This window comes from Argiope bruennichi, chromosome 2 (assembly GCF_947563725.1).
Source record: "Argiope bruennichi chromosome 2, qqArgBrue1.1, whole genome shotgun sequence".
In the NCBI taxonomy this organism is placed as follows: domain Eukaryota; kingdom Metazoa; phylum Arthropoda; class Arachnida; order Araneae; family Araneidae; genus Argiope; species Argiope bruennichi.
Window position 1 is genome coordinate 73,702,919 of NC_079152.1, and position 72,089 is coordinate 73,775,007.

Sequence of the window (72,089 nt, forward strand, 5' to 3'; positions counted from 1 at the left end):
TTCAAATACTTTTGTTTTCACTGCTATTGATCAAACGGGGTAATTCAATAACATATAACTAGATTGTTTAAGTGATATTTTATCAGATGTTGAAGCAGTTTTATTCTCTGTATTCATTTCGAATTCTCAGTGTTTCCAATTGCCACCGTATCTGCATTAAATCATTTTCTATTTCATAACTAAGCAGAATAAAAATCTGCTATGAGAAAAAGGTGTGATCTTAAAACTATTTCAGTTTAAATATTTTTTTTAAACAATCTGTTTGTGTTGAAGGTAATGATATGAAAAACAGTAAAATTTTATTGAGAAATATTAGCAATTTAAGATTGTATAAATGTTCCAGAAATTATAACATCTACTTCTTTGATAGACAATTACTTTATTTTCAAATTAATAAAATTTCTGCATTTTTTAAAGCAATAAAGTTTTATCTCAATTTACAATTTTTTTAAATAAAAAATAAAAATTTAGATATAAAAATAACAAAAGTTTCAAAAGCTTTTCATCAATGCAATTATCAGCTAATTACAATTCTATACATGAAACAAAATTTTAGTTGTGCTTGCAAAGAGAAGATTTGAAAATTGTATCATTTTTAGAAGTTTCATTATCAGGTGGTGTTGGTGGCACAGATTGTGAAAAAATATCTGTACTATCTTCACTATCATCTGATATGCATAGATTTTTATCGCTTTTTCCTGATGCAGATGATTCTTTTTCACATTCCGTATGAAGCTTCTCTAATACATGTTTTAACACATCTTCACGACCTAAAAATACAGAAATCTTTTAACCAGAAGTTATATCATATTGTCCAGCTCTTACTAATACAAAAACAATTTTTAGGAATTAAATGATTAAGATGCAACTTCGCAAATTAATTTATCTAGTCAATTAATTTCTGTCTGAAAAATTAAAAGGGAACAATTACTAAATAATTGCTAATAATGAAAGATAAGGAATAATGCTATTCCATTTCAAAATTCCTAAAAAATATTTTACAAAATTGCTTTATATTTCTAAAATATTTAAAAAATAAATAATAAATATTTTTGCCTAGTTCTTTTCAAGACGACAAAGAGAAGATAAATATAGCAAACAAATAGCTATTTTATAATATAGGAATGATCAACATAATATTTTTTTAAATTGACAATGGCTATTAAGTGTTAGATAAAAGTAATATATCAACATATTTTAAAATCGTCCTACTGCAAACAAGAATAAGAAAAATTTTAGTTTTTGGAATACTGGTTTGGAATAATAGTAATAAATTATTTTGAAAATCTTACTAATTAGGATATTGAGAAAAATTTTCTGACTGAAAAACTTCTCATATATCTTTATTTAATAAAATATTAATATTTCACACAACCTGTAAAACATCAATGCCTATAAATGCTCAACATCCTATTATACCATCTGTTCAATAAAGTCTTAACTAATACAAAAATTTGCTTTAAAATGAAATTTGAAAAAAATTTTGGATTTTATAAATTGAGAAATTTTAAGTTTGAGAAAATACAAAATCTTGAATTTTGGTACTACCTTGGCTACTGTGATCAAGAAAATGTACAAAAGGAATAAAGTTTTTAAACCTTAGCTCCCAATTTAAAAATAAAAGCTGATCCTTTTTTAAAAAAAAAAAATTACTTGCATTGAGTTGACATACCTATCCATTAAGTTGATTACCTTTTCTTGTAGATTATAAACATGCATATTATCAAGCGTTGAGAGTAGAAAATGTATTACGATTTAGTCAAAACAGGCAATAGTTGATATTTAATGAAAAGTTTCAATTCAATCCTTGAGCTTTTTCATTATTATTATTATTCAAACATGTATATCTACATAAATATTAATCTAATCCATAAATAATTGATTTAATTCTAGTTATATCAACAGAAATTTATTTTAAATATATTAAAATATAAAAATGTAATATATATATATATATATATATATATATATATATATATATATAAAGATTTAATTAGTCATTGAAAAAAATGCACGGATTTAACTGGATATAATATATATTCAGGTTATTTTACTTCATCTACTTAGGATTAAACTGGCAATATAAGCAGTATCATCAAATTTAATTTCTACAACACGTAATTAATAACAAACATTCCATACTATACAAAGTACAGAAAATGATTAATGCTACTTATAATATGTGGAAAGCTTTTAAAAAATTTGATAATTCAACTTCAAATAATTCATTTTATAAAAATATTGCATATATTAACTTTTAATTAAAAATGATAAATTCAGAATTCAAAAATATTTCATACCATATTGTTTCAACTGTTCAACAACTGAATAAATTTCTTTATCCAAAACTTCAACTTCTCTGACAAGTTGATTAGGATCCTGCAAATTAAAAATGTATTAAAAAAATTAGTTCAAACCATGAACTATAATCAAAATTAATATATAAGTAAGATGTATATCCACTGCAAATTAAATTCAATGACTATCCAGAAACCAACATGCAATTTTAAAATCTTTTTTTTTTTTACATAAAAATTATAACATTGATTTAATGAATAAATTTTAATTTCCTAATTCAAGGTTGTTATGAAGAAAAAATTTTAATCATGCATTCATTTTCTTCTAAATTATGAATATTTGCTTAATATATATAGTTTATTATAATGTCCTTATGTAAAATAAGTTTATGTTAAAATTATTACATAAAAAAGATAAAAGTTTAAAATTTATGAAATAAAATATTTAAACAAACAAAACCCTTATGCTGATAGTAATTGATATTATTTACTATTAATTGCTTCATTTAGCTTTCAGATCATCAAATGAATGATACAAATTATATAAATAAATAAAGAAGAAAAAAACAAACCTTATTGGTTATATCTTCTGAAAGAAAGCTATTTAAAGTGCTTTGTTCTTGTAAAGATTCACAAGTCAACTCTATAAGACACAGAAACTTTGCATGATATATTTGAAAAATTTTATAACATACAGACATCATTCAATAAAATGCAAATACAAAGAATTATTTATTAGGCAGATAAATATGAAAAATGATTAAAAACAATAGAATGTTTTTTAAATATTTCAGGGGAAGGGGGTTTTTTTCCCTTCCCTCCCCTCCCCCCCCCTTTTTTTTTTGCTTTTGAAAACTATCATTATTTTAAGAATTTATATATTATTGAAATATGAATTGAAAAATTAAAATTATGTACATAAAGTATACAACATTTTTAATAATACATAGAAATAAAAAAACAAAAGTCAATCTGCTTTTACATAGTACTTAAATCTTAGAAGTACAACAAGCAAAATGTATAAAATCTAATCCACTGCTATTCTTTTTGGGAATCAAATATTTCTAATATTTAATCTTTATTTTTCATTTTAATACTAAAAAAAGTAATGATTTCTTTTTGTCAGTAAAAATAAATAATGCATAACTGATGAAATTTTTATCAAAATTAACAAAAATATTTCATTAATGTTCTGCCCCCATTAAAATAAAAACTGAAATGTTAGCTAAGGTCAGCCAATAAGATTTAATATTGCTGCACTTAAATGCCTTAGCCAATGCTTTGGTTTCTTCAGCTGTAAGAAAAGTACTGGCTTTTAAATTTGGGATTCGTAAAACTCTGATAACATAAAATAAAATCATTTATAAAAAAAATCAAAATTCATTTTTAAAAACTTAATTTTTACAATGAAATACAATAAAAAAATAAAACAGAATTTTATATTTGAATTTTCTAAGGCTCTTTCACATATTATTTTTTTAATAAAACTGAAAAAATTTTGCTAGTACTTTAAAATAATATATTTACCATTTCCTTTTACTTTTGATGAAACTGCTTGAACATCTTCTATACTGTCTTTTGTTGATGAATGTTTTGCTATACATAATTCATCTTTGGATGAATGAGCTGAATCTGAATCATCATCAGAATCAAATTTTTGGATTCTTTTGAATTTCTTTGCTGCCCGTTTTGACTTTAAGGATAACCTTGATGATTTACTAACTGAAGAATCAATTGTAGAATTTTTACTCAGATTGAAAACTAATTCTTCGAATTCTTGTAAAGATCTTTTCTCTCTAGAATTGAGTACTTCAGGGGAGCTTTTTTCTTTTGTTTGTTTTTTTAAATTATTGATTCTCTCGGCAGAGTTCATCTTAGCAGCTATATTTTTTAATGGTGCAACTAATTGTGTGGCAAAAGCCATAGCAGGATCTGAGGAGAGTCCATCTGAATCATTTATTTCTAAATTATTAGGGGATGCTGATATCTTCTGGTAAGAAACCAGATCATCAAAATTAATATTTTCATCATCATCTGACATAAGTTCATCTGATTCTTCACGTTTTGAAAACTGATTTGTTTTATGATCTAGGTTTGGTTTTTTCAATTTTCCATCTAACTTGCCATCAGTCAATTCAAAAATTTTATCAGATGATGAAACACTTTTTTCGGAAACTTCATCTATAGGTCCAGTGATATCCTTTGTATCATTCTTTTTACTCCCAGCACTATTTTGGTTACTTCCCAAATATGGCTGAGTAGGTGGTAGACTTTCAGAACTATCATTTAATTTAGGAATATTTGTATCAGTTTTATCTTCCATGGCAACACAAATCTCTTTAGTCGCTATTTTGTAATTTTCATCATTGTTTGATACTTCAAATGAATTTAATGTATTATTTCTTATACAAAGAGAAATATCATTCTGTAGAAAATTATTTGCAGCTACCTCTTCTGAATTAGTTGGATCACCATCATTTATATTTAAGGATTGCTTAGATCCTTGGTAAGGGATAATCTCAGAATTATTCAAAAGTGATTCTTTTACATCAGGACAAGGCTGATCTCCAGATTCAGAATCAGGAAAATACATATTAAGATATGGGAAAATATTATTTTTCATTTTTGAATTGCCATCAGACAGACCCTGGTCAGGTTGGGAAGAATCTGACGCAGCATTTGAAGATGGAAGAATCTCTACGGGTGAATTAATTTGTGAATTATTGTTTGATGTCTGAATGTTTTTTTCAGCTACAGTTGTTTTAGTTTGTATAACATTTGGGGATTCAAACTTAGAATCAACAACTTTTAAAACAGATATGTTAAGAGTTTCTTCTGATACACAAACATGAAGTCGATAATCACCAGATGAAAATGGTAGAGAACAAATGGTCTCTGTTTCTCCAGATGTGCTACTGTTTGTAAAAGCTTCCTGAATTTCATCAAGAGTCAAGCAAGTTCTTTTTAAAACTTTTGTTTTCTCATTATTTTGTGGAGCTAATCCAAATTGCATAGGATTAAATTTTTCAATTTGATTATGCCAATTCCTTTTGGCTACTATTCCATGTGTATTAGGTGCATAGTAAAATGGAACATTTAATGCAGCAACAGGCCCCATGAAGGAATGTTGCTTTCTTTGATCATCATTACAAAACTCGAGGAGTCTTTGGGATGTTTGTTGTGAATGTTCAGTATAGTAGACATTTTCATCTTTATCGAAAATAGATTTTGTAGCAGTTATTTCACACTTTGATATTTTGCTGATCCTTGAACGTGACTTATTATCATTAATTATGCTAGCATTGGGTAAAATTTTAAGATCAGGCTTCAAAAATGATTTTTCACTTGATAAAACATTGTCAACATAACAAAGTACATTTTCCTTCCTATGGTCTTGAAAATTTGGATTGCTATTTATTTCATCCAGATTGCCTTCTTTATTATGTAAATTAGCATCAGGATAAATTTGTAGAGCAATTTCTTTTTCAAGCATATGATTATGAGACGTTTCATTCTCTGACTGTTTTACATATTCATCATTAGCATTAAAGTTATCCACTTCCATAAAATTAACCTCACCATTCATGCACTTATTTTTAACTTTATTATTTGCTTCGGTATTCAATATATTATTTTGAATACTTTTTAAATTTTCATTTTTATCACCTGAAATAGAAGAAAAATGAAAATCAGGTAGAATATGATTATCTGTAGATACAACAGATGTCAAATTGTGTCTTTTTAACAAAGAACAACCATTTGACAACGCTGCTGTAATGTTATCTTGTACTTTCGCACTGACTTCTCTAGATTCATTTAAAGCAGTACAATTTTCATTATCTACAAATTGTAAATTTATTTTAGTTTCATAATCCATTTCACTGTGATTATTTGCCAGAGAATTATTATCATATTTATTCAATTCTGAAGAGAATGCAGTCATTTCAGTTTGTCTTTCACCATCCGACATCTGTTCAAGAGAGTTAATGAGCTGCTTATTTCCCACAGCTTCATTTTCAGATAATGAATTCTTGCTATTCTTTGTAGCATCAGAATTTCTTGACAGATCTTCATTATTAATATCTTTGGTCATATTAGAGTTATGAAGTTTCTTAAATTTAGGAGTTTCTAATGATTCACAGGAAGATGTATTTGATTTAGTTTGTTCTGCACTTGTGATTTCTACTGGGCAACTATGAGACATATTTTTTTCCACAGAAAGTTTAGAAAATTTTTTCACACGAAAATCTTTTCCAACCCGTTTGACTTTTGACCATCCAGGAGATCTATAACCCAATTCTGCTTTATTAGTTTCAGGGCTAGCCACTGTTTGTACAGAAATAGCAGTATCAGCAATATCATCAGACTGAGCATATTTCTTAACCTTTTCAATAGTTTTCTCTCCTCCTTTCAATTCAGGTAAGTTGATTTCATTAAGAATATAAGATTTTTTACCATTATCACTATTATTTACTAAAACAGTACTTGGTATTGTATTTTTTGATATAGTAAGCTCAAAATTTTCTGCTTCATTTAGTTTTACAATAAGATTTTCTTCTTCGGAAGAAGTTGCTTGATAATCTTTTTTTCCCGATTTGGGAGTCTTAGTTTTTTTTAGGTGATTTTTTAAATCACTTTTGATGCATGCATCTTTTTCTGGGCTTAAGAATAAGGCAACATCATTTGTATGCTTATTTTCCTTAAATGTCTCTTCATTACGCTCAGTTTCATCAATTTTCTCTAGGACAACTGAATTGATGTTTTTATCAACTTCATCTGTGGCATTTAATGCAATATCAGTGTTATTTTTTGTTGCATCATCTATATTAAGCTCATTAGTTTTATTTCTTAAAGGGTTACTTTTATTTTTCTCTTTCAGATTTTGTGCCTTGAATCTTCTTTTGTGTATTACTTTTAAACGATTTGATTCACGGTTATTTATCTTTTGATTAGAAGACTTATCAGCATTTTGAATATGTGAACTATTTTTCTTCGGTAATATGGAAGCTGAATTTTTCAAACTAGTTTTAATAACTGCAGAATCATTTTTAGTAGGAGGTAGTTGATTATTTTTAACATTAGAGGAGTATTCATCAGAAATTTTTGGTACATTATAATCTTGAAATATACTCTCTAAATCAGGAAGAGCATCAGAATCAGAATCTTCAACTGACTGACGACACCGTTTGTTACTTGTTGGAATGACTTCATCATTTGAAGAATCATACTGCCCATTTTTAAGAGGTTCAATATCAATCTTGTTACTCCTGAAATAAAGACAGAGTAATAAAAATCATGCATTATATATAAACATATAAATTTGAAACAATTTAAAGTTATTTGAGTGATTTTAAAGTTTTTACAGTATAAAAACAAGCCAAATGAATAAATAAGATATTAATTACCCAATTTTTTCCAAAACAGGTAATGGATCATTCATTTCCTTAGATGTGACCTCTAAAAAAATTATATATGAATTTAATCTGAATTTGTACAACACAAAAATAAGTGAAAATGCTAGCTGGAAAGAGAGATTAACAGAAAAAAAAAAAAATTGTGTTTATATCTGGTGTATAAGATTTATACACCAGATATAAACACAAACATATTACACCAGAATTCAATAAAAAGATTATATTTTCTGCAAAATCATATTATTTCTTTGTATTCAAAATTTATTACAACAATGGATTATTAACTTATATGCACTATTTAATTATAAAAAATTACTATATGTAGCAGTGCCTTAAAAAATCTTAAACACAATTATTAATGTCCAAAGTGATCTTAAAACAAATTTTTAAAAATAAAAATAAAAATTCTGATACAGTACATGATGCCATGCATAAATTAAATTATGTTTGTCATATGTTTCTAATTTATTCAATTCTGAGATTTGATTTCAAAGAGAATAGATTATTAATCATTCAACTATTATTTTTCAACTCTTGCTCCATAATGCCATCTCCCATTCCAAAATAATTAATTTACTTAGGTGTATTTTTCGATTTCTAAATTAAAATGATTATAACAGTATAAGCAATGAAGAAATGTAAATTTTCAGAAATTTAAATTATTTCATTTTTATTATTCTGAAAATTTATCCATAAATAATTGAATATTACATGAGTTTAAAGTACTGGAAATTTAATAACCACTATTTCGACTCATAAAACATCTGGAAACTTTTCACTGCTTTCATATTAAATGTCAAAAGTTTTTTTAAAAAATATTGGAATATATTTTGTTTTCACTAACAAGAACTTTTCATGTGTTACAAGTAAATTGTTCAAAAACTTTAAAAGAAAAATATTTATAATAAGATAAGCTCATAAGTTTATAACATACACTTCAGAATATACTAAATAATAATATACTAAATTGGTTAATATACTAAAAATAAGAATTAACATGCTTATTGAGCAAATTCATAAAACTGACTTTTTCTAATATATCATTTGTATAAGAAGATATATTTCAGTCTTAAGAAAACATCAGTCATTTTGCTACATATCTCATCTTTGTAATTGATTAAAATGCTTTTGTTAAAACTGCATTTATATAAAAACATTTTTTCAAATAAAAGAACTGTAAAAATATATTTTATTCCTAATATTAAATGGAAAGTAATAAAAGACGCAAATCTCATATTTTGGATTATCTCTTTGTTGTAAATAAAGTTTTTTAAATTTTTATCTGAGAATCTAAGAAAAACCCTATCTGGCAATCTTGCTTCTTTGGAACAAATTTGAAAAGTAAAAAATAATAATAAATTAATCAGTAGGGATAAATATCAGGATATCATATATCAACATGAATTACAGTGAATACAAATTTGAAATATAGAATAAGTTACAATATTGTAGATGTCCATAATATTATTTCACAAATAAATGTGAAATCATTGTACAGAAGTTAGCCACTGAAATTTATTTACTTATTAACACATTTTATTGGTCAACTCTGTTGAGCTTCTTGTTGTAAAAGTGTACACTAACATTACAGACATATAGCTTCTACAAAAAAAAAAAAAAAAAAAAAAAAAAAAATGTTCCCCCCTACTTTGGTTTACAAAGTAAATTGGATGAATCAGAAACACAAATGATGGAAACAAGCAACAATTTAATCTTGAAAAAAGTTGCAAAAGGGTATATCTTAACATATCATTTAATATAAACTGAAGTGTTAAATTAAATCAAGAAAAAATGCAACTCTCTATTTTGTGCATTGCTCACTTCAAAATGTTAGTTCCTAATTCTTGATTTTATACTTTGTAAGTAAATGTCATCAACCTTCTATTCAAAACCAAATGAATGACAAAAAATATCATTCTAACACAGAATAAAAGTATGAAATAACAGAAACTAGAACTCACTCTTTCTTAATTTACTTTTTTACAAATTGATAGTTTTAGTTACTAATTACCAATAATATATATAAAACTCACATAATAATATTATGCATTTTATATATTACATAATAACAAAGAACATAGAAATATAAAACCAAATTTGTTGTTGCTACTCCATTAATGCTTTAAATTACATCAAACAAATGGAAATATTTTATAATAGAAAACTGTTATTGGCATGTTGAAAAATAAAGAGGAGAAATATTACCTTTTTCTTTTTCATTAGACTTTCTTTTTCTTCCACTTGAAGTTCTAGTAGCTTTCTATGTAAAATAACACAAAGAATTGATTTGATTTCCTGATTTTAATAAATCCTTTTAGTAATCAACATCATTAACACAAGCAATGTAAAATGATTTAAAATTTACACAATAATTTTCAATATCTTTTGTACCTTTTACATTACTTACAAAACTCCTAATAGTAAAAGAAAAAATCCTAATAGAAAAAGAAATACTGTATTAAACATTTTTAAGTCAAATTTGAATTTTAAACAATACAACTATTTCCAGGATTGATTGTGTAAGTCATTGAAATAATTTTATTAGTAATAAAAGAAAATGTGTGCTTACATGTATAAAAATGTTAACATTCTATAGAGCAAATCACTGAGATTATAACTATGAAATTTAGCACAAATTTATTTTGGTGGGGGTGGAAAGGGATGATATGCACTATGGAATTTTTTTTCAAACTTTTTAATTAAAAATTAACCAAAATTTTTGTCATAGCTTTCATAAATATTAGATCAGGAAGAAAAATTTACAGTATTTTGAAATTTGAAAATTTTATCTTTTTTTTTTTATCCTATTTTAGTAATATAATTTTTTTTCTCTAAAGTTAAAAAAAAAAATTGATACTTTTAAGCATAATTTATGATAATACTTATCATCTGCAGAATGAAATTCAATCACTTTCATTATTGATAAAAATATTAAATTATATCCTCATCTTTGTTTAAAATTTAAAAAATGAGGATTCTACTCATTCTTTTATTTCTTTTGGAAAAATCATAATGAATTTTATTTTATTTCCCTACATTTTAGTGATATCTACTAATAAAGCCTTTCAGATATTAAGAAATATATCTCATAAGCCAAATAATTATGTTTGCTATTTTGTAATTCTTTTTATGAATATGAATTGATCTAGTTAATGTGGTGCTATATCAACTGTTTATTTTGTATAAGGTTTAAGAAAATGATAATAATGCAATGAATAACATTTCAATGCATACTTTTCTTTAAACTTACATTTTCATTTATTTTATTTATTTTTAATATTGAATCAACAAGAAAAACAAAACAAAACTGTCCAAGTCACCTTTAAAATAGTATAAGAGAATGAATTGAAGTGTTAGAAAAAAAGAAAAAAAAAACATGTTTACTTCAACTGACACTTAAATGGACAAATTAGCATGATGAACATTCGTCATTAGTTTGGGCCTAGACCAAGTAAAATACATATTATAATGTGAGATTCTTATTTGAATTCCACTGCTGACCAAAACTTATCATAACCATTCAACTCTATTACTGCCCAAAGCATATCATAACCATTAAATTCCATTAAATAACCAAAGCATATCATAACCATTAAATTCCATTAAATAACCAAAGCATATCATAACCATTAAATTCCATTAAATAACCAAAGCATATGATAATCATAAATCTTAGTTTTGATATTTTCAAAAAAGGAATTAATTGCAAAAATAATAAATTTGATGAAAAATGAGTTAGGATTAAGAATATATAACATACTTTAAGTTTAGGTCAGTAAAATATATGATGAATTAGACACATTTTAATTCAATTAATTTAATATCCTGTTTTATAGCTACACAAGGACTATTTTAAAACAATCCTTCTCACTGATTCACAATCAGATGACAAGGATGAAATCCAAGTCAATATATCTGCTCACTTAACTTTCAAGTATACTAGCTGGAGGATATTTAAACAGACCACTTAGCCCATGCAAATAGCATCTTTGATGGAATCAAATATGCTATTTGCATGGGAACCTACAAGCTTCGGTCTAAAAAATAAGTGTTTAATACCAAATGATCTTTATGAACTAAAATTCTAACACAACACAGGATGGACTTCTGGCCTCTGTATCAGCAAGGGCTGTATATAGCTTAGTATATGTTATACAAGAGTGAAATGGTTACAAAAAAAGAGAGAGAGAGAGAGAGAGTAGGAAAAAGAAACTAATATAGCTTCATATCAAAATGCTATTCCTTGCATCATCCATAATGCATTTAATTGTATTAAGTAGTAACAGAATAACAATTTAACCACATATGGTTACATTAAGATTACCTCTATTACATTGGGTTGATTTTCAAAAGATGTCAATATAGGCATAGTTTTATCATCGATTACTTCTCTCTGAGAACATTCTTTATTGAAAACTGTAAAAATAAGAGGAAAAAAGTAAACAAGTTGTACACTAAATACTAGAAAATATCTGACTTCATAAAAAATATTAATATCATTTTAGATTCTAAAGATAATTTAAATTTATGTTAATTAGAAAATAAATTTTTTTAAGTTTAAAATATTATTTAAAGCTTTTAAATTTATTAAGAAATACAAAAATAAAATTTATAAGCATTTCCAAATATTTTCTACAAACTTCATATTTTTCAGCAATTTTTTTTTTTAATTTCAAGAATAAACTACTTAAATAAATTTTAATATGTTAATGTCAAATCAATATTTTTTGCTATTAGTGAGAAAAACTATAAATATTTATATTAATTGTTTCATATTGTTATTATGCTCTTAGATATTAAACATATTCATTAGATCTTTCTTTAAAGAAAAATTATAAAATTCACAGGCAATTTAAAGTTAAACAAAAATTTAGCAAAGTCTAAGTGTCTCTTAAGAGCAAGTCATTGCAGTGAAAAATATCTTCATGTTAAAAGAAATAAGTTAAAACTAATCATATGCAGCTGGAATTTTAGGATATAATAGACATGGAAAAAAGATCTAAGTTGCTGTAGTTATTTAATATTGCAATCTAAATAAAGTTTAAAAAATTAAGAAAATATATTTAAAAATTATTAAATATTATTCAATAATTTTTTTACACTTAAAGAATTATGGTAAATATTAATATTTTATAATTACATTTTACATCTGCAAATTGTTCACACACATCAGCAAGCCTTTTTGCTGCAAGAAGAATCGATTTCCTTTGATGAGCATCTTGAATGCCTCTACAAAAACAGGAAAATAAGATAATAAAAAAATCCATAAAAGCAAAATGACTAATCAGATTAACCAAAAGAAATAAATTATTAATGAGAACATAACCCATTTAAAATTTGTACTTATTTAACATGTTTGAAATGGACAATAAATTTGTAAATGTCCAATTTGTTTTTTCTTGCCAAATTAAATTTATTAATTAGAACAATTGCTGTAAATTGTAACCTTTATCATATTCTAAAATTTATTATGTAAAGCAATTTTTTTTTAATTATAGTTAGCCAAAAATAATAGGACTGTAGAAATTCCCTCCTTTCAGATTTTTAAATATTTATAAGCAAATGCAGTTAATAAAATAACCTTGATATTAAAAAATTTCACCTAAAATTTGAAAATAACTCAACTGATTTGAATTTTCTTTCAATTGCAAATAATTAACAATGTTTCCCACCTTTTTGATTAAAGCAAAATCTTATTATCAGAAATTTGGTAACAAAATTAATCAAAGAAAAGGTTAACAATTCAAGATAGTGCTTATTAGGGAAATGAAAGATTATTATTATTACTACTGAAAGAAAATAGCAACAATAGCTAAAATAAAAGAATTTAACAGGACTAGCATTTTAGAACTAGGCCTCGGTATGTATATTTTTTGTTAAGCTTTAAAATGTGTTCATATTTTTTTTTATGATTAAGTAATTTGTTTATTTGAAGTTGCATAGTGAGTTAAAGGGGCTGTTAAATGTGATTCTCATATTGAATTATGTAATAATATGAAATTTAATGATGAAGTGTTGAAATTGAATTATAATTAAATGACAAAGTACTTCAAATTTCACTTCACACCAACAAAAAGATGCCTGTCCTTATATAATATCCTTATCCACAAAGTCTCTGAGGCTAATAAAGATTTTTCTTTGACTACTTGTGTGCAGTAATTTAAAAAATGCATCAGAATCAATAAAACAGAAATAAAGGTAGTTAGATTAAGTTTAAAGTATATTTCAACAAACCAATGGTCTGACAGCTACATAGAATCATTTTTTATTCATCCACTATTAAAACTGAAATAACTATTAAAAGTATAACAAAAAAATGTCAAATAATTATGATATTTTTTTAATAGGTAAAACTCTTAAGTAAGGAAGTAGTTGCTTTTTATACCTGCGAGTAAAAGACTTCTTGCATAATGGACATGGTGCACGGTAGTTAGACTGCAACGTTTCAGTTATACAAAATCTGAAGGGAAATAATAAGATAATCATAGTTATATTTAATTCATGTACTTTTCTTTTAAAACATAATTAAAAAAAATTTCACTTTGTAGTATATATAAAGTAGGAATATGTTAACATTCTCAGAGATAAAATCTTATAAAAATAAGAAGTAATTTAAAAGCATAAAAATCACAAAGTTCATATTAAATTTAATTATGTACTGCATATGATAATTTGATTTCAAAACATGCATGTAAGGTTTAATTTCTTAAAAAAAATAAAAAAAGATGAAAAACTACATATTTTACCTGCAGAAAAAATGTCCACATCCAGTTGAGACAGGATTCTTCAGAAGTTCCAAACTAAAATATAATAAACAAAGTTTTAATTAATAAAAATTACAAACCAATAATTTAATCTTCATTTTTAACAACAGAATGGATAATAAAAATTAAAGGACAGACATTTGTTAGAAAACAATATGAATTTGATACTCTTTTGATTAATATTAAATATAAAAAGTAATATGAGTAGTTAATCAATGAAATTTCTTTACTTCCCAGAAAATAATAATTAAAATACTTTTAATAAACATTAAGTTTAAATTATTATTTAATACTAAATGTATATAGAGGTATTGTTTGGTGATGAATTAAAAAGCATTTCTTGCATAATTGTTGCTAGACATATATAAAGTATTTAAAAAAACTTTTAATTCAGATATAAAACAAAATATTTATAGAATTCATTCAGATACTATCAGCATCATTCAGAAAATATTTGAATAATTAATAGAATCAAAAAAGAATTTGAAACTACTGGATAAATCTTTCTTCCAAATATATATGTCACAAATTAATCAAGAAGTTCAGTTTAAGACAAATCCAAAAATCGTCAGACACTTTCTTTATCAACTATATATGTTTTAAAGGGGCATTTTATAATGAATTTACATAAATTAAATAGAAAACATTAATTATAACCCAAATAATCCAGTATCATCCAAGTTTATTTAATAAATTTTTTTACATGTGGATTCATTAACAAGTATATTAATACGAAGAGATATTACAATTTTGATCTTTATACTGTTTCTTAGTAATTGAATTAATTTGAATTAATTATTAATTATTTGAGGATAAACAGTAAGTTAAAAATTGATAATGATCAATTATTTAAGAAATTTTTATTATCAAGCATTAATTAAGCAGTAATTGCCATAAGTGATCTGTTAAAATGAAAATTAAGATAAATAGACAATTGAATATATAGCAAACAAAATAAAGCTAATTTTGAGAATAGTTTTTACAATTTTTTTTTCTCCCCTTCTTTTTATATCTGCATGATAAAATCAGATGATTCTTTTGACAGACATAAATCATTTGCACAAGAGCATTTTAATTTCATAGTGAATGTTTAACCCGAGTGATTGCCATGGTAAATCCTGACCCTTTCCAACTGGCATTCACTGCACATTTTAAAAATAAAAGAAATTTTAAAAATTAATTATCAAATGCATAGCACCAAATTTCACAGTACATATTAAAACTAAAAAATAAATAAAAAAAATTTAATTACCAAATAGAGCATTCAAGTGTCTTCAAGATAGCATTCACACAATCAACTACATTTTCTGTTGAACTTTTCATCATGTTATAATTTTTTTCTTATCTATAAATAAATGCAAATATGATATCATCAAAAAATATTTACATACAACTAAATCAACATAAATAATTTTACATTTTACAAAATTTAATTTTTTAAGTTAATTTTTAAATTAAAGTTCATTTAAATTGCATGATTTATGCTAGAATTTTATCAGATTTCATTTCATTTACATAATTTTTAAATTCAGCTAATTTGCTTTAACAAAGGCCATGAATTTAGACAAAAACAAGTTTTTCTTAAAAAGTAAAGTTTACTTTATCTTGTTTTCAATAAAGTAATATAAATATTTTATGATAATCAGCTATATACTCATCAAGCTATCCAAACCAAAGTACTTGGATACTTAATATTAAAAAATTGAATTTAGCCATTAAGGTAATAGTATTTGAAAAAAACAAGGCAAAACAGAATGCTTATCTAGTTAAATATTATGTCTATTGATTTATTTTTTTAAAAAAAGCAAAAAAGTGTAAATATCTTTAAAAAAAATGGTGGTGTGGTTACTTAATTCAGTTTCAGCTAAAAACATAAGTACAATATTCAGTAATATAAAATTATATACATTTTTTCAAGTTCCATAGTAATTTTTATTGCTTTTTCACAGGCAAATACTGAATTTAAAAAAACATGTCCCAGCACTCATATATACACTAGAGTAGAAATGCACACCCTATTAGCACTCAGAAAATGTTCATAATATGAAATATTGTAGGCATGCAGTTTCACTGCAATATGTAACTCTTAATGCAATTTGGTTACTGCAAATTAAATGTTCATGACACAGAGATCACAGTTTATGGCTCAAATCTGGAAAAAATATTACCTGTGTTTTCCCTGTATGTATATACAGAACAAGAAGGAACATACAAATAACACTTATATGCTAATTATAATAAAATCATGACATTCAGTTATAATAGTTATCATTATAAAAACCATTTAATGAATAACTTAACAACAACAAAAAAAAACATTAAAAAACAAAATTTTAAAAACTTTTTTTTTTTTTTTTGTTTATATATGTGAGAAGTAATTTCCATAATTTCTTCAGATCATTTTCTCTTTTGCAACAATTTACTTTGCAAAGCTGCTCTGCATCATTTGTTAAACTTTTCTTTTTTCAGCTCTTTCTGCTTTTCTAAAATTTCATGCCTCACATGTCACATAAAAGCTAATTCATCTTGCACAGACCAATTAAATAGGGTTGCTACTCAAATTTGGAGAAAAAAGAAATCCCAGTTTTTTCCTTGTACCTATACGCAAGATATTAGTAACTGTGCGAATAGCACTCATGTGCTAATTATAATAGAATACGGTTTTAAGGAGTAGAAAAAGCACAGAAAGGAAATAATAATTTAACATTATAAATAAAAGCATATTAAAAGAAGGTTTACATTTACATACAGAAAAAAAAATTATCTTTATTTATTATTTAGAATTTATCAAGATATTTATATATTAAGGGAGGGGGATATGTTACCTCTCATGTTCTTTAATTGTAAGTCAAACAAAATTAAAGATTCGTGAAGATTCATTTAAAATATAACACACATAAAAAAAATTATTATCATGATACAAATTATTTATTGATTACTTAACAAAAAATATACAAAAGGAAATTATTGTTATTATTTATTTATTCATTCATTTTTGCTAGTTAAAATATCTAGGCATCAATTTCTGCAACTTCCGTACTTCCATAACAAATAAGGTGCAACATTTCTATATGACGTATGATACCTTTTTTAGCTATTTCACTTTCAGTGAATGTATGTGAAAATATTTCAAGCATATCATTAAAGGATGTATTAAAGGATGAATGTGACATAACAAATTCTAATGTCCATAAAAAAAAATCAGCTTTCAATTACTGTTCTTGAACTAAAAAGTTCAAAAACAATTTATTTTTGGACATTGAACTTGACATTTTAGGATTTGACATGCCATCTTTTCCTGTATTCCTTTTAGATACCAAGTCCAACATTAATGATGACTCTTTTGAACAGGCAGGCAGTCTTGTATGTTTTCCACTCTGCATGTTTTTCGCATGACTGTAAGTGGCTGTTTACACATATTACTTAAGATTATCTTCTTACAAAGCAAGCAGTATATAAACAAATGTATTTTGCAGTACTTCTCGAAGCCCTTCAACAAAATCAGGATTATTTTTTTATCCGGCCAATTTATATTAAATATGGATTTTGAGTAGCTCATTTAAAAAAATATATACATCTGGTCTACTTTGAATATGTTCACAATTTCTCAAATAATAAACAAACCATTCAATAAACTCAAAAATGGTACACTAAACACCACAGCACTGCTTCCGCAGATTGAATGTTTCTGGCAGAGAATGTATTCTATTCTTTTGTGCAGTTACAGAAGTCTCGTACATGCCTATTAGCTGCAATTCAGGAATCTAATTCAAAAGAAAAAAGAAAAAAAAAAAAAAAACAGTCGCACAAATTGAAACTGGAATGATCTATACAGAAAAAAAAAAAAAAAAAATGGAAAGAGAAAAACGGAGTGGGTTTCCACAATACAAAATCGTGAATCGTATTGTTTCGTTTTTAGAAGCTACAACTATGATCTTTCATTCTTGCAAATCTTTAAAGATCAGCATTCATTGGATGAGAAAAAAATTAACTAAGAAACTTAAAATTCCCTGTATCTTCCCTGTTTCAAGAAAATTTTCAAATTTCCCTACATTTTCCTGGATTTTTCTTTTTCCTGGTTTTCTCTGCTCTCCCAGTGTCATGGCAACTCTGTTAAAGAATCTTTTTTTAGATTGTCAACGTATATATTTTTGTTGATACTAAATCAGTTTTCCATAGTTGCACATTGCCATGAGACAATATAATAATCATTTTTGCTATTTCTGAAAAATCAAATAATTTAACTGCATTGCCATGAGACAATATAATAATTATTTTTGCTATTTCTGAAAAATCAAATAATTTAACTGCATTGCCATTAGACAATCTTTTTAGTTTAGTTTGTTTGTTTTGTTTTGTTTTTTCCAAGAAAATTTTAAATTGAATTTTTGTACTTTCTGAACAAGATGGGGAAATTTGTGCTTTGGAACAATGAAGCTTAAGCAAATCAACATTAGATTTTCACATAAGGCTGCATTGTTTTTAAATAAATGCAGAATTAAACAAGATGCAGCTTTTAAAACAGCAAAATTTTTGGACATGCATTAAAAAATTGTTTCTTTTTTTGTAGTATTTTTCACACTGTGATAACTCTTTTTCTTCAGTTTCAGTAGCTCAACTAATATTCAAATAGCTTGTAGTTTTATTCTTTCAATGTTTAAAATAATCAATATTTTTTTAGATTTAAAAAAAAAATTTAAGAAATTTAAAATTATCTGCACTTTTCCAGTTCTTAAAGAAAATTTCAAAGTTCTTTGCATTTTCTTTGTTTTATAGATGATTTTTAAATTCCCTTAATTTTCGAAATTCTCCTGGTGCTAACCTTGACATAACTAATGGGGGGGGGGAAAGACAAAAATTGCCATTAAAAGTGAAAAAGAACTTCTGAAAAAACAATAACAAAATATATTATTTGAAAAAGCAACAATGAAAGGAACAATGTTTCAAAGAACGAATTAAATGCTTTAGATCAATAAAAGTATTATTTTTAAACGTAATTACACTATCAATATGACCCACAGAACAACACAATGATGACCCTCAGAATCCAAAATGAAACATTTAAATATCCTGGCTATGTTATGAAGACTTGATGATATTTCTATGTTAATAGAGATGCATCGCAATTATGTTACCTTTTATGTCTTTTTGACAAACATTACAAGGATGGCAATACATATATATCAGTATGAATATCAAAATGTATCAGTCACGTATCTTATGACAGATAAATATTACAAGGATAATAATATATATCAATACGAAAATCAAAATATGTCACACATTATATGATAAAGAAATATTTACAAAAATATTAAAGATAATTCTGCATATTTTTTAAACTGAAATTTCTTTAAAAATTTATAAACCCTCGCGATTTTAAAATCACAGCATTTGATCAAATAGAATAAATAACAAAAATTTAAATTAGCACAATATAACTGTTTCCTGTTATGATGTATGGCACTTGTTTAACTACTTGCTGTTACCTATAAAGATCGCGGAATTTCCACAAATAATAAGATAACTAAAAATATATTGATAACAAATAATTTCATTATCTTTCATCGATAATAATTATAATGCTCTGAAAGAAAAATAAAGCTAAAAAAATCATTCTGAAACTTACGTAACTTACAAAAGACGAAAGTATAATGCAGAAAGTTTGATACAAAAAATAAAAAAATGGCTCTTCACCAAGAACTTTTAGCAAATATTCACTTATTTTCAAGCATTAACGTATTATTTAATATTTATAACCATCTATAAATACTTTTTATACATCAGTACTTGAAAACAAATTCTAGCCGAAACGACAGCAACCGAACTAAAAACATACAAATAGATAAATTTCCCGCGAACTTTTGATTGCAGTTCAGTTTAGTTGCAGATGATAGGTAACAGTAATGTCACATGACAGGTGATAGGAAATAATAATGTCAGATTAATAATCAAAATAAATTGAGATTTCATCTTGAAAATTAGCTGTTGAGCAACCACTGTTTTAAACTTGAACTTGAAAGAAGTAGGTGATTGAGATTTATAGTATCAAAGGTTGTTATGCCCTGTTTCCAGATGAATAGAAAACCACTGTTCTGTGTAATCAAATTTATTTTTTATAGTATTCTTAAAGCGCCAGCTATTTTCCCTTTTTGAAAAGTCATGTCAGCTTATTAAGCTAAACTGGCATAGTGGCAAGTAGGGAATCAAAGAAATTGAATTCCCGTGAGTACGAAATTATTTTTCATACCATTCATACACTGACCGTTTATTAAACCATTGATAAATTCTATATGATAGATCCATTGTTAGAATAAAAGATTGTAATTGATGTAATTGGCAAGAGAAAGTAGACGATTGTGTAAAAGCAGCTCTCCTGTATCATCCACTGCATAAATTCTGATTCAACACACCACGATTATTCTTAGAGTTATAATTTAGGTAATAGAAATCATATTTTAAGATGATAATATTTATAAGTGAGCACTATTATGTGATAATTATATTGCATATATGATACAAAAAAAAAATGTTGAAAATTCTGCATCTATGCTTAAAAATAATTTTCAGCTACATTTTTAACTTCAAACTAATGGAAATGCCGATAATTTTTCTTGATAAATCTTACCGCTCAAAGGTCATTATTATATCACTTAAAAAACATACAATATTTTTGTATGATATTTATTTTATTCCCACACAATTTTTCAGCGTTATAATCAAAGCTTTAATTTTAATAATTTTCGAAGATGTTTTTAAATTTATTTTATGGCATTATCTTTCTATGATTAAACTATCGGGTTTGCGTTAATATGATTTCCGATAGTATTTAATACTTTTTTCTGCGTTATCATCAAGAATAAGATTTTCTTTAATAAAGGTAGATATATCAAACCTTGAAACATTAGTTCGCTACAATGTTTCAGATTAGATCTTACTTTATCTTTTCGAACAGAGTTTTATTTTCTTCCTTTATTTATTTTTCCACCCTTCAAAAGAAAAAAAAAATCATTTTTACATGCAGGTTTCTTAAAATTTTAGTGAATATATATTCACAACCTTTTGGAAATTTGATGAAATGGAATAAATTAGATTTATTTATTTATTAAGTATTAAGAAGTAAGTATTTATTTAAGAAGTTTATTTATTTTTTCAGAATTTGAAATTATTAGATCAAAACAATTAATAACTCAAAAGGATTTTTTTTTTTAGTGATTATTCTTTATTCGTTTTAATTTAGTTGTATTGCTGACAAATTTGTCAAACAAAAATATTTACCGATTCAGAATTCCATCTAATTTTCTGATGGTCAACTAATCCCCATGCAGGGTTCATAGTTTTCTAGGCAAAGGCTCTTCAAACAGCAATACATTTAACCCGTACTTTTTCTTATTATCCGCATTGTATTCTCTTCGTTTTTACTTTCCCATTAGTTTTTTAGCGAAAGTAAGTGAACCCTGGGCATGACAAGATACTTTCCCCTTCTGTTTGCATTATTTATGTAGTAAATATAAATGGTTCCCGTGATTATTATATTAGATTCTCGATAAATTCGTTTTTGAAAGAAAAGAAAAAACAGTATAAATGTACTGTTTCGCCTCCATGGTGCACTCCACCCCCTTCCCACCTTTTGTTCCTGTTATTAAACAACTTGTTTTCGCATGAATTGGATGCAAAGAGAAAACACTATAATTCTCAAAAAAACTTTAGATTTTACTTTAAGATTTTGATGGATGTCAAGGTTTCGGACCTACCTGGTTCTAAAAATACCATTTTTGTAATTATATATGTCTATTAACGTCACAACTTAAGAGCTCGATAAGCTACAGAGATCGAATTTCGGTATTTTAACAGCCAAATTATAAATTCTATTCAGGTTTGAATAAAATCTGTGAGAGGGAAGTCCATCTGTCTGTCCTATGTGAAATGAATACAATTATACCAATAGGAATCTATCTAAAATTACAACGAGCTAGAGGGTTAGCGTTAACTAACTAGCAAATGCTATTTAATTTTAGATCTATAACAAATTTTGGGTTAAACGCATTAATAGATCAGCCATCTGTAGATCTGTACACTCGCTTGTAATTAAACGCAAAGATGAAAATTCACAAAGACAAATAAACGAAATTCTATAAGAAGCTTATACAACATATAGTAGATCTAGATCAAATTTGTATTCAATCAGTCGAAAGGAAGGTGTCCCAAATGAGTAGCCAGTTTCCTCTCAATATTAAAAAACATAAAACGCCCATAGTTTAATACCTACATTATGGAAGATAGGCAAGCTTTTATTCATATGAAAATTGCATGTGTACAAAACCAGGAATTTCCGACTGGCAAGACAGAAATTTTTTTATCCGGTTGTAGAAACTTATCATTAAAAATACAGCTCAAATTTCAGCTTGGAGACTGCAGGAGCGAGAACATGCTAAATGAGAAGAAAAAGCTTTGCGAAATATATGAAGCCCGTTCACAATCATTCCGTTCCAGGCCAATAGAGCGATGACTCTCCATGACTAATGCGAGAATCCATAAAAACTGTCAAACTGTGAAATGGGAAATTGGATATCCAATCATTTAAATTTCCGTCGTCTCTTTTAGTAAAAACGTATGTAGAGAGAAGAGCCTGGAATCCATGGAGGAGGATGTGGCTTTTTATGTATTCTAGCAATCGTTCATCGAAGGGATTGGAGAATGACCAATCTAAACTATGTAATGGTTAAAAATGAAATAATGTGTAAGGTCAGCATTATATTGACATGAGACCTCCAGGCTTAAAAAGAATATATGATGATCTTCCAAAAGATTCGAATTCATACTTAATTCTTTAACATCGAAGCACTTTTCAAGCGACTCTCCCTTTAACAACAGACTTTCTCGGCGTGCCTCTGCAAGACATGGACTCTTCCAATCCAAGGTTCAGTTGCTCCCCGTCGTTCTAAGTAATAAATCTGTCATCCCTCTACTTTAAGCAATTACCTTATTGTTTTCAACAACGAGCTTGCATTTCCTTTCAGTTTATGAGTTTCACTCTATTGTATTTAAAGTGTGAAGATTTCTGCTCATTGATTATTTGAAGTAAATGTTTTGATTACAAAAATTTTTTAACTTATTTTATACTTTGCGGACTGGATTTTATTTAAAAGAAAAGTTTTATATTATACTTCCAAACATTCACGCTTGGTTTTTAAAATAAATATTGACATTAATATTTGTTTCAAAAACATCTTTATTTTTGACTTAATTTTTCTTGAGCTTTTAAAATATTAATAAAAAAAATTCCAAAATTAAATAATACATCATATATTACTAAGCAATTTTTTTAAAAAAAATTTGTCAGAGCAATTTAGTAATATACATGATAATGTTTTAAGTCTTCATTTAATGCCGAAATAACGAAATCTATCTGGAAAAAAAAATAGCACTCTTTGAAACACATTCCGAAAATAATACTTTCAACATTCAGCTAAAAATGATATATTAATTGCCTTCAGTATTGCATTTTTTTTTTTTTTTTTTTTTTTTTTTTTTTAGTACGGAACATTCTGATTATTGAATTTTAAAGATTAGTTTTTGATTGTAAAATTTTATTTGAAATTTTTGATAATAATACTAAGAGAGATATTTTTAGAATTGCGAATAGAATTTTGAGTTTTTATTTAAATTTCTAATGAAGTTTTCACATTACGTTCCCCCAAAAATTACGCATTTTTGTTTTGCACTAAATCAGTGAAACAAAAATTGGGACAAATATATATTCCAAATACATGCTTATTTTACAATTTATTTTTACTAATATTTTTAAATATTACAGTTTTTTTTAAATTTTTTTTTAAAACAAGCAAATTATTGTATATTATGTTTTCAAAATTTTAATTCTATCAAAGCAATTCAATAGACGAGATAGCATACTTTTAAGGCTTCATTTAATATTAAAATATGAAAGCTTATTAAATAAAATTAGAAAAAAAAATTGCTCATCGAAATATATTTCAAAAATACATATCTTCAAATTTCAAGCTAAAAATTTTATTTTAGTTCTTAAGTATTTTTTTTTTTTAGTATAATCGTTATGCTCATTGATTTTTTAATGCTAAATTTCTGATTTTAAAATATTTCAATTTTTTTATGTTATTATTAAGTCAAAATAAATTTTTCAGCGAAAATTTGATATTATATTTCCAAAAATTCACACAAGAGTGAAGCATGTGCAAATTTTTGGTAACAAATAAAGCATTTTTAGATCTTTGAAGTAAAAGGTTGGGACAAATATCTACATAGAAAATTTTCGTATTTTTCATATTATTTTTATTAAGCTTTTAGTATGTTATTATCAAAACAATCTTTTGCCAACTGTAGATTAAGTTTAGGGACGCAATAAAATTTTTGATACTTCATGATATGGATCCACCAATTCTCGGTGCTTTTTGTCCAAAAAGGATTAAGATAGCTCGAGACATTATTTGTTGATTCCTCGTCTCTCTCTCGACCGTCTTATCTTTGACAGTTTCATCTTCTTAATTTCTGTTCAGAGTAAATGAAAGATTAATCAAATTATCTTTTTTTTTTTTTTTGGCCAACTATCAACATCTGTTGACAGATTACTCTCACTTTCTCCGCAAACAATTTAAATTGCTTTTATTTCTTCTTCAGTGAGCTCACGTTTTCGTTCACTCATAACAAATGATTCAACAAAAACTGATTCAAAATATGTAAAATAAAAATTCACGATTCAAGAGAAATTTTTAGAATGCTAATTAAAAGACATTTGAATTGGTATTTATATAGTCCTACTTCTATGAAGGGAGAAGAAAAGCCGCTACAATCTTAAGTTTTTCGGATTTTTCAATGCTATTTGAAAATGATAGCTTTTACTGAGCATCAAAAATTCCGACAGCCTTTCAACAGAATAAGCCGGTGGGAATCCAAAATAACTTACTTCCACAATAATGAGATTCGCTAGATATATCATGAGATAACTGCCTTCTGAATTGGCTGCAATAATTATCGAATAGTCTGTTTTTATATTATTACAATATTAATATTGTAAAGAATATCTGGTATTTATCGGGAAAATAAAGAAAGTCTGGCTACACTTATATATCATTCATCGTTAAAAGAGCGTTTCAGTGGGAAATAGTTCTTTTAGTAAATATCCATAAAATCTTTCCTATTTTGCACTAACAACACTTTAAAACAGAAACCAACACCTTTAAAAAAAAAATTATGCAAACAATTTAGTAAGTGAATGTCTCCCTACAGCTTTAAGGCGCGTGGCTGTGAAAAAGTCGCAACTGTCAGAGATAATATAGACTTCCGACTGTGTTTAACACAACAGCCGATTTTCACACAGGCCTTTCCTTCAAACTGACGCTCCAAGCGCTCGAAACTGACTCCCATTGATATTAAAACGAAAATCTCAAGGCGCTTCAAAATCGTTTTAATGGAAATGAGAGAGTTAAACCTCTTTGATTCAGAAGAAATACATTTTCGTAATTATAGCTTCAATTTTTTCATTTGTATGTACGTACGCGTATGTAACTCAATAAAGAAAGTTACATAAACTAAATTATGTTAGACATAAATATATATCAAATTTTGAACACAAATGTTTAAAGAGAAGAGACACAAAATGTTATACTCGATTCTTTACATTATGCAACGAAACCGAATACAAAATGTAATATATAATTCAAATATATAGAAAAAGAATTGAGAAGAGAATTCTTTCTGTAACGACACAAAATATCCAATGAATATGTTATGATATCTTTACAATTTTGGCCGACATTTAGACTATTGAACAATATTTTTTGTTGAGTAAGAGGTAAATGTGTAAGTTCTGAGCTGCATTAGAATTTGATATTCAAAAAAATCGATTTTATTTTTTCTCTCTACCTTAAAGTAGAGTTTGATTCTTACTACTCGAAATTTTATAGTTAGATACAGTTACTAAATAGTAGTCCAATCTTAAAATATAAATTTACCAGACATTGCTGTTTTTCACAGCACTAAACAAAATTAAATGCTTCAATTCCTCAATACTAAACAGCTTACAAGTTGTAATCTATATGTAATGGACTGCAGTTTTTTCAATCTTGTAAAAAAAATTATTTGCAATATGAGCTAATAATTATATGGATTTCAATTATAAACTTCATTATTTGTTGAATTATTTCTGAATACATAAAAATATATATAATTACACTATCATCATTTTGAAGCCATATTAGATCGATAATGTAATTGAATTTATATTCTGAGATATAGCAATCAATGGATGCGTGTCATCTATTTATAGCTTATTCTGAATACACATGAGATTCATATTAACTCGAATTATGATGTAAGTTTGTTCAACATATCCATACTGCCTAATTAATATATTTGCATTTTAAGAGTATCTATGTCTTTACAGAAATTTATAACAGAATGTGGTATAAGTATTTTAAAAATTAACAGTAATGATTAACCTCTAGTAAAACTTGATATGAAATTTTAAATAAACATTACTTCATTCTTTAATTGCTGTATTCTATTTTCTAGTATACATAGTACAGAGAAAGTATAGACATTGTTAAAAAATTCGAATTCAAGATTTTTACGAATCTTTAAATTCAGATTTCCCGCGTTCGAAAAACACATTTTTGGAAAATGTCCTTCTGTGATAAAAAATAACTCAGAAATACTTTGAGCTAGATGGTTGAAATTTGGTATACGGTTTTTAACCAAAATTGCTGATTTCTATCGAATTTTTTGTAAAATCTGGTGCAAGTCCATCTGTCTGATTGTATGAATATAATTTAACACGAAAATTACAAAACGAAGAGAGCTAGGAAAATAAAATTCGGAACACAGATTTAACATGAATAGTATAGACTCCTACCACATTTTGAGCCAAATCCAATGCGGGGTTGACCATCGGTCGGTATATATTTCAAAACCCACCATATAAACGCGCAAAAATATAATGAGTTAAATATACCGAATTTGGTATGTGATTTTTATGACTACAAATGCAGTTTTGTGACAAATTTTTGTTTCAATCGGTTGAGAAAAGGTTTCTAAAACCTAAATTTGATTTTTGGATACTATTAATGTATGCTGGATAACTCGCCACGGATGACAATAGATTCATCAGAAATGTTAAAATCATGGCTAAAATGAATATTTCATAACTATTGCACATAAATGCTATGTAAGACGTTCTCTAGCATGATAAGTTTGTTAGAGAATTTGCAAGAAAGGTTTGAGGAGACTACTCCTACTGGTTCATATCACATTTTCTTAATTTTTTTTCCCCTCTCTTCTACAATCTTCTAGAAAGTGACAATACTTTAATTACTTACCTAGTGATATAATAATTAAACTTCTTAATCTGAATATGAAAAAGTACAAAAGATCAGTATTCAAAACACTTTCAACTACATGTTCATGAAAAAATATAGCAGTATTTTCCTTTATTATTATCATTTTGGAAATAAAATACATAAAAAGAATATAAAGATATCTTAAAATTCAGAATTTTTTCCATAATTCTAACCAAGAAATCAAGAATGAGATTTAAATCATAAAGGAGTGCCTTTGGCATGAGCCAAGACTGGGTACAATGTTCTTTGTTTAATGCAATTAACCTCAAAGCAGTCAAGTGGCGCATTAGTAAAAATGGCACCGACAAAAACATTTGTTTCCCAAATGGGATGGGAAATGATTCTACAGCAACCCAAATCTTCAATTTGCAATCCAAAATTGCGATATCGCAAGTCCGTCTCAAACATAACGTCATCCACTAAAGGGCTGGAATACTAAAATATAGAAAGAATGTATTTTAAAAACAACATTTTAATAATTGTGTATTTTTATATAAAGATTTAATTGATCATTAACAAGATGATTCACATAGAACAAGCTTTATGAATTAATTAATCTAATCTTGATGCACATAACTGGTTTTGATATATTGCTATGCCTCTTCCTTTTCTAAGACATATTTTTAAACAGATAAATAATAATCCTGTAATTTTGAAAGATTATGAAATTTTGCCAAAAATAATATATTTACTTATTATATATATAATAAATTATATATATATTTATTTATAATTCATCAAAAGTACTACAGAATATTATATTGTCATACCTAATAAGAAGTTGCTTCAATGATTCATGAACCAAATTTGTTAACTATGTTTTGTACTATGGCAGTTCAACAATCTCATATACATTTTCAGACACTCAAGCTCTAGAACAGAATGCTTTTCCCTATATACGATTAGTTATGTGAATCAACTGTAGAATTTTTAACAGATTCATTGGCTTTATTGGAATCACCCTGCATATGAATACTACAATTATACATATATATGAAAGCTCTGTCTTCATTTTACTCTTCACTCCTTTTGAAAGCAAAATAATCTGAGATTTCTTAGTTGAAAAAAAGTTATTTCTCCTACAACATTTATACTTATAAAGACAAAATTAAATAGTGGAAGCATGAAGTTTTTTAAAAAAATTATTGAATGCAGCATTATTAGAAAATATTTAGATATTCTTGTCAAAATAATAAAAACAAAATTCAACCATAAACTTTTCAAATCTGTTTTAAATCAATCATATTAGAAAAGATGTATGCATACATACTGATAACGTTTTTATTACAAGCAATTGGCAAAGAATCAAATATAATTGGATTTAAAGTTATGTTAATAGATTTAGAAAGCCGAAGGAAAACAAAAATTAATTAGTAGTAAAACTAACATGTATAAAATACTTATTCATACTTTTAATTTGAAATAATTTCTCATAAGACAAAATTTAAAAAACAAAATGAGAAAAAATGTTAAATTTCATATAAAATTTAGAAATTAAAATAGTGTTTACAATTTTGTCATGTTAATAAGATCATGCATGCACAGAAAGTGAAAAAGATAGGGCACAATCATACCCATCAGTTGCCTTACAGGGAGAAATATTTATCATTGTTTGGAAATTTTTTTTTCTTTCTCTATGCATGATCCTTCTAGCATGGAAATAGTATGTGCTTAATATAACCATGGGTGCAAATCATTTAAGAAATGATATATAGAGAGAAATAATTATTAAATATATAGGTAAACAAGTAAGTATAAATACATAAGTAGTTTGAAACCTATAATTAGCTTCATTTTTGTAAAAAAAAAAAAAAAAAAAAAAAAACTGAGAGCAATGAAGAACTTTGGAATTCTTCAAAAATTTATAAAATGAATGACTAAAAGCTGTGCCCCCCAATTTCTAACAGAATATTCCATTATTTTATAGTGATTCTGGGACAAAAAAAAAAAAAAAAAAAAGGAAAACAGCGAGAGCAAGGTACACGAGCGTTCTACCTTTGATTGATATATTTCCAGAAAATAATGTCATGCATAATAAACAACTATAATTGGTATATTACTGATCTTCATGATAGCGTAAGAATTATAAAGACAAAGGTGTTATACTCTGATAATATAGTCAAACAACTTCAATAAAACCACTTTAACTTTGAAAATATGTTAAAGAATTTTCAAAAGCAAATTTGATTTTTTAACTAAAATGGCCTTTTTAAAAATGGCAAAGATACTTTTCATGTACTGTTGCTTTTTAACATAGTAACATTCTTGTTTTTTGGCAATTATTTTGAAAACTATTTATAATACAAAGAAAATAATTTTTTATTCCATCTTAATTTTAAAATCAATAATTGCAGTATAATTTTTGCAGTATTTCTCTGATTTTCTTAATTTTTAGGGACATTTTTTATCATAATCACAATAACTCTCTTAATAGAGTGTCAATACTTATGAAAATAGAAAAATACACAATAATTTCTTGGATGTGAATGGAGATATGCAGGCAAAAAAAAATAAACAGAAAAAAAAGTTTTCCATTGCAAATGAATGTTATCACATTCCAAAATAGTCCTCCATTCCTAAATAGTCCTTACAGTGTCCCCCCACCTCTTTTTAGCTTCATAAATATTACAGTAAAGAAAAAAAATGAATAAGCATTTTTAAAAAAGAAAGCTCTTCCTTTCAATGAATATGATTCAAAATTTCATACAGATTTAAAGTTTTGTGAAGCACAAACTAGATTTTATCAAATTTTTTACAGTTTTTAAGGTATTTATTTCAAACATAGAAAGAAACAATTAGAAATAATTTCAAAAACATTATTTTTCTAATTAATTTTCTGAATATATAAAGATTTAGAAATGTGTAAATTGATCAAAATCCTGAGATCAGTTTCTTTTAACAGTTATAATATTTTATCTATGTCTACATTTTTGTATGAAAAAAAAAAATCAATCTATTTAGATAAAAAAAAATCCTTTCAGATGCTGGTACTGTAAAATGATATGTTGATGTACTGTAAAATGTTATACATAAGTTTTCTATACAACATATTAATTTAGAAATTATTCTATTTCAAAAATCAATTTGATTTCAATCATGGTAATTTATATATACATTTTTAATACAAGTTTTACAATTGTATTAATATTTTAACAGAGATTTATTTCATTTCTTCACTTTTCAAGTATAAATGATTTTGATTTATTTAAAAAAATGTATTCATCCTTTTAATTTAACTTACAATAGACATTCAAATGCAGCTGTAATTATTTAGTCTTTCAAAATAGAGAAGTATATTCTCAAAGAAGAAATAATGATGAAATTGCTTTGATTTGTATCTATTTTGAAAACTTGTAAGTAGTTTAGCACTTCAAACTCCTAAATTGTAGTATATTTTCATTTCATCGAAGCTATTTAACCCTGCTGTTCTGTTCGGGTCTATATGACCCGGAAAAAATGTATACTTTCGTAAAAATCTATAATACAGAGATATTTTCATTGAAACTTCTTGACATCTTTGGTAAATAATATAAATCCTAGAGGGATTTAGGATTATTCTTATTTCGAAGGAATATTTTTCAATATATACCTAATGTATCGTTTGGATCAATACGACCCAATGCAAAAAAAAAAAAAAAAAAAAAATCATTTATTTTCACCCATACATGTTTAGTTTTGCTTGGAATAATTAAAAAAAAAAAAAGAAGAATAACACTAGTTTCTGTAATTTATCTGTTTTCGAAATCTTTTTCATTGACTTATGTGTTTGGTCAGATGACTAGAGAGCACATACAAGGTCAAAAGGTTGATACGATTGGCAGGGGGTCAATCTCTTTGCTCTTATTGCAATGTTTCTTTTTTCTGCTGTATTTCACTTTCCGATATACTGTAAAAGAATGTGTCTGCGAATGTGAGAGAAAAAATGGTGAATCGCAGAAATTTGAGTCACGCTGATATAGCTAAACTGATAGAAGCTTCTGACAGTGCAGAAGAACTATCGGAATATGAAAATCATACAAGTGATGAAATTGAGAGTGAAAGTTCTGACAATTTTGATACCGATATTTAACAAATGAACTATAAAGGGAGTATTCAGTTCAAGAATTGTGAAATGAAGTGGAAGTTGGATCTGCTGCTAAAAAGTGCATTTGAGTTAGTATTCAAATCCACAATTGAAAACGAAATCATAAAATGACTAATATTGAAGGAGAAAGGGTTTATGGAAAAAAGTAGAAAAATATTGAAAATAAAACTTTTCAAGCATATATTGGATTATTATTGTTAGCTGGTGCTTATAAATCATATGGAGAATCAACAAAAAGCTTATGGGATAAAGAAACTGGCAGAAATATATTCTGTGCGATAACGTCCCTCGAAACATTTTGCACCATATCGAGAGTTATTCGTTTTGATAATAAATCCACACGTCAAGAAAGAAGAAATTTGGATAAATTAGCTGCAGTGGAAGATATCTGGGAAAAGTGGATAGACATTCTACCAAAATTATATAATCCGAATGAAAATATTACTGTAGATGAACAATTAGTAGGATTTCACGGCCAATGTCCTTTCAAACAGTATATACCACATAAGCCATCTAAATATAGGATCAAAATATGGACTTTATGTGGCAGTAAAACTTCACGTGTACTGAAAACACCAATTTACACTGGAAAAGAACAAGGGTCAAAGCCGGAGAAAAATCAGGGAATGCCAATAGTATATGATTTTACTTATGGGTATTCGCGGCACAATATTACATGTGATAATTTTTTCACATCTTACAACTTGAGACAACTTCTTCTAAAACGGAAAATAACTATGCATGGCACCATTAGAAAAAATAAATCAGAACTTCCTGAACAAATGCCAAACAAAGAAGTTCACAGCTCCTTAGTTTATTTTACAGAAGACACAACAGTTGTAAACTACATCCCAAAAAAGAAAAGAATGTTATTCTTATGAGCACTTTGCATCATGACAAAGAAATTAGCAACAGACCTGACAAAAAAACCATTAATGATCTTAGACTATAATTCAACTAAAGGGGCTGTGGATATTCTTGATCAACTTTTAAGCACATACACTTGTAAAAGAAAAACAAATCACTGGCCCAAGATAGTATTCTATAACATGCTTGATACTTCTGTGTACAATGCATTTGTTCTGTGGACTTCAATACATAGTGAATGGAACGAAAACAAATCGACTGAATGAAGACTATTTTTGGAAGAACTGGGAAAATCACTCATTTTTCCCCACATTGAAGAAAGGCCACACCTACCAAGAAGTGTGGACTCAATAATAATAGTGAAACAAATACAGAGAAAACATACCATCTGGATCTGCTGAGAATACTTCATCGTGTATCAAACATGCAAAGTGCAAGCTCTGTCTGACAAGCAATGATAGCAAAACTAATATGTTATGCTGCAATTGTAAGAGTCACATTTGCAAATTTCATGTAAAATATTATTGTTCAAATTGTAAATAAAAGTAAATTTCAATCTTGAATATTTTTCTGTTATTTTTATAGATGCTTTATATTATTAGATCTATTTTTAAACTCATATTACTATTGTTTAAATCATTTCCTAAATGACACCTGTCAATTATTGCAAGAAAGGTTAGTTTTCTGAGTAGGGTCATATTGACCTAAATGCTACATATGTGAAGTAAATATGAAAAGAACAGCAGAGTTAAAAATCCTTGAAATAATGATTCAATTTCTAGATATTTTTGTAACATTCTAAAACTTATATTTATGAATAAAATAATTAAATATTACTCACTGGTTTTCCAGTATTTGGATGAACAAAATCAGCCCAAAAATTCTGCCGACCTAAAAATCTGGTAATGGCTTTAGCAGACGTGATGAACTAAAAAAAATAAATATAAATAATAATAATAAATATAATAAATAAAAATTCTTTGTTATTAATACAAAAGATCAAATAAAAATTTTAATAAAGCAAAATTTACAGAAATCCATTATTAATTTTAGCAATATTACCTTAAAAAATATATTTGATACCTGTAATTTTAAATAAATAATTGCCATAAATCATAGATTCATTCAAAATAAAATAAAATTAATTTTAAAAATAGCTTTGCATTATGCAATAATTTGTATACTGAAAGCAAAAAGGATAGTTGACAATAAATTATGCTGAGGCTTTGCTTTAACAAATATAGTAAATTATATTAATTACTACTTCTAATACATGAGCATCTTCACATTCATGCATTAATACCTTCCTTAGTATCTGAAAGGTGATTTCAAATAAGGTCGTTTAAAAATCTTAATCTAAAAGTCACTTTAAAAACAAACCTATTTCTGTATATGCATAGCATACTTTAAAATATTTAGACCTGGAATACCTAAATTTCTACCCAAACTAGGAATCTGCATGAAACTGAATCCAATTTATTTAAATACTAACAGAATAAATCAATAAAATATTAGATTATATTTGATTGTCAGATTTTCAACTAATAGAATTCTTTATAATTCAATTTTTAACTAAGACAAATAAGATAATTAAATTTAAAAAATAATGACAATGTCAGAGTTAAATTTTAATCAACAGAAATACAGAAAATAATCATATATTTTATTTGAATATTGTATTTTCAAACAGTAATGATCCATGTTTAAATAAAATTTTTATCAATTTTTTTCCACTTTATTTCATAAAAATCATCATTTTTTTCTCTTAATTTCATAAGACTATGTTCAATAGAAAGAAAATTCATATACTTCCAGAATAATCTATAGCAGGATATTTTTATAAGTTTTGCATACCTTTCACATTGTTAAGTTTAAGAATAAATAAGTGCTGTAAGCAAAATGAGGAATTAAAAAAAAAGACACTGAAAATTTAAAGAACAAAATCTATATGATTAAAGCAGAGTATCCATGCATGCTCTTTATACAAAGTCAAATTTTTCTTCAATTTTCATGAAATTTTACACATATGTTGATTTAAATGTGAAAAAGAATACTGACAGCTTATCAAAGTCCAAAAGTCAGCTATTTAAAAATTAAGCAGGTTTTTGGTATTCATTTAAATATATATTCTGAAATTATTACATCTCAAAAATGCACCTTACATTACTTTAAAATTAAGAAATTAATGCTCGCTTAAAATTTAATTCTGCCTTTTTATGAATTCCCTTCCCCAAAAAGATATAGAATAAAACTTCACTATATTTCAGGAATTTTACTTATTGCACTGAGACATACTTTCTCCACTGGTTTCAAAATCATACATTTAAAATGGAAATTACTATTTAGCTTTTATTCTAATAGAAATGAGATTTCTCTTTGTTTAAAAAGTATTTGAATTTCAGACTTTTTTTCAACCATTAACAACATAACCAGATATTATATTAATTTTCCTACTTTTGTCTATATTTAATCTATTATTTTTAAATCTTTTCTACTGTTTATAAAAACTAGAGCCTCAAAATTTTGTAGATTTTTTTTCCTTCTTTTTTTGAAATTATTACCATTATGATTCAACTTCAGAAATACGTAATGATAAGACCAAATTTTATAGTTTGTCTTAGTCCTTATTCGTATTGTGTAATAATATCATGTGTACCAATTTCTTACTGTTCTATCAGTTTTCTGTTCTACCTTTTAATTGTAATTGATTGATTTTCATTATATCTATAAACAAAACATAATAATCAAACTATGGAATATATGCAGTACATATAATATTGTAAAACTTTTATGAGCAAATGTACTTGCTTATTAATCACATGCCAGCAACTAATCAACAAAAAAGGAATGGGGGAAAAATTGCCAAAGAGATCATATTTACATGTCATTTTTTTTTTTTTTTTTTTTTTTTTGCAGCCAAATTTGGCTTATGTAAGAAAGCTTTTTTTAGTTTTTATTAAATATTAAAATATTTTATTTTGAAAATGGACCTATCAAAAAAAGAATTCATTTTTTTTTCAAAAATATCAATTTCCATTCAATTTATATTTTTCAGTCATCAAGCATGAAAGATGAAATTTTAACTAAATATATTCTGTATTAATAAGCAGCCAACAAAACCAAAATTCAGAAGGCTGATCTGAATGGGAAGTTTCTGTCTTGATGTTTATGATAACTTTTGTTCTGAATTATCTTTTTTTTATAAATCACTAATATATGGGCAAAATGTTTCAGTGCATTGATTCATTAAATTCATATAAAAAATTACATAATAAAGGCTTTTTATCTATTGCCATTTAAATTATTAACCATTTGTACAAACAAACAACCCTTTGATGCTTTCATACTGGGTGAGTATTAGAACACAGCTGCCTCTGCATATTAAAAGGTCTTTATAAATTGGTCAGTTCACTTCTACCATTAGTCTTTTATTTGCAGCTCACAAAGCATTTAAAATGCTTTATATAATCTTTTTATAATTACTAATTTTATATTTTAATATGCATAATATCTAATAGCAATAGAGTTATTACTGATATTGATAGAAATGATGACTCATTTTACTTAATATGAGTGAGTTTCCAGAAATAAAATCAAGTTTAAGGAAATGTATAGAGTTCAAATAATAAATAGTCTGCTGAAACCTACATTCATTCAATTATCACAGTTTCCTCCATGATGCAGATCATTTTGATTCTAGTCAACAAAACAGCTAATGGATTGCAAATTCATTTTCAATTAATTTGTTTTTTTCCTGTCATTAAAAAACACAATAATGGAAAAAAACCAGCTGAAAATAAAGAATAGCTTTCATTAATGTGGCAGGCGATATACACACAACACTAACATTGGAGATAGTGAAGGGTAATGGATCACCCCAATTAGTTGCAGTGAAAAAAATATATATAAATTAGGGGGGGATTATTTGATTACAAACAATAAGTGCTTTAATTCATTAATAAAGTATATTTTTTAGTGAGAAAACGTTTTCAATGCTTAATGAAGCTTTCCATTCAAAAGAATTGCATATCTTTATCAGGGGTTTTAAATTTACATTCACTTCTGGCAAATACTAGAAAAATGATCTTTACTAGTAAAATTATGACATTTTATGCAAGCAATTGCAGCTTTATTGCCTTTAGATCTTGAGTAATAAGACTTTGATCTTATAAAACTTTATACATCAGTCTTTGTAGTGTTTTAATATTTTTGATGAGACTATTGTGAACCATCAGAAATAGCTTAATCCATGCAGAGTTTTAGGAAGTATTTGCATATATTTTTTTTTCCTACTTTTTATGTGTAGCTTTATGAGAGATAATTATTCCAAAAAATTTCTCACGTATATATATATATATATATATATATATATATATATATATATATATATATATATATATATATATATATATATAATGCAAGGATTAACAAGGGCTATTTGTTGACATCAAAGCGACTCATACATTTATGAAGTGACATTCAGCACTCAATAAGAAATATTGATAAAATTATGTTCTTATAATAGTTAGTCACTTTGATGAATAATTCATATGGTAAATATCGTCAAATTTTAGTGTGATTCCAAATAAAAGAGTTCACAAGCATTTTATCATTTCAAACTACAAATCTAAAACAGTTTTGAAACCTTTCTAATTTTTTATCAATCGTGACATATTCAGTATCAATTTCTTCTTCATCGCATCTAATTGAATTTTCTATTTCATTTTCATAATTTGTCAATTTATGTTTCCAGACAGTTATTTATTAAACAATTCAGCAAATCAAACAATACAAACACTGAGACACAAAACCCCGTTGCTTAGAATGAGAAATTTCTTAGTAATAATGGTTGAATGGGATGAGTTACCAATTTGCAATATGGATTCTAAGAAATGCATATCACCAATGCAAAATAGAAAGAAAAGTAAAAATAATATTACCAGGGGTGTTTGTGGGACCCCAAAAAATCCCCGGAAACTTTTACGGACTTACTACCGACATTTTGCAGTTTCGAGAAGGGGGGGGGGGGAGAGAAATGAAAAATTACGATTATTAAGTATTGAATGACCTAATTATAAAAGTTCAATGAATTACTTTTTTTGCAAAATTAATAACCATTAATTTTGCAAAATTAAGACCTTTGAACCCAGGTCACGTGATCGCACATCTGGTCGAACGAAGTCTCTCCCTTTTTTTTCTGCCGCGCCTACTTGCCGAAAAGAATCCAGAAGAGAATGTCCGAGAACCAGGGGAATGAGTCATAACTCGCAATAAGGAAAGAACAAAAAAGAAGTTTTTTCCCCCCTTTTCACGCATTATCACTGCCTTTGGAGAAAGAAAGGAAAAATTTTCACCACACACACTGACCTTGCGCTTTCTGCTTTCAAAGCAAACAAAATTACCCAGATCAAAATAAATAATTCATTATTATTCCTACTTCCTATTGAACGACGATCCCCGGAATTTCCGGGTATCGAAGTTCAAAATCCCCGGAATTCCGGGGTTTCCCCGGAGCACAAACACCCCTGTTATTACACCTGCTAAGGGATGGCAGATACTGAAAGGATTATGGATTCGAGACAATTTTTTCATGGGAGTGATGTTTTTCTAAGAATAGAGTGACTCTGTACTCTGCGATCTTTCGCAGGTTAAATACAGCATTCAAAAACACAATCTGTGATATTTGCCTCTTTCTCTAACTGTATAAAAAATCTATAATTATTTATATATACTTTTTTAATAAAAATTTACAGAATTTAAGATTAATTTACATTTTAAGATTTGGAAAATCTCGATTACGAAAAAGTATAATATACTTACATATTGATTTAATTTTTCTCTTTCTTTTTCTGCTTCTTCACTCCAAGTACTCATATCATTTTCAGTTCTTAGACACAAAGTTACAAGTGTGAGATTTTCATCTAAGTATCGTGCAGGAAACAGTTTCAAAAAATCTGAAAATAAAAATTTAACACATTTTGCTATTTTGCATAAAATATAGTAGTTTACATTTAGTTAACAGTTTTTTAGTTAGTAATATAAAATTCTAATCATATCTTGGGTATTTATTAAACATCGTATCTAACAGCTTTAACTAGTCACTTCTGGAAGCCATTTCTTAGAATTCCCAATTTTGATTTATTTTTATTTTCCTTTACTGTCATATTTGTTTGCAGGTTTTATCTTGGCCATATGCATTATATGGCCATTTTTTTAATCAATTTCAATAAATAAGAAAATTTATGTTTATATACTGATTTCAACTTTAGGAACTACCATTCAATCTATCACCTTCAAAATATTCTATTTAAATTCAATTTAACTTTTATTTTGCTTTAAGATAGGTTTTTTTTTTTGTTTATTTATTTAGTGTTCATTACTTTAAATATAGAGGAAACAGATTTCATAATTCCTTATTTGTAAAGTTTGCTAATATCATTTTTATCTTTTTCCGAATTGTTTTTATTTGAAAATCTAAACCAACATTTTAATAAATTTAACAAAGTGGTTACAAAAACTGGGGAAAAAAATTCCTTGACTTATCCTGACTAAATTTGTAATATTTTCCGGACTTACTGCTACTTATTAGTATCCTGGCTTTCTCTCTATACAGAGTCATTTTATGCATATAATAAATACTATTAAAATAGTTTTAAGATTTATTTAATGTGAAAAAACTATAATACCATGAAATTTAATTAAAAAAAATGTAATAAACATCCTAAAACACTTTAAACAGTATATTACCTATTATTTTAATAGTAAAGGTTGTTATGATCTTTGATCAAAATTTTGAAACAGCGCAATAACTAACTAGTGCTTTTGGCATAAGTATTAGAATTGCAAGCAGGAGCTTAAATATTAAAACAGTATAATTGTATGTATATAATAATACATATTTAAGCAAATATTTAAACAAAAGTGTTTTCCTGGTTCTCCCGGTAGTGTAGCAACCTTGTTCTATTAACCAAAAACTATGTTTCTACCATATAATTGTGAAAAACAATACAGTGAATTCAAAATTCATATAGTAAAATGAATTTACATTAGTCAAAATATGGGAAAGACAGATATTTAAAAAATATATATTTTTTAAAATTTTATTGATAATTAAAAATATCTGTTTAATTTGAAAATCTTGAGATTAGCTGTTATTTAAACTTCATGCCTGTAATGTTTAAGGGTTTAAATTCAATGTTCAAAATAGCTGCCTTCGAAACTAAACACTTCTCCACTTTGTTACTCAAAATGCTGAATTATTTGTATCATTCTTTAATAATTCATAGCAATAATTAGCTTTCTGAACTTTTTAAAAATCATTTTTAATAGTCTGCGATTTTCAGAATTACGAGATTATAAAATTCTTTGGTATAATAATTTTTTTAAATTCTAATTAAAAATAAATTTGCAGACAATAAAAAAAAATTACAATTTTAAAAGTTATATAATTATTTCTTTATAAGAAAAGTTAAATTTTTCTGTATATTGCAATAATTTATATAAAAGAATTTTACATTTCTTTATGTAACTTTACAAGTGATTTCATATAAAATAATTTAAACCTTTCCTATAAATAATTGTTGTATTATAAAAATTTCAAAATTTTCAAAAATGTTTTAAAAGTAAAAGAAGAACTTAAACAAAGTTTAATAATGGTTGACTTGACAATTTAGTTTCCATAAATAGTAATAGTAAAAAAAATAATAGAAAATAATTTTATTCTAAGTAAGAATGCACATTTCTGCTAGCAATCAATAACAGGAAGGAAAAAAAATCGCAGAGGAAACAATAACACACATGGTTTTGTACAACTGGATTAGGTCAATTATGAAATGTTAATGTATTGATATGGTGACACAATTTAATTGTATGATTAATTTATTTCTAAAATAAAAGATCAGCAAACTGATTAGTATTATAATATATACTGCAAAGTCTGTAACTTGTGAAAATACTAGCCATTTGGTTTCTATGAAAAGGATCTCATTAATGAAATCAAAGATATATATTAGAAAATTCAGAAGTTAATTCCTCTTCACACTAAACTCTACATGAGAGTTAAATAGAGGAAAATCACTTGGTAAATATAGGTGTAGAGCATGTTGAGAAGTTTGAATGCAATGTTATTTGGTAAAAACCATAAAATATAAAAAAATCTGAATAAGGAACCATAAATCATACCTCTTCTTAAAAGGATAGGACATTCATGAGCAATACATTCTACTTTGTTAGATATGGACATAGCTGTCTGAAATAAGAAGAGGGAAGGAAATTAAAAAGTATCGTATATGCATTTTAAAGACATTACACAAATAATTAATATTTCAAAATGCAATGACAACTATCAAAACATCTCTTTTTATCATTAGAAATAAAAAAATTATGAAAACTAAAATTCATTTACAGTAAAATACAAGGTGTCTCAAAAACCCTGAATGCAGCTTTTATTCCTGAAATATTGATTGTAGAGATACACTGTAAATTACAAAGTTGCATAAAAAAAGGTGCAAATTGCTATGAAATAAATTAAAGTTTTCAGGGGATTAAACTTTAAAAAATACAAAATTTAAAATTTTAAACAGACCTTGTACAAAAAATTCTCAATGAGTAAAATGTGCCCCATCCTCTAATAAGGTCATGTATGAAATTTCAACATTTTATCACAAAAAATCTCAAAGATATGAAACTACATGAATACCGACTTAAACTACTTTTTGATGCCTGGATATGATTGCGCAAAGAGAAAAAAATCATGTCAGATGTTCATGTTTTAGGGGTCATACCCAAATTGACAAAGAAAGTAATGATTGAATAAAAAAAAATAATAATTTTACTATTTATTGGTTGTAAAGTATTAAAAATGTGTAGAAATAATAAGTTAAAGGAAAGTTACATAACTTAAAGGAAAAATTACAAAAGGAAAGATTACTTTAATGAAAGATTACATAAGATTTTTTACTGTGCTATTTTTAAGTTATATTCTGTAATTCATGATATAAAATTTTAAAGTATTTTTCAGGAAGCATAATTTAAAATTTATAATTAAAACTAAAGATATGAAGCATATTTTATTTTCTTATGATGCATTCCTGCGTCACGTCATCTGCACTGAAGCTGTAAATATTTGCATTTTAATTTATGATTGATCCTTCTCCAACTTTGTTTTAACATATCTTTGAGAATTTTCATAACATTCTGAAATTTTGTACATGACCTTATTAGAGGATGGAGCACATTTTCCTCATTAGGAATTTTTTTGTACGGGGTCCATATAAAAATTTAAATTTTGTATTTATTAAATCCCCTGAAAATTTTAATTCATCTCATAACATTTTGCACCTTTTTTTAAGCAATTTTGTAATTTACAGTATATGTCTACAATCAATATTTAAGGATTAAAAGCCGCAGTAGAGGTTTTTGACATACCCTGTTTAATATCAGTGGAGTTACAAAGGGATAAATTCAGTTTATATTCTTTCAAAAACTTAAAATTATAATGAAGAAGAGGAAATCTGTTCCAAAAATAAAATAATAAAAAATCTTTGATCACAAAATATGATTAAGTAGAAAATATTTTCTTATGTTCAAATGCATTTATAACATCTCTATTTTAAGAACAACACAATTTGAACCTTTGTGTATAATACAATTCCAAAAAAAAAAAAAAAAAAAAAAAAAAAAAGCTCCATAAAAATATTTTGGTAATATTAATAAATAATTTCTATGCATAACCAAGAGGAAATTATCTTTTTAAAAATACAAGAAACATAGAAAATAACTAAACTTCTCTATTATTAAAAAAAATTATGTCAAACCATATTTTCAAAGCTCATATTTATAAATTGCACAAAAAAAAATACATCCATAAATTTTTGAAAGCAGAAGTATTTTATTATTTTAAATAAATACACAAAGATTTCACTCAATATTTTTTTAAAAAAAATTAAAAATAAGATTTTTGTTTATGGAAAAATATAATGCAATGTAGTAAATAAAATTTTATAGCTAGTAAAATTGTTGTATTGCATTGGCACATTTGTTGAAAAACTCAAGTAACTAAATGACAACAGCAATGAAAATTACATGAGTAATTTAAGGTCAAAACAAGACAAATATATGAAAAAATAATAGCAAATAAAAAGTTCTTATTTAATAAAGAATATATAAATATTTTACAACTGTTTAAAATTATTTGCGATTACGCATTAATGTAATTAAAAAATATAACTTACATCTACTACATTATATGCATACTGAGAAAGTATGGATTTGTATTTTTCTTCAACTAATGGCATAGATGCTTCCCATTTATCACCAGTTGGGGTTGGTAGATTTTGAATTTTAGTCTGCAAAATAAATGATTATATAAACTCTGTGCATCAATTAAGCACTTCTTTTTGTTGCTCATACTTCCAAAATCTCACAAGATATTCTAAAAGCAGCAATGTTATCATTTTATCATCATAGTAAAATTCAAGTATTTCTGAAACTCTAAAATTTTTTCAGTTAGTTCATAAAACCTGGAAGCCAATGCAAATTTTTATAATCACTTAATTATCATAATATTGAGTAAAATTATATTACTAGAACAATTTTGAAGCAAAATCATTGAAGATAGATTACAAGCATAAATTATGATATTGTTTTATTTTCTTAATTAAGTTGCTATTGCAACATATAGAACATTTCATAAAAGGCATGCTTTTAATATTTTACTTTTAGAAAGATGGAAAGATAAAGTTTATAAAATTTTAAGAGTTTATTCACATGTGACAAATAGATGTAAATATGACTACTTCAAACATTAATTTGAGATTAAATAAATGTTATTAATATTTTGAGCAGTCAAGCCAAACTTAAAAAGCAATAAATGATATTATTTTACATCCTCTTATTAAAATAATGCTATTAAAGAAACAACTTACTTATGCTCAACATAATATTTCAAAAGATGTTTCTTTTTAGCACAGTAAACAATATATTTCATATTTAGAAATTTAATGAATTTAAAAATCAGAATATTTATATACTATTAAAATTAAAAGAAATAAGATGTTAAATTACAAACATTTTAAAATGTACACAAATGAATTAACACATACTGTATATAATAGCTGCAGAGGAAGCCCACCCATATTTCCAGGCAAAGGAGTTCTGCCATCAATTTCTGTAAGCAAGCAGATTTCTTTTTCGCCATAACCTTTCTTTTCAGTAGCTGGAAATTAAAAATCTTTTTGAAGTAAGCATAACAGAGATATAATTTGAAATAAGATACAGATATTAAATTTATTACTGAAACAATTTTGTGAACTAATAAAAAAAGTTTTCTTGCAGCAAACGAAAGAAAAAAGGATATAAAATGAATTTTCATATTAATTTTGAAGAATGGAGTTTTTAGTTGAATTTTAAGCTAAAAAACATATATGATATTATTTATTCTCAACTAAAAACTTTTATAATGTTAATGGATAAATTAAATAAATGTTGCTGTTATACTCTATTCTGAGATTGATAATCTGCATAAAAATAAATAAAAGAATAAATTAATAGAATCATTCTGCAACTGCCTCTGATAATAGTCTTAAATAATAATAGTAACTATTATAAATCATTTTAACAGTTCATGAAATTCACTGAAAAATTCAATAAATGTTTTAGCATGCATGGATTTCTCATTACTTCAAATACATTTTCGGTTTCATAAGAGTTTTGTTTAAAAATTTACTGCATCAGCAGAAATTTATACAAGAACATATTACATATATATATTACAACATTTACTAATTTATGTAACATACCCAAAAAATATTAATTTCAAACACGAAAGAAAAACTCTTTATGAAAGATCAGTTCATTATTTTAAATAGATTTTTATTTTTATTTTGTCAAAATTAAACTGTAAAAAAACATTTAATCTGAGACTTATTTGTAGAGTCATATTAAATAAAAGCCAACAATTGTATAAAAACGTTTAATCTGAGACTTATTTGTAGAGTCATATTAAATAAAAGCCAACAACTATATAAAAACCTTTAATCTGAGACTTATTTGTAGAGTCATATTAAATAAAAGCCAAAAATTGTATAAAACGTTTAATCTGAGACTTATTTGTAGAGTCATGTTAAATGAAAGCCAAAATTAGAATTAGCAGGTGTGGTATCCCCCAAAACTTTCTTGCATATTCCCTAATAAAGATGTTATCCTTGAGAACACCTTGCATTAGTGCACAATAGTCACAAAATATTAAACTTTGGCTTGAATTTAACATTTTTATTGAATCTATCACATGATACTCAGCAAGTGTTTTTAATGATTAATTCCTGGCATATGGTTAATAGAATCCGAAAATCAAATTTGCACTTTTGATACATTTTTCCCAACCAATTAAAAAAATTGACAGAGAACTACATTGTCACAAAATTGCATGACAAACTTGATATATTTAAGTTATTGCATTTTTCAGTTATTAAAAATAAGAGTTCAATAGCAATTGAATTCTTATTTGTGAACAAGAACAATCCAGTTGAAATAGACAAATTAATTTAAAAGTATATTATTACGTACAAATATTATAGATAATCTGAACTATAGTGACATTTAAAGTCACCACTTCAAAATTCATTTGTCATTCCGAGAAATAATAAGATTTTCATCTCTTTACCTCCATCGTTATTACTATTTTTGTAGTTAACACTGTCATTGTTTATTAATATTTATTAAAAAGAGAAGTGTTATTCAGAAAATGTTTTATAATATGACAAAAAATCTCATATTCAATTTTAAAAACTGTACACATGAGAAAGATATATAATTATAATCTTTCATGGATTGGTATTTCTGAAAAAGAGATTTGTATTCATTCTAAAATCTGTTTTCTCTCTAAATAGTTTAATTCTCTTTCTCTATACAATCTAGTTTAATTAAAGTTTAATTTTGATTAAGTACTAAATACTAACTCAAATATAGAATATTTACTGCAATTAAATCAAAATGTATGAAAATTTATAGCATTAATAATACCTAGTATTTGATTTTATTCAATTGATACTAATCCTACAAAACTTTAATCTCTTAGTATGCAAACAAAACTTTAATACATTTTCCTTGAGAAAATTTCATTCAAATTATTATTTAGTCTCCTTCTTTCCTCAATTCATTTTAAGATTTGCATCTTTTAATAAGCATCTAAAAACAGTTTTTAAAACATTACAGCAAACATAATATAGAACTACCTATGTTTGATAATCATTTATTTGGTTCATCTAGATTATTTAGACCATCAAATAATTAATAAGGAATGCCTTTTTTTAATTTCATTTTTATATGTAATATATTGTTATAATATAGTAATAATCAATCATATATTTGTAATACTTTATGTATTACCATTATTAGTAGGATCTCCAAAGTTCAGTTTAGACAAAATAGCAGGAAGTCTTCTAGAATAGGTACACCTAAAGCTAGAAAGCACATATTTTCTATTTTGGAAGTAAGGTACTTGTCTTAAGAGAGTCAACATCTGCAAAGAAATAAGCTCAAATATAACAATTTTGAATTGGAAGGTAGGATATTAAAAACAATATTAGCATTAAAAATAATGAAATGACATGATAATTGCTGAAGAGAAATAATAGCTATTCCAAAAAGGTATAAAAAATCTTTTAATGGAGCCTTCAAGTGACTTAAATTGGCACAAATAATTGATTGAATTTCTAGGCAAAGATTAAGATGATTACACTCATGATTATTTTTTATTGTTGAATGAGCAGATGCACTTATTTTTTATCAATGTCAGAAAGATTGCATCATATTAGTAGTGACAATATTTAAACTTCAAAATAGTATATGCTCTTAACCTGGAATGCACTAGTTAAACCTGTTAGGAATTTTAAAGCATTCACAAAGCTTAAAGCTGCTAACACATTAAGATGATTAAGTTAATTACAATAGATTAAAAAGGGATTTATCTTTATTTATAAGAAAGATGAGTATATGTGTATTTTAGCACTCTATACATTAGATTTTTTTCTTCCACAGCTATCAAACTCAAAGCCTTGGAGGATGGGAAAGTGAACCTCAGAGAGATTTTTTTAAAAATTTTGATTAGTTAAAAAATCACGAGAAATTTTAATGTTTTTCTCCAATAACTTCTGAAAATGTTATTGCACAAAAATTATTTTTACATCAACTTAAAATTTTTTAAAAAAAAGTCCTTTTTAATGATAATATGTTTTTGCTTGATTTCCAATAGATCACATTGCTGCTCTGAAATTTAAACTGTTTTCAGTGTTTCATCAACAATCTGATCACATGATTTTTTCCCCCCTCCATTGTTGGATAGGTAAATGAACCAGACATTTGTGTTGTCTTCAATAGTCTTGATGCTATGGGAACTGTCCATATTAGAAAGACACAATCACACAATAAGCACAGCATAAGTAAGACAATTAAAATAACACAACTTTAGTATCAGACAACTTGGAAAATATATTGACATAACATTATATCCAAATGATTTATATAAAATAAATACTCTCGATGAACTAGCTGGTCATTTAAAACAACCAATTATACATCTATATGAATATAATTAGCTGCCTTTGGTGACCAGCTGGTTTGTCAGGAGTAATGTTCTCCAAAATTTTCAATAAAATATTTATGTACCTTGGTAATAGCTTCCACAGCAAAACTTTTAAAGCTTTAAATTTTAATAGTCACATAAATCATATTATTATGGAAGCCTTACAATATATTTTTTCATTGTAGAATATATCTCTCCAATTTATTGTCAGTTGCTATAAGATTTAAATTTGAAATTGAAATGGAAGACACAAAACTTCAATAAATATGAACACTTCATTGCTGAAACCAAACATATTTTTTTAAAATATAACTATAGATAATCAAATCCTTCAACACCGTAATTTTATTTGCATCGCAAAATATTTTTTTTTATAAAATATGCAATATTTTAAAGAATTATTCAATAAAAATTCTTCTGATTTAATTTTCTGAAACAATTATAAAGTCTAAATTTTATGCCATCCTTTGATCCTTCAAATCATATTCAATAAAATTATCTTGACGATACAACATTCCGATCTTCTGTGATCAAGCCTGCCTGAGTTATATAGCTTTGAATATAATTATTACTGGATAATCAACCATTTCATTATTTTTGATAACCATTGCAGGAAAAGTCCATATGCCGATTGGCATATTTTCTTAAAGATGGTTGAAGCAAAAGTTTAAAATCATGCATTTTTATAGAATAGAGACATGCAAATTATCATAACTCACTCAGTTTTAATTGAAAAAAAGTGGGACTGTTTTATTTAAAATATTAGTATCCCAAGAACATTTTATTGAATATGACTCACAGAACAGAAGATTTGTATAAAAACAAAATTTGTAATTTATCAGAATATTTTGGATTAATCACATAAAATATGATTATTTTTTAGACCATTTTTTATTCAATATATATGTCAATTAATGAAATTTTAGAAATTATCTGTTGGGCTCTGATTAGAGTAAACATCCTGTAAATATTAAATTTAATAAATAAAACTGAATATTGAAAAGCCTTAAATAAAACTGAATTATTGAAATAATAATATAGTTACTTTAAAATGTCACAGAAAACCTTTTCTTGCATTAATTCTTTTTTAAAGATATATCACATACCATATTTATTCCATTTCATACAAACAAATGTCGAACATCATACTTTCCTAGGTTTAATTTGCAGTAAGAGTTAAGTTAATTTTTCAATTTTTGCATTTCTCAACATGCTGATAAAAGCTAATTATTGCTATGCACTCATAGCATGCTCATGAAATTAAATTTTATTTAGATTTTATGCGAAATAAATTGTTGGAAAACACGATTAAAATATTTCTTTTAAAAATTCATTAAAAATAAAAATTTAATTTATAATTTAAAATGTTGGAATCATTGAAAAGATTATTTTTTAACTTTTTGATGCAAAAATCATCTGTAATTTTCATCAAATTTGTGCTGTAATATTATTAAAAGTTATCGTGGAAAAATAACAAAATTTTACTTTGTTTTTAATTCATTAAATTCTAATTACAGTTTTTAAAAAAATGCTCCAAGATTCCCATTCTTTATAGTATATATCGGTCAAGTTTGCTAGCTCTGGGTCATATAATATGGCATGTAAAGAACCCCCAAAAACAAATACACATATATACGCAAGCACTAACACACATTCATCTAATAATTAGATTTGGAGAACTCCAGGCACTGATTGGAGTATTTCCTTTAAGACAGTGGATGAAAAGATCTAAAATTGTGTGTTTTTATAGAATAGTGATATTCAAATTTTATGTCAGTCAGTTTTAATGATTCATTTAGCTGATTGGAGTGCAGCTCTTTTTATTTAAAATATTAGTGCCTCAAGATAATCTTGTTAAATATGGTTCACAGAATTAAAAATCTAAATAAAAATTTAAATTTAAAAGCTCATCTGAACATTTACTGATAAGTTACATAATATATAATTATTTATTACATTTAGATCATGTTGTTAGCAGATGTATGTCTTATTAAATTAGCTGATGGTAGGTATATAACCATATTTGCCTTAAATAAAGTTGATTTATTGAATTAATAATGTAAATATTGTAAAAGATCACAGAAACCTTTTTCTTGCATTCATTTTTTCAAAAATATCATATTTCATATTTATTTCATTTCATAAAGACACATGCTGAAAATTATACCTTTCTAGCTTTAATTTACAGTAATAATTCACTTACTTTTTAATTTGAATTTTTGTCAATGTGATGGCAACACACAGATGAAAGCTAATTTTTTCCCATGCATGCTTAATGTTCTTGTGCATGTAAATTTTATTTTCATTTTGTGAAACATAAATTGTTGAAAAATACTGTTAAAATATTTTTGAAAAATTCATTGAAAATAGAAAATTTATGGCTTAAAACATTGATATCATTAAAAAGATAATTTTGTAAACTTTAGCTTGATGTGAAAATTATTTTTATGCAATAATATTTTCAAAAATTACCTCAAAAATACACTTAATTCTTAATCAATTAAAATTCTAATGGAAAAATATTAAAAAATCTTTTTAACATGAACATTCTTGACCTAAATAATACACATGTGTCAAACTTGGTAGTTATAGGTCAAATGGTCTGGCTGTAGAGAGCCAACACACACATGTGCATGCATATGGTAAATATACTTACCAATGAACATTCGATGTTATTTTCACCCTTAACGCTCAGTGGTAAGTATGCTTACTACTTTCAATTTCCCCAGGATTAAAACTAGTAAGTATATTTACCACCCCTTATTTCATAAATTAAATGGCAAATCAATGAAATTTTGATATTTTAGTATTTACATCATCAATTATCGTGATATAACCTAAAAAAAATTATTTGTTTGTGCACCAGAATTATGCCCTATAAAGGGGTAATGTTCTCATTCTTGTTTTTTAATTTCACTGTGCAATCAAATTTCTTACTGAAACTTTTCTTTGCATTGATGGTATCAGAATTGTATAGTTCTTTTGAACATAATGTTTTTTAGCTATTTTGATGTAGTAAATCTTGGTTTACCATTTTATTTATTGTTGCAGATTTATTTAAACAGATTTAACAGATTTATTTAACAGATTATTTTAAAGCTCTGACAGTGAACAGATTATTTAAAAGCTTTGCAACTGATTTCTGCATTAGCAAATTTTAATTTGTAATCATCGATTTCACTTCAGAAACATTTTAAACAACATGTACTTTTTTTTAGGTACACGTTTGTTGTACTTGTACATGTAGAAGTTTTATTTCCATATAGAAGTAATGATGGATTGGAATGCACAAAAACTTATTCTTCAGTTCACAACTTGTTTGTATGCATTATTTTGAAAGAAAAATTTAAAAGTGGTAGATAATAATTCTTATCTGCAATAATAAGCTGTTTTCTAAAATGTTAATTCCAAAACATTTGCTTAAAAAATATTTTTTTATTGAATTTGTTCTATAAAGGAATAAATATCCATTATTCAAACATAAATATTCAATAGATATATGTGTGACAGATTTACCCTTTCTGGTAAAGTTAACACAAAGACTGAAGAATTTTTGATTATTGAAGTTGAAAAAGTTACAACCATATTCAGATTATACGTTTAATTAAACAATAATCACTGTATACAAAAGAAAATTTCTTTCTCATGAATAAATGAACTAAAGCAAAACAGGTGGTAATAATAATAAGAGAAAATCTGCCAAATCTTTGTAATATTACAGATTTTCTTTTATTAATTGGACACTAGATTGTAAACACAGTGAAACAATAGAAGATATTTATAAATGTTATATATAAAATTAAGTAAATGATAAAATATGGAGAAAACATTACTATTACTCAATGTAAGAAGAAATTACTATAAAAAATGAAAAATAACTATAATTTTTTTTATATTCAAAAGCTATTAAAGCATTTTTACATATCACATTATTTAAAAAATATTTTAAAAATAATTATATTCAGTATTTATTCAGGCAAATATTATTTTCAATTTTTTAGCAAGATTAAATAATTATAAATAAATTTCTATGAACAATATTTAAACTTTTAATGATACAGAAAATCCATGATAAGTTATGACTAATAATAATCAAAAGCTAAAAAATAAATCATGGTATATATATTTATGTTTCCAAGTCTGAACTCAGACAGCTATTTAGTAAATATTGTAATGAAAAAGAAAAATAGAGTGAAAAACTTTGTATCCAAATAAATAATTATTTAAATCAATAAATTCTATAACAAATGTGAAAATGAATTTGTACAAGTGCTTTTGATCCTCACAAGAATTTAAAAATAAATAAATTCATAAACGGAGAAAAGTATGATAGCACTCTGATATCCAAAAATTCTTTTTTGTTGTGGATTATCATCTAACAAGACAACTATTTACAGCATTTACTAAAACCCACAATACTAATAAAAAACACTTGATCAGGAAAATTTGAGGAGAAATAACTTTTGCCATGAGTAAATACTTAGAAACAGTACCAAATTTCACAGCTTCTTTAATAAACCAATATGATCAAAATTGTCACAAATCATAAATAAGCAGACTAACAAATTGTGACAACATAATTTTTAAACTATTATAAGGTGTTTTTTTTAATAAAACACAGTTAATTATTCCAGAACTGCAATTTTTATTTATATAAAGTAGGATGCAAACCAACCTTCTTTTTCAGTACAAAATATGCTTAGTTAAAACTTTTATGTTACAGGAGTTATTTGATAAAAATAAAACACACACACACACACACACACACACACACACACACACACACACACACACACACACACACACACATTAGAATTTTGGAAATGAATGAAGTATATTCTATTCATGTGATTCTAAGTCACAATTACAACTACGCATATTAATAATATCATATAGAATTCTTGACATTGCAGCGGCCAAACAGGCGATAAATGACTGTTTCGCCAGTTGGCGATAAGCATCAATCATACCTACGGAGATGAACTTTGCTCTCCAACGAATACGAGTGACTCATTTCATGCCTTCGCCAGCTGGCTTAGAACTTCTGCCTCGTGCTGTTCGATGGAATTACGGCCAATGTATTATGATTTATATTTGTTAATTTAATTTGTAATTAAAATTTATTTTTGTTATTTACATGGCTGGCAGTTTTCATTAAGTAAAAATGTTTTAATACTTTAATTTAAAGTAAATTTGGCAATGCGTGTTAAACCACGCACCAAACTGGTGACTTGGAACAAATCTTGACATCATTAATATTCATCCAATTCCCAGATATTTTATACAGCATCACAAAAAAAAAAAAAAAAAGTCAGCAAACTATAAAAATTTTTTCCTCATGACATTTCTAATGCCATGTGATTTTTTTATTGGATTACTGCATTAAGTAAGGAAGTTGGAATGCAAATAGGCCAATTAAAAAATATTATTAAATAATTTATCAAAGCAATCTTAACCCTTAACTGGGGATGTGCGGTCTGCGAGACCACTAGCGATGGATTTTCCGTCACCCCTTATTCTATTTTTAGCTCAATTGAATGGATTGATCCTGTAGCTTCTTGTTTTGTGACCTTCAATACACGTGCACTTTTTTAATTGATTTCAGCTGATGCTTTTTAAAATAATTCATTTATTTCTTTAAGTGCGGTCTCTAAGACCGCACCTCCCTGTTAGTGTCCCAATGATAAACAAGGCTTAGCAGATGGTGCTAAAACTTGGGTCCTGAAATATCATCCAATTTTCTGATCCTATAATGAAGCAGTGCTCCAGACACTTTTAAATGAAGCAGAAAGTGATTTTAGTGATAAGGATAATTGTACAGAAGAGTTTTTCGATGAAAGTTCGCATTCAACTGATTCTGATATGTATGTTCAAACATAACTAATTTTTCTAATGATAATGTATTTTGAAAAATTTATAAAATATATTAATATACCAAGAGATATATATACAGAATTTATAGTTTGATTTTTATACTAGTTCTTAATCTGTATGTTTAAAATGCCCTAGAAAACCGTGCTATGAAAGTCACACAAGCCGATAAAAAAGGGCCAATTTCACCCATTGTCAAGTTTTTATTTTTCATATAATTGTTAAATTTTACATTATATTGTCTTCTATATACCTTCATATACTATAAAAATAAGTATGGTTTAAAAAGTAAAAAATATGTTTTTTCAAGAATATTATGTATTGTAACATGTAATTTGAGAAGAAAATGTATGTTCAAACGCATTTACTTTTTTCAATGATAATATATTTTGAAAAATTTCTAAAACATATCTATATATCAAGAAAAATATCTGCAAAATATATTGGCAGTTTTTCATACTAATGCATTCATTAGAAAATATAATTTGAGTGTAAATGAAATGCGGTCTCGTAGATCGCACCTTCCCAGTTAAGTGTTTAAAAATAAAAATTCTTTGAATGATAATAAAATAATAGGTCTAATTATGTTTTTAAGTGAAATATTAAAATCATAAAGTTAAATATAATTACTTATTTATAATATAATGAATCACTAATCATTCATTTAATGGGTTATATTACATTTCTTAAGTTGATTTGTCTTTTAAATTTCTTATTATATTAGTTAGTTTGGCAAGCGTTGATAAGTTTTTTCTATATTGGTGGGACTCGATTTTCTTATTTTACTGGAAATTAGTATACAAGCCGAGATATGTCATGGCTTGAAAAAAATTCTCATGATGTTAGATGAAAGAAGAAATGTCATTTCCTCTATTATTTAATAATGAAAAAATGTCAACGGCTTAAAAACTTCCAGTGTTAAAATTTCTACATATGCAATTAAATACAAATCTAAATATACATAGCTAATCATAATTTTTTTATATCAGCTTACAATTATTAGAATAGAAAATATTCAACTTTATTTGTCAGTAAATAAAAATACAGCCTTTAAATATAAAAAAATATCACAAAAATATAAAAAAAATATCTACCAGAAGTCACATTACCAAAAGAAAAAAAAATAAGTATTTTAATACAAAACAAAATCTGGAGTTGAATAAGTACAAACCTTTTGTAATATCCGTATCAAATTCGCATTAAAAGAAATTTTTTTAATTAATTAGCAATTTTTTAAAATTAATTTAGCAATGTGTATGCCTTTTCTGATAGCTCATTCTTAAATTAATATATAAATTTTCTAGAGAAATTAAATACGTTAACACAATTTAACTAAGATTTTAGATAGATAGCATTCACATTGTATTACGAAATAGCCTTACTTGATGGATGTTTATTAGAAATTATTTATATTTCTATTTTGGAGACTCGTTAACCGGAGGACGCTTGAACCCCCCATTTGAAGTTGAAAGGGGGGAGCAGTGGGGGGAAGCAGCACTGGAGGACGGATTTCATTCCGCTAGTGATGGAAATGGGGGAATCGATGTATGGTTGCTTTCGGAAAAGCTTTTTTCGCCAAAATTTGAAAATTTATTTACCCGCCAAGAATGAAGCGCATTTTTGGAATGTATAGTGTGGAGTGTGGACGAATGTCGGTTGGATCTATGATGAAGGCATACCTTATTTATGCACGATCTTTTTTAATAAAAGAATAATACCGTGTTATATTATATTTATTTTTGCTCATAATTAAGTTTTATGAATCTAATTTTTGACTAGAAATTAATGTTGACCGTGGCTTAGAACAGTGGGAACTTGGGAAAGCTGAATTTTCTACAGGCGCCTTCTATTTATAATAATTAAATGTCAAGAAACTAATATGTTAACTCATAATTAAATTCTATCTTCTATTGGTTTGTTAAATGAAATTTAAAGATTTCACAAAGTAATGGAATGAACTTACAAGTTTCATTTAAATTCTTAATGGAAGCTAAAAATGATGCTTTATTCGGAATACAAATTCGATGTAGTTTTCATTTTATTTCTTGCAATTTGGCTGTATTCATTGGAAAGTATTTTAGTTTTTTTATACTATTAATTTTAATGCCCATATTTTGTTTGTTTGTTGTTGTACAAAGCTAAATGTTTTTTTTGAAAATTAGCTAAAAATTTTTTTTAAATGATGCTTTTAAAAAATTATATATATTTTTTTACCTAATTAAGTAATAAATTAGTGTTATAGAACATTTAAAACATTTTTTATAACTGCAGGCATGCTTTGATTTTGTTATTTGCTAGTATTTATAGTAGCAATAAAGCATTTATATTTTGTGGTCTAAAAATTGCAATAATAAAAATCTGTAATCTCTTTCTTGCAGTTTTGTCCATTCTTTTTTTTTTTTTTTTAATGTTGATAATGTGCTTGATGAACTCTTTAAAATTTGTTTTCAAGTTGAATAATTCATACTTGTAAAAATATGCATTGTAAAGATATATATATATATATTATTTTAGTTAAGTTTTTGATAAAATATGGCTTATTCTCCTTTAAGAAAGTATGATAACCAAAAATCCTCAAAGGAATCATCAAAATATTCAATATTTTCTATTTAATAAAAACTAATTTTTGTTTTGTTAAAATAAGATTTATATTGAATTAAAAATTATATGCATAAGTTGATTAATATTACATGATTTTAAAAAGTACTTTTTCAATACATATATTTCTTATTCTAATTTATTAATTTTTTTTCATAAATGCTTAATACATTTATTTATGCATACAGCAATTTAATTCTTCTTTTAATGCTAAAAATCAGAATTTTGATTGAAAGTAGCCAAACTAAATTTGAAAAGTAATAGAATCAATTATTTCTAATTAAACGATTGGTGTAATAATATTTTAAAAGAAAATTTGTATTAAAAATTCTAATATCGTGGATAAATTTGTTCTAAATGGTGAATTTTCTACTTTTATGATAATGCACAGAAGTTAAAACTTTTAAAGAAAATTTGGAATGTAATTTTTAATTTAATATAAAAATATTAGTGTATTCTAAATTAGTCAATAGAATTTTCAATTAAATTGTAAAATATCATTTGTTAATTTTTGCATAATATTTAAGTCATATTTTATTCAACACTTACATTTTCTGAAGAAATTTTTCTTTTTCTTAGTTTTTTGAAGCTTAATTTCTTCTCATTTTGATTTTCAATAATAATTCATGAAATAAAAATGATTTGCTTCACAAGCATTCATTATTGTAATATACAAATGTATATTAGTTAACCAAACCATTAACAAAATAAACATTTACTCCACCTTAAAAAATGCTATACTAATATTGTTTTAACTTATTCAAATGAGTGGATAAATACCAAGTAATGAATAGTTCTGAGATATTGTGTAAAAAAATTATAAAGGATGATAAAAATCCTTAAAACTTATATAGTTTATATACCTACCTACTTTATCTTTTAGAATTAAGGTTTTGACTAAATTATTAAAAAAGACAATTTCTATGAGGATATAGAAAGAAAATAAAATAGGAAAATAATTTTTTTTGTTTTAAAGTAATGAATAATTACAATGGAATAATGAATTTTAACACTGTTTATGTTAAATTGAAAAAAATTATTTACAATTTAGAATCAATAATAAAAATAATCATAATCTCTGAATCAAATTATCTGCAAATTCATTTGTTCAATAGGAATTTAATAACTTGGAGAATATGACTAGTCACTTGGAGACTTTAAATCAACTTCCATTGTCCCCATTACTAAAACGTAAAGAAAGGCTAATTTCCAAAAATAATTTAGTATTGATTCAATTCACCTTCAGTAAAAATTTTAAACTACTGACACAAGTAGGTTAAAACTGTCTGAGTGGTTTAACTTACATATATAAATTGGATCAATAAAAGAAAATAGATGACAATCAACTGAAGACAGATTTTATTCATTACAGAAAAAAGGATGGACAGAGAATGAATAATATCAGAAGGATCACAAAATATGTTCTGATCATTGTTTTGATGAAGGAGTTTGTATGAAACCAGTATTTTAAAAATCAAAGTAGTTTTGTACATTTTAAATGCAACTGAAAGAACTTCCTGGGCCATTGTATTCACAAAAGAAGAAAAAAGAAATCTTTTAGTATATGAAAGAGCAGTTGAACTTGGATATGTATCATATAATTGGGGACTTCTAAAGAGATAAAGAGAACTTAACAGGAAAAAAAAAATAAACTTAATGAACAAAGAGAAAGCACAATCATTTACAATTGGAATATATGATGTAATATATTCTCAAGATATTATATCAAAGCTGATAATCTATGCAACTCCTCTCAAAATTCAAATTCTACCTCTAAAACATGATTCTTATTAATGCTTAAACCACAGCCTGAAAATTGGAAGGAAAAAAACTGTAAACAGTATCTTTCACTTTTGTTTCCAATATCATTTTTTAAAAAAATCTTTCTTTTTTATTTAGTTAAAATTACTTTTTAAAAAATTGTCTACCTCATTATTATTCATTGTAACTAAAAAGAATTTAAATTAAGTATGTTAAATGTATGATGTGTTATTCTTTGTTTTTTTATTAAATTTTTAAAAATTTTATGAAATAAAAAAAAATGATATGCTTCCCTCCCTTTCTCTCTTTTATCTTTATACTTTTTCTGCCTCTTTATAACATTAGCATATAAGATCATACAGTTTTTTATATGAATACAATTAATTGAAAAATAAATAACCATTGTGGATATTTATCCTTAAAATTAGATACCTGAATGCCATCACTAATCAACTCGCACTAAAAAAATTTTTTTCTTTTGAAGAAAAATAATTATTTTGCGAATAAAAGAAACCTTGGTTAATGCTTCAGAAGAAAGTTTCATAATTTCCACATGTATTTTTTGAAGTTTTAAATACTAAATCTGAATGATAAAATGGTATTTTAACAAAATTTCGAATATGGCTGTGTTAATTTACCTAAGCATTTTTATTGAACAAATAAAATATCTTGAAGGGTACGAGAAATTGTGTTGTTTCAAGATGTCATAAGGAATTGTTTACCTCGTTTGTAGATTTTTCAGCTACTACTGCAAACATAATTTTCCATTTTTTTTTGAAAGATTATTGTTATCAAATAATATTATTGCTGTCATATTTTTTTTTTTTTTGTAATCACTATATTGCATACAAACAAACGCGTAATGTTGAGTGAGAAAAAACAAGTTTAAATTAATGACAAAAGAATAAATTCATCTTTACTTGATTAGTTAAATTTTGAGTCTTGGGAATGAAATGAATTTTATTACAATAATAAAAATTATTGTAGAAATACATTCTAAAATATTTCTTTAGTTTATTTATATTAAAAAGACAATTGTATGATAATGAAATTGATATCAATAAAAGGATTTTGATATTAAGTTTGGAAAATGGTGTTAGTATCATTTTTGTACAATAATATATTTGGGAATTATAAGAGGAAAACATCAGCATTTTGTTTAGTTAAAATTATAACTGGAAATTTTGATGCATTGCATCAAAGCACCCGCTTTCATCTTTTAAAGCATGTTTGATAGATTTTCAGTTTCTGGAGTCGGCAGTCTGTCTTATAATTCATGTTAAAGTATAGATAAATATATGAACAACTATATATTTCTTCAGTAAGATTGAAATTACAATTGCATATCTGTATATTGACCTAATGTTATTCTTTGATTTGATATCCACCGGAATGCAGCATCTTGTAAAATTTTTATTCATCTACTATTCTATTTAAAAGTGAAGGTTTTTTTTTTATCAATTAATTTTAATAAACATTATTTTGATATTTTTCTCTTTTTTCTTTCGCATTTTAATCATCAAAATAAAATTGCTTAAATGTAGTTTCTCAAAGAAAGCTTATTTGCAGAAAAGTATTTCTTAGATAGCGCAGTAACCGATGCTTTTATGAGCATAAAGCAAGAAAAATAGATACTTATGACAGTTCTGTAATTGATTTTTCCACTTCCATCTACTTATCTATCTCTGATGCTTTTGAAAAGCTACCCCAATTTGCTTACGGCAACAAAACCACCGGGTGGTGGTAAGCAGATGCGCTCTTATCTAGTATCATATGTGCTAAAATTGTAGGATTAACGGAATTTAATTAGCTTTTAGAGAAAACGTGGTAAACAGTTAGAAAAGCTGTAGGGAATGCATATTTCTCATTCTTATAATGTGAGTGATTGATGGATAATGATTCTTTTTTTATGGGATAATCAACATTTTTCCCACGCGAAACTTGATAATTACACTTTAACCCATGCCTGGAGATGGGAAAATTCAGTGAACTCATGATCTAATTTCCTTCAAACAAATGCCTTCATTTTATAAAGGCAAATGAATAAATTTTTATTGAATTAAAAAAAAGACAAATTAAAGAATAATTAAACAGATAGTTATTTGTGTACACAAATGATATAACAAAGTATTTGACATTCGCATTGGTCTGTGAATATCCATTTTGAACGGATGATTTTTAAGTAAAGTTGATTAAACTGAATCTATTTTTCCCTTGTAGCATATAAATATTACAAACACTTGATAAAGAATATTGGAATTATTATTACGATTTATTTCTTATTTAATACTTTTTTATCGATGTATTTTAGTCAGTTTTTGAGTTCGCTGTTTTGAGCTGCATTTTAATATAGTTAATGTTTTGATAGCAATAATGGACAAAACCATTTTTTATACAACCATGTCGAATGAGTTTTATTTCAATATATAGTATGTATAAATATATATATATATAGAGAGAGAGAGATTAATTAAAATTATAGTTGTAAATTTTGATAAATTGCCTAAAAGTACACATTTTTATCCTCTAAATCACGTTTGCTAAATGTTAAGCTTTGGGGCGGCAGTCTGTCTTGCAACTCATGTTAACATATAGATAAACACATTAATAATTATATTATTCTTCAGTAAGACTGAAATTACGAACGGGTATCAGCATCTTACTCTAACGTTATTCTGTTGATTTAATATTCATTGAAAAGGACCGAGAAGAGCTATTTAGAAGGCAGCATATAGCAAAATTTTTATTATTTTTATTAATCTGCTTAATGATCAAGATTTTTAACCAAAAAATTTTAATAACATGAGTTTTATATTTTCCTCTTTCTTGTTTGGTATTGTATTCATCAAAGAAAGAAATCGCTTAAAAGTAGCTTCTCAAATAAAGGCAATCGTTTGCGCAAATAAATTCAAGTTAAAATATCGATTTTTATTTATTCTTTTATTATTTTTTTTTATTGGGCTCAATTTTTCATTCGGTTGATATGTCTAATTTTTCTGAAAAGGATGTTGCATTATTTACAAAAATTTTAACATGATTAAATTTATAGATTGGATGTTGTCTCTGAATTAAGTTAGAACATTTATAAGGCAAAAACATATTCGAGATTTCTGAAGGCTAGACCGTTCGACCGAAAGTTGGTTCGTAATTTGAATAATAAATGTTCACTAAGAAAAGTTTTTAAAATTGCAAATAGGTTTTTTTCTTTAAAAATTTATTGACGTTTTAACCCTTCGTCTCAATAACTTCGGAGCGTATTGTTGCATAGAAGTCATTCTTATGCCATTTTAAAATTCAAAATATTAATTATTCAGTGATATCAATTTTATTTCTGTGTAATTTCTTTTCATATTTTAATTAAATATTTGAAAATATTTTAAAGAATATTTTATAATAATACTTTCTAGTACCTTTGTTACAGGGTTGGTCTTAGAAAACGCGAGGCCCAATCTGAAACTATTTTCTATAATACTTATTTCTAGACAATTTTTACCAGTTATATAAAATAACTTTTGTAAAAAAAAGATTCTCAAGCAAAATGTTTGTAAGCTTCAAATTTTTATAAACATATCACCGATACTATTATAGAAGCCTTTCCTTATTCTGTTCGTTCTTCGATGCCTTTCTCTAATTTTCTATGAGCTCCCGTAAAATGTAAACTTGAAATTGAAGCCGGAATTGATAAAACTTCAATAAATACATTTTTTAAAAACCAAACACGTCTTTAAAAAATATATGAGTTCAGCATTAATATCTAATTTGTATTACAGAATATTTACATATTTTATGAATTAAATAAAAACATAATTCAATAATATTTTCTTTGGCCTCGTCATAAAATTTTATTTTTAATTTTGCTTTCTAAAAGATTTAAATGACGTAATATTTTATTTTATTTCAATTAAAAAAGTACTTCTGTAAACGATTATGAAGTCTAAATTTTATTCGATCCTTCAGACCTAGGAATCCTATTCAGTAAAATAATCTTGACCATCTAACGTTTCCATCTTTGCGGCAAATCTGACCTAGTTATAAAGCCTTGAATATCCTTATTTTAGGACAATCAAAAATGTAATTATTTTAGATTGATCAATCTTGGGGAAACTCAGGGCACTGATTTTGTATCTTCGAGGCAGTCAATGGAGTTCCGCGTTTTTATAAAACAGTGACATTCAAATTGTCATAATTCACTCAGTTTTGGTCACAAAAGGGCGAACTTTTTTTATATAATATAACATAATATACATAGAAAAATTATTAAAAGCATGCCTCATATTTAAGTCAACTCAACATGGGAAAATAAACCAAACCTTCATATCTTGGTCATATCAGTGGGAAAAGGCTAAGATGAGGTATTAGGAGCAACAATGTAAATGGTTTCAGTTTCTCTTCAGTAATAAAATACAATGCTGTAAAATAAACTTAAAAACTTTTAAAAAATAAAAAATAAATTATATGGCAAAAAAATTTTCATCATTAAAAAGATAATGTTTTGAATTTTAAGATGCTGTGCAAATTGTTTTTCTGCTATAATATTTTCAGAAATTCTTGCAAAAACACCAAAATTTCACAAATTTTAATTAACTTAAAATTCAAAAAATCCCACCGAAATTTCAAATTTCCGCACTGAATATATGTGCAAAATTTGGTTGTTATAGATCAAACGATTTTCCCTGTACAGTACCAATACAAACACACACAAATTTATCTTTATAATTAGTGCAGATTATATGCATTATGTAATTTAAAAATAAATTGTTTTTTTTTCTCATATTCAGTACCGGATGACACTACTCATGTGAAATTAAAAATTAAGTAAATTGACAAGTTAATTTCTAGCAAAATTATGTATAGTCATAGAGAATACAAACGTGTAGTGGAATTTTGAACTGTGTCACTTGAGAGGGTGAATAAAAATTCCATAACAAAACTTCATCTTTACAAACATGAAATGCATTATCTACTAATAATAAAGCGTATTATTAGAAGAGCGATCTCTACTAATAATAAAGATGACTATGTGTTTGCGCGTCTGTATATCTGGGTGTTGACGCTCTATTAATCAAACCGTAAGACATATAGCTACCAAACTTAGTACGCACTTACTATGTTGGACGGATAAAATGTGCACTTCGGAGCAATTTTTTAAAATTTCATTTAGAATTTTAATTAATTATAAATTAAGCAAGTTCTTGATGTTTTTTTCCCTCGATAACTTCCGAAAATATTACAGTATAAATGTTATTTTTATATATTCAGAAATTTTTTTTTCAATGATTGTAATTTTTTGCAGTATAAATATTTTTTTCATATTTAATCAATTTTCTAAAAATATTTTAGGCACATTTTCCAGCAAAAATCTTAAGAATTCTGAGCAAATATTAAGCGTATCAAGAATAATCATACAAAAGCATAAGAATTCTTGATGAACACCAAAGTTATTATTAAATTTGCAAAAAAATGTTCAGTTTTCGTTTTACTGTGCGAATTATTATTCTGTCCTTTAAAAAAATTATGACTGGCAAAGCTGATCTCAGGAAAGTAAGCAATATAATTATCTAATTCTGCAAAAAAAAAAAAAAAAAAAAAAAACTGAAAAATTTACATTTAAAATATTTTTAATATGAAGAAAAATGCCAATTTTGGTTTTGCTCTAGTTTAGAAATTAGATTGTATTGTTAAAAGACTAAAAATATCAAAGTGCATCCACGATGGTTTAGTGGCGTTGGCAGAAAATAAGGAAAATGCATAGTAAAATGAATAGAATCATAGAAATCTTCTAATATAATATTTATTATAGACTATCTATCAAAATTTGAAGCTAATAAATAATTTGCTTAAGAAGCTATTAAGACCCAGTTACGTAAAGTATTTAATTGAAAATTTTAGCGGCCATTAACGTTGGCTAGCCAGTTGGTCAGTGATTAGTATTAAATAAAATGTTGCTATAGATATAACTCAGCAATAGAATGGAAATCACAAATAGAAATTAAAGCTAAATAGAAAATGATTAAAACGTGTTTTTCACTCTGATTAATAAACCAAACATACTCGTAAATTTATATATACTTTAAAACATATGCTTTAATTTTTAATTCATGAATGCACATAAGCTAGCCAACAAATGAACAAAAATTTGTATACTATTTGTAATAAGTAAATAGGTCACTATACTATTTATTTCAGTGACTTAACAAAGATTTATGAAAATTCTTTATTTGGTACAAAAAGAAAATTGAAATGCAAGAACATTGTCAGAAATAAATAATTTTTAGGACTTACATAAAAAATAATTGAAAATTCATAGATCATTATTGTCGTTTATTATTAGGGAGAAATTTTTCTTGTTTTTATTTCCTTTTGCGAACTTTTTATATAAATCCGAAATCCAGCTGATTTCAGATCCAATCGATATAACTGCTCAACAATTTAAGCGTCCTTGCTGAATTAATGATCGTAAGTTTGTTTTATAATTAATGATTTAATGATCGTAAGTATGTTTTATAATTAATGATTTAATGATCGTAATTAATTTCAAGTTGGAAAATTTTCTTTCTACAAATGCTAAAGAAACTGAAACTGTCAAGAGAATCCGTAGATGAATATATAAATTTGAAATGCGTCTTATCTGTTATCAAAAGCCAGAAATTCACAATTTTCATGGTTTTTTATTTTTATTTTTAATTTTATTTTATTTCCAAAGGCATTCTTCTATTTCCTCACAAAGCATTCAACAATCATATTTTCATTCAAAAAAGAAATCGGAATGGGATTTTTTCCCCCTTCTGCAAATTATTTCACGAAAAAAACTATATTATTCCAAATGTTCCCATTAATGACATATGGATAAATGCGTCTTGTTAAAATGGTGATTAATAAAGAAAAATGTTGATAGAATATCCATATCTACCATAATAGAAAAACGTTTTAAAAATTTAAAAAAAAATACTTATTTTTGTGAGCATTTGAGCTCGCAAAAGTTAAAATAAAATTTTTAAAAATAACCCTTTAGGATTACAGGAGAATTCGAATTAAGAACAAATATCTTGTTTTTGAATAAATTCAGTGCAGAATAATAATTTCGTAAATTCACATTTCCTAGTTAAAAGGCTTTTATTTAAAAATTCCTTTATTCAAATTTTATAGAAAACACCACTTTTATAATGAACCAGAATCTAATGCATAAAATGCTAATTATTTTTTAAAGAAGAAATGCCTTGAAATGTTTATTTTCTGCTCATGAAAAGTTTCGCCACAGATCCATTAGTAAATAGCATGTTAAGTGGAATAGAAGTTAGTAATTTCCGTTGCTGAAAAGTTTTAACTTTCCGAATTCTTCTAAATTGTAAATTCTAAAAAAAGATAGAAACAATGATAGACAAAAAACTGGTAACAATGATGGAAACAGGAAAAAAAAAAAAAAAAAAAAAAAAAAAAGCTGATACAAAATTAGCAGTAACATTGAAAACGGCTTTGAGCTTTTTTTTTTTTCAACAGTAAAATATATATTGTTGCAAAATACGTTTAAAATATATTTCAAAAAATTTATTAAATATTGTAAGAAAAATTGTATGATAAACAAATTTGGTATCATTAAAAGGATATATATATACATTTTAATTTTATAATGCTATAAAAACTATTTTTCTACTGTAAACTTTTAAAAAGTTATCCCGAATAAAAACCAATATTTCGCTTAATTTTTAATTAATTAAAAAAAATTTTAATCGCTCTGAAAAGCACATTTTTACCCACCAAACTAAATATTTGCCAAATTTCATTGATACATGTCAAAAAGGCTGGTTTGTAAAGTCAGCACATGTACAAACAGACAGAAGCTTTTTCCTTATGTTTAAATATCAAAATTTAGTTAAAATACCAATACATTTTCTCACTAAACATTCTTACCAGCAGCCTTATGTGTTTTTAGCAAAGACTAATCACTCCCTAGCCCCTTTTTTCAATGAGCTAAGAATGATTTATTGGACGTTTAACTCGTACGGAAATGTCTGGTCCCAATACCCTTCTCGTGTCCCCCCCCCCATTTTTTTCCCTACTAAATAGACAAAGTAGCTGTAAATTTTATGTTACGAACATACAATACCCTTCTTAAAAAGACTACTAGGATTCTTTTATGTTTGTTAAGGCCCATGGCAAGGCGGAAGCAATCAACTAAAGACCGATCCTGCTTAATTCTTGGTCTTATGCTCAAGAATGTGTTTGATATGGTCGATATTAAACACCATTTTTATTTACTTTATTGTTGTTGTAATTAAGGGAAAAGAATAATATAAAGATAGATTAAAATGAAACCTAAAATATTATTATACTACGATATTTCGAATTAAAGGTTGGAATCACCTTAATATTTATTTTTTGTATCATTTCTGTGATAAATTTGAAAAGAGAATATAAGTAGTGTATAGAAAATATAAGGATCTTTTTGATCTGCCGTCAAAGACATTTTTTTTCCTTAATCTGTTCTCTCCTAGCAGATAACAAGTGGCCAAGATCAATTACATGATGTTATTGATACCGGATAAGATTAATGTATTAATCATTGGAAGGAGTAATAGGATTTAATTGAACAAAATTAAAACTCAGTGCCTGAAAATTTGCCATTGTAGGATGTCCCCTTTCCGAAAACTAAGAGAACTGCTCCACTTCGGTCTCCTTCATGGTTTTTTTCTATCATTTTTCCTGATAGGTTTTCCAATATCCTTCTATTGATAGCGTTTGAAAAAGTCATAACAATAGTTTTTGATGCAAATTTAATTGAATTTTTTATTTCTTAAGATTTGAAGTCTGATTGGAAGAATTTACTTGATAAAATCAAATATCATAAATTCCATTATGGGTTTGAAGGGGTTTATACATTCCAGCTTATTTTCATCCAATAATCTACAAACAAGTTCATTACATTTTCAGAGAATAAATGTAGATTATTCAAAGAATAGTAGTTGATTAGAAAAGATATGTAGAAATTTATAGAACAATTAAAGGTCCATACTACACATTCAACATTAATATAACAATATAGGCGCATACCCGGCAGCTGAACATAAATGCTAAATAGAGAATCAGTCAATAAATATTAATTTTGGATTTTAAGAGGAGTCGGTGCATAACTAAGCAGGTATTCCATGTATGACATGACTAGAGCCGAAGAAGAAACATGAGCTCTAATGTTAGCTAACTATTTAATAAATAAACACCGCGTTCCCCAATGATATAAGTAGACTGTTTTGTTTCACATTGAAAACACATTTACATTATAAGGATGATTATTGTTAGATGTATACTTTGGAAACGAAATCGAAATAATTAGGGATGTACCAGCTGCTTTCGGTGACCAGCTGGTCTGTCCATCATACATTTAGTATTACTTTAATTATGTCAATTAAAGTATTTGCAATAAATTTAATTTTTGTTAAATTAATGCATGAATTGCAACAAAAATAACAAGTTACATATAGTTGTAAATTATTATAAAAAATACTGTTTATAAGAATTTTTTTTAATACTTAATTTCAGTTTAATTCTTAGTTTTTTATGAGAATTACTGTTTAAGCAAACTATAATATATAAATAATTAACATAACCTTCGAAAAAAATTATCTTGCAGTTGATAGAGGACTTATTTAATGATTGAGCTAAGAAGTAAATATATTAAAACTAATAGAAAGTTAATTTTTAAAATTGCTTTTTATTAAATGATAAAAAAAAGCCATAAAAAGCTGGTCAAATAAAAAAATCAACTGTATTTTATTAGGAAAAAAAAAAAAATGATGCTCCAGTTATACCTAATTTTTAATTTTATGTTAACCTAAAATAAATAAATAAAAAATAAATAATAGAAATGAAAATAATAAAGTAGATTTGAATCTTCATCCAAAATATTATAGAAAGCCAAGATTATAGATTTTAATTGTTTAGTTTTATATTATCTTTAAAAAATTAAAATGACAATAATATGCGCATAAAATTGTATTGAATATCACTGCAATGTGCTCATATAGAAGTATAGTTTACTAAACCAATGAAAAATATTTTTGAAAAATATGTTTAAAAGTATTTTGAAAAATACTAAGATCAAAGAAATAAAATATTAAATGGAGTTAAAAAAAAAAAAAAAGATAACTGAAAAATTAATTTTTTAAAAATTTAAAATGTTTTTGATCAGTGATATATTTTGAAGATATAAAGAAAATGTTGGAATTTTGTTAATTTTTTATTAAAATTTTAATTTAATTTTTGAAACAAGATTCCTTAATATTGCTATCTAAGAAATAGCTAATTGCCAGCCAAATTTGGAAGCTCTAAGTCCAACAACCTGCCTCGAAAGATGCAATTTATTGATAGCATGCCAGCCTATAAATTTTATTATATTAAAAGTATGAATAATTTTATCTCATATTTTTTAATAAAGAAAAATCGTTCAGTTTTGATTGAAAAATGAAAATGATTTGTCTTTCATTTACAATATTGCTGTAAATCAAAATTTAAAAATTTGTTAAAATAAAGAATATTATAAGATTTTATAATTAAAAAGATATATGTCTAAATATACTTTTATTTTAAAGATGAATTAAAATCTTTTTTTAATTTGGAAACATTTTCGAAAGTTATTGCAGAAAAACTTCAAACTTTTTTGCTGTTTTTAAATAATAAAAATTAAAAAATTACTTTACCAAACATTACACTTTCCTACCCTCCAAAACATATTTATTCTTCTCTGCATACACACGCGCACGTTCTCTTTTATTAGAAAAAAAATTTGCATTTAGCAAAAAATTTATATATATATATTATATGGAGAGTCCTTGCAGTCAAATGTTATTTCGAATCGCAATAACATAAAAGCCTTTATTTATTCAAATTTCGCATGAAAACATTTCTATTATTTTCGACTGTTGGAGACGTTTTCTTTCAAATGAAAAATAATTATACAATAATAAAATAAATAAAAAAATAATAAATAAATACATTTATATTTTCAATAAGTTATTTAATAAATAATAATTTTTAACAAATGACTTAAAAAAATTCTTAATAAATAAATACATTTTAATAATAATAAAGAATTTATTTACATCAAAATCAATTTAAAATAAAAAAATTATCAGATGAATTTCTGAAAGAGTGTAAAAGAAACGAGTAAAGTTTCAGAAAGAGTAAAAGAAACGAAACAGTTTGACGATTCCAAGTTTTGGCGGAATAAAAAAAACAAACAAAATCGCTTAATAGGAAAAGAAAAAGATTGGCATAATTCGCCACAAATGTGCATATTTGCCAATTCATATAACCCCTATTATAGCTAATCCTGCAATTGGGATAGTTCTTGTTAGCGCCTATAGATGGCTGTAGACTGCTGGCGCCGTCTACAGGCACTAATTGGAACCTAGCTTGATCCTCCAATACGTCCTCCGGTTAACTCTACCCTCTATTTTGCTGTCGGCTGGAATATCACTTCACTTAACTTCTTTCACAGTAAGTAAAATTGATTTGAATTATATGGTATTTAGCCAAATACATAAGGAAAAATAATGTGCTTCAGCAGTTTTATAAAATTAAAAAATATGAATTTGGTGAAAAGTAGAGATTTTTTTAATATTTTAATCTATGTGTAGATTTTTACTTTCTTTCCATAGTACAAGCCACTAATAAATTAATACGAAATAAACAATAACAAAAAAAATAATAAAATAAAGTGGAATGGAGTGAAATGCGTTGGTAGATTAGCGAAGCATCCGCAATTTTGATTCTATATTTTAATAAATGTTATCCGGCATTATTCTTTGGAATAAAAATACAGTATCTGAGTGTGGAAAGAAAATATTTTAATCTCCTTCACTTGAACTATGCTTGAGGTGAGTACGAACATTTAAAAGTACTGAAGTCTCGTAACCGCCATTTTCTTTGTACTGTGCAGTATTAACTTGCTCGTGAAAAACATTGATATATGTCTGTTGTCTCGAGAATTGTAAACTGTATCAATAACAAAATCATTGGCCGTAACGTGCTTAATTTTGTGTAAAGTTTTCGTTAGTTAAACATTTTTGACTAATTTTCATAGTGGTATTATTTGCAAATGGCGGACGCCGATATAGATTTATATGCTGATGACATAGACCATGATTTCAATCAAGAGAATGATTACAATCATGACACTAATGTAGATCTCTATGATGATGTCATAACTGCACCATCGGATGATCATCATAATAATGAAGGCAGGCCCTCATCTGCTGGTAGTTCACCTCCTCACCATTCTAAGCATACCGGTAAACGCTATGCTGTTTATGTCGGGAATTTGACATGGTGGACAACGGATCAAGATCTGACCGAAGCTATGCAGAGTCTTGGGGTAAATGATATTTTGGAAATAAAATTCTATGAAAATCGTGCCAATGGTCAGTCTAAAGGGTTTTGCGTTGTTGCTCTTCGATCTGAGAAATCATTAATGACGCTAATGGAAAAATTTCCTAAAAAAGAAATACACGGTCAAAATCCTGCTGTAACTGCCTGTACTCGACAGAATTTGAATTATTTTGAGTTGCAGTCAAGGAAAGGTGGCCATGGTGGGGGTAATCGACATGAAAATTCTAATGAACGACGAAGTAGAGACAGAGATAGGGAACGTGATCGTGACAGTAGAGATATGCGTGCTGATAATAGATCCATGCAGCAAGAAAGATCAAGGAGTCGAAATAATACTCCTCAGAATTATCAACAACAACAGCGCATTCCTACCGGGCCACATGTTCATCCACCTCCACAGGGTCCTCCACCACCTCAATATCAGCCAGGGCGAACACCCTGGATATCGGCTCCTCCCCCTCAAATTCATCAAATGCCACCACCTCCAACTCGTCCTAGTGCACCACAAATTAATACTGGTGCTCCTCCACCACCACCTGGATTACAAGCACCTCCTCCTGTTAGACCTGGCCCTCCACCACCTAACAATATGAGACTTCCTCCTCCAAGAGGGCCTATGCCCCCAGTAGGACCAAGAAGTGTTCCACCACCTGATACTCGTGGACCGCCTCCGAGTAATGAGTGGGAAAGACAACTTAGTCAGCCTCCACCACAACATGTTAGCATTCCACCTCAACCAGTTGGCCCTCCAAACAGACCACCTCCACCAGTACCTGCTCCAGGACAAGGAATACCTCCTTCTATACCACCTCCAGCACCACCTATACCTAGTCCACATATTAATCCAGCCTTCTTTCATCAACAAGGTGTCCCTCCTGGTCTTGCTCCGACATCCCAAGGTGGAGACTTGTATACTCGTCCTCCTCCTGTTCAGTTTTCTGATTATCGATCTGTAGGTGATAGAGGAACTGAATCATCAGCTCCTGCAATAAGTGATCAAGAATTTGAAGAAATCATGTCACGTAATCGTACTGTGTCCAGCAGTGCCATTGCAAGAGCAGTAGCTGATGCTAGTGCAGCAGATTATGCAAGTGCTATTGAAACCTTGGTTACAGCAATTTCGTTGATTAAGCAGTCAAAGGTGGCTAATGATGAAAGATGTAAAATCTTGATCAGTTCTCTTCAGGATACTCTGCATGGTATTGAATCCAAGTCGTATGGATCCAGAAGTAAGGAAAGAGCACGTTCTCGGGAACGTGAAAGATCAAGAGAGCGTTCTTCAAGGAGAGAGAAGTCTAGCAGAAGAGATAGATCCCGTAGCCGAGATCGAGAATACAGAGATAGAAGCCGAGAAAGGGATCGTTATCATGACGATCGCTATCGAGACAAGGATCGTGACCATGATAGAGATCGCAGAAGCAGTCGTCATTGAATGTAATTTTCTCTTTTTTTCCCTCTCTTCCTTAAACTTTTTAACTACATGTAATTCTAGTTATGATTTTTCCTCAATCTCTAGTATTTGTTGATTGTTTCTATAATCTGAATTGTAGTCGAATGTCATGCTTTGTTTTTTAAAATCATTCCGCATATGTCTCGAAAAAGGTTCTTGTATCCCTGGAAATGAAATAAAAACTTGGAAAATAATCATTTGATTGTAAAGTTATTTATGTATGTGGTATTTTACTGCCTTTTTGTATTGTCATTTAACATTGTAAATTCATGTATGCCAAGGAAGTTTTACTTAATCCATCATTTGACCACCATTTTAAATTATTACATTTGATTATTTTTCATTAATCTGAGTTTTGTTCATAAAAACAAAAGATATTTTTATTTGTATTTTAAAAGAATATTTTTTCATTGATTTGTAAGAAAAAATCATTTTATGTCATTAATCTAAAATTTAATTAGGACACTTACATGAGTTATGTAATTGATTTGGGTTAAATGTTTTATTTTAATACAGTTTGGATGTCTACTAAGTTTGGGAGCTTTTGAGTGCACTTTAAATATGTATTTAAAAATTATTTCAAACTTGTATTTGGAATATACTTTTTTTTTTCTTGTTCACATTTGCCAACAAAATTTGTTAACACAA

General features: G+C 26.3%; 3 protein-coding genes across 5 annotated transcripts in view; 1 reads left to right on the forward strand and 2 right to left on the reverse strand.

The window, feature by feature from the left end:
- Positions 1-497: 497 nt before the first annotated feature.
- LOC129961941 (breast cancer type 1 susceptibility protein homolog) lies at positions 498-20,312 on the reverse strand. 2 transcript variants are annotated; one of them, XM_056075586.1, is made up of 12 exons: positions 20,114-20,312; positions 15,728-15,820; positions 14,458-14,511; positions 14,097-14,171; positions 12,852-12,940; positions 12,036-12,127; positions 9,917-9,971; positions 7,703-7,754; positions 3,825-7,564; positions 2,870-2,940; positions 2,301-2,379; positions 498-770 (listed from the first exon to the last, which is right to left on the reverse strand). In XM_056075586.1, exons 2-12 carry the CDS (start codon positions 15,799-15,801, stop codon positions 553-555), a joined length of 4,599 nt encoding a protein of 1,532 aa, XP_055931561.1. In that variant the 5' UTR covers positions 15,802-15,820; positions 20,114-20,312; the 3' UTR covers positions 498-552. The 2 variants fall into 2 exon arrangements, with proteins under 2 accessions (XP_055931561.1, XP_055931560.1); XM_056075585.1 differs by having other exon boundaries at positions 20,105-20,312.
- A 7,597-nt stretch (positions 20,313-27,909) lies between these two features.
- LOC129962110 (cobalamin trafficking protein CblD-like) lies at positions 27,910-54,760 on the reverse strand. 2 transcript variants are annotated; one of them, XM_056075842.1, is made up of 8 exons: positions 54,634-54,760; positions 46,186-46,318; positions 43,902-44,014; positions 43,032-43,145; positions 40,981-41,047; positions 38,620-38,753; positions 33,641-33,727; positions 27,910-28,283 (listed from the first exon to the last, which is right to left on the reverse strand). In XM_056075842.1, the coding sequence occupies exons 2-8, from the start codon at positions 46,316-46,318 to the stop codon at positions 28,047-28,049; spliced, it is 885 nt and encodes a 294-aa protein (XP_055931817.1). In that variant the 5' UTR covers positions 54,634-54,760; the 3' UTR covers positions 27,910-28,046. The 2 variants fall into 2 exon arrangements, with proteins under 2 accessions (XP_055931817.1, XP_055931816.1); XM_056075841.1 differs by lacking the exon at positions 54,634-54,760 and adding an exon at positions 54,423-54,627.
- A 14,540-nt stretch (positions 54,761-69,300) lies between these two features.
- The window catches only part of LOC129956451 (cleavage and polyadenylation specificity factor subunit 6-like), a 6,849-nt gene continuing 4,060 nt past the window's right edge, over positions 69,301-72,089 (forward strand). Inside the window, exon 1 of the mRNA XM_056068336.1 lies at positions 69,301-71,425. Within this exon, the coding sequence (XP_055924311.1) occupies positions 69,702-71,423 (1,722 nt within the window). The 5' untranslated portion in view covers positions 69,301-69,701 and the 3' untranslated portion in view covers positions 71,424-71,425. The remainder of the gene's footprint in view (positions 71,426-72,089) is intronic.

Coding starts and splice junctions, on each gene's coding strand:
- LOC129961941 (XM_056075586.1), bottom strand. CDS start 15,801: ATGATGAAAAGTTCAACAGAAAATGTAGTTGATTGTGTGAATGCTATC. Junction 9,972..12,035: donor ATCAACCCAATGTAATAGAG/GTAATCTTAATG, acceptor TATTTTACATAG/AAAGCTACTAGAACTTCAAG. Junction 771..2,300: donor TGAACAGTTGAAACAATATG/GTATGAAATATT, acceptor CTGTATTTTTAG/GTCGTGAAGATGTGTTAAAA.
- LOC129962110 (XM_056075842.1), bottom strand. CDS start 46,318: ATGTTGACTCTCTTAAGACAAGTACCTTACTTCCAAAATAGAAAATAT. Junction 43,146..43,901: donor CTCTGCAGCTATTATATACA/GTATGTGTTAAT, acceptor TTTATTTTGCAG/ACTAAAATTCAAAATCTACC. Junction 28,284..33,640: donor ATCCAAATACTGGAAAACCA/GTGAGTAATATT, acceptor TCTATATTTTAG/TATTCCAGCCCTTTAGTGGA.